This window comes from Melanaphis sacchari, unplaced genomic scaffold (genome assembly GCF_002803265.2).
Source record: "Melanaphis sacchari strain LSU unplaced genomic scaffold, SCAv2.0 Contig0_pilon_pilon, whole genome shotgun sequence".
NCBI classification, from domain to species: Eukaryota; Metazoa; Arthropoda; class Insecta; order Hemiptera; family Aphididae; genus Melanaphis; species Melanaphis sacchari.
This window is the reverse complement of record NW_020270366.1, coordinates 6,865,872-6,937,960: the sequence shown is the minus strand read 5'-3', so window position 1 is coordinate 6,937,960 and position 72,089 is coordinate 6,865,872. Positions and strand designations below refer to the sequence as shown.

Genomic DNA, 72,089 nt, shown 5'->3' with positions numbered 1-72,089 from the left:
TAGTGCAATATTTTTCTTTTTCAGATTCAGTTTCAGATTCAGATTCTGATTCCGAGAAATCAACTACTTGGTTAGTTATAGTATTATGAGATGTCTGAATAGGATCCTTAATAGCATCCATATCAACTGTTGAAGGCAAGTCTTCTAAATCAGAATCATGTGCTGGTTGATGAATAACAGCACTCCACGCAGAACTGCTTAGAAGATCACCACAGACTTTACTTACAGATTCGTTACTTTGCCCTGAACTATTCATTGTAGTTGTGTCGTTTGTTAAAATCATAATAAAGACATATTTTACACTTAAATCTAATGAGAATTTTTTTTTAAGTGCACATTTTCCAACATATTCATGTTATTAAACAATATAAACAAATGATGGACAAAATTATATGACAATGATGAGATTTTTGTTATGATTAATGTGATGAACTTACTGCTTCAGCGTTTAATGAAAATAATAACAGTTCACCAATTCAATTTCAGTAAAATCTGAAAAATATTTTAAAATGTTTCAATAAATTTTTGTAACAATATTTCATTAGAAATACGTAGACTTTAGTTTAAGATAGTACTAATACAAAATTATAATAATATATAAAAATATAACATTACTTTGGTCAAATGGTTTAACTAGAATATTATTTTTATTTTGGAGGAAGGTAAATGATTAATATTTTTACCTATTGTGTCAGAGGAGGAGGTGACAAAGTCTCATTCCTCTAATTATTCAGCAATAATATAATATATATATAAGAATACATTATTTATCAGTTATTATGTTTTGTAGTATAATTGTAAAAGTAGTGTAAAGCTAGTACTATTCATATTATAATGTGTACAATTTTTAAAATCATACCTAAACATAATAATTAATTAGTAATTGCACATAACGCACATAGGAAAATAATTTACAAGCATAATTATTAAAAAAATAACCGTATTTTAATATGAACATTTGAAACAGGGGAAAAATACTTTGTGATGATTATATCACAAAATATAAATTAAGGTACAATGAGGTCCAAACTCAAATCTGTTTATGCATACTATACCAGAAACTGCAAACAAATTTATTCATTCACGCTTTTGGTATGTTATGTTTTTAAAACGGAGCAAATATATATATATATATTTTTTTTTTTGTTACATTTTGAACTAATATTGCTTTTAATGTTATACATTAATTAAGTTTCAGAATCATGCACATAGTTATATACTTAATATTATGTTCTGTAACAATATGTATTGATAACATCATAAGAAGGTACACAATAGCTAACATACAACTTGACCATTATACATTTCTGAGTATAAACTATAGCTAATACCTACTGTGAGCACATATTTATTTGAATAACAAAGAAGAAAATCTGATTATTAGTTCTTTAAAAATTTTAGATGTTGTAATCTGTTGAGTAATTATACAAATATGTTCTGCACTCTAGTTAAATATAGTTTAATCGTATTGTAACAAAATACATGAAAAAATCGTTTTTTGATGCATGTATCCGAATACATCATAATTTAAAGCTATGAAAACATGAATTATAAAGAACGTATTGCGTCTACAGAGAAGTACAACTAGTACAGGACGGACAGACATTAAGTATATTACATATCGAGACATTGAGTGTTACTTACTTATAGATCAAAATATGTTCGTTCTGATATCGTTCTCATTGGAATGCATTCCCAGCTTCTATTTTTCCTCCAACAGCCAACAGGCAACAATTATAAGTAGAAATAGAATTTATCAATTTTCTCTTCGATGATAAATTTGTCATTTGTTTGGTTATCCGTGTAATAACTAATACTATTATTATTATTATTATTATTATTCACGATTCCGTTATCAGTATCACATGGAAATGGCGAAACGCGTCTGTATTTTAAACAGCGGGTAATTAGTTGTAAGTCGTTGAATCTTGTATCATTTAAATTGGTCGACGATTGTGTTTTTCGACCACGGCTGACTAGGTTTTAGATCATTCAAATAATTGTAAAATTTACACAAAACAAACGATCGATTGCCAAGTTAATTTTGTAACTTTCAAACAAATTCGATTTATTTATTTTTAACCGTATAAAATTAATTTATGCATCTGTTAAATGTTTGTTTACAGTATGTTTCTTGTCAAATAATGCTCTTATCATTATTAACGTTTAATATCAAAATGTTGTTATCGAGTATTAGACTTACATAACATAGTGTTAATTGTTGTAGTCTTGTAGAGTTGTAGACATGTAGACCAATAGGTATCGTAGAAAGAATGAAATTTATAAATTCCTTAATTATTAATTATTATTCTGTGCTGGTATCTTAGTACCAGTGTACCATTATTACCACTAGTGCTTACTACTTATGTAAGTCTAGAATCGTGTTTCGTAAGCTGCTGCTATCAGTATGAACTATTAAATATCTAACTAAATTGTTATAAGATATATTAATTCATTTATCCTGTATACTCGGTCATTAAATCGTCCATAATTGCCACTTTTGTTAGTTGTAAGACAGCATTTGCTTAGTTATTATATGTAAAAACTTAAATGTCTGGACCATAAAAATCAATTATAATAATATAATGGTAAATAATATGTAAAAAGCAGGCTTTATTTTAAGGATATTTTCCAACTGCAAAAATGTAGTAATTTGAGAGGACTTTGTATTTGACACTATCCGAAATAAATATTTTTATTTAAACAACAAAAAAAATTAAATAGGTACAATAATACATTTACCTGTATGACTAATGACGAAACAAAAAACATCTTGCTACAGTTCTTTTTTCTAAACGTTTGATGAAAAATATTGTGGTTTATCTTAAAAATTTGGAAGTTTAGTTGTTGTCCCGGAGGGGTAGAATTTAAAACAATACATTGTTTAGTTTGGTTAGCTTTATTTTCATTAAGCGATCGTCGATGTTAAGGCGGATTTTTTATATAGTTTCTATAAATTATAGAATATTCTTATCAATATTTTCACATTAAAGTGTATATACATTTGCTTGTTTCTAAGATTTTCTATTACCTACATAATATTTAAATTATAAATAATGTGTAATCGAGCTATTGTTTTCTGTACCAAAGAAAAATGGTTTTGTTAATTGTAGGATGTTATCCAAATTGTTTTCGTCTAGTTTACTATATAGATGAATTTGAGTGAGAGAATAGGTACCTACCTATTTTTGGTTTTTTTTTTTTTTATTGGTTGTTATTGGATTTTGGGTAAAACGGTGATTTTTCTAAGTAGTATCTGATAGAAATCTTTTGATTTGGTATTGAATATTATTGTTTAATATGTTTTCATTTTGGTTATTAGAGTAAGGTAAATTTAGAGAGTTATCTTCTATAGTTTTGATATGTTGATTCTTATGGTTGGGTGGCTGAGAGATTTTCTCTGTTTATTGTATTTTTATTACACGATATGGATGTATGTCCAATCGACTCGCAAGTGAAGCAGGTAATTGTCATCAGTAAAGAAAATTCTGAAGTTTGTTCTATTTATATTTATTAATAACGAATCAGGGAGTTTCGATACCTATTTGAAGATGTTTATTATAGATTTGACGTCGAAAATTTACAAGTGTTCGTATCCAATTTCTTTTACACCGGTTTTGAGGAAGTTGAATTTGGATAGTGGTATAATATGTTAATATGTTCAACTGCATCCAGTATTGACTGGTTAAAGATGTGGAGGGGCATACATTAGACATTATAATTATTTTAGCGTTATTGAGGAGTCTGCGTATGGGAATTTCGTATTCGTTTATTTTTAGTATACCTTGTGATTTTTCTGTTAGGGAATTTAATATCAGTCTGCTTGATAAAAAAAAAAAATGTATAGACATTTTTGATATAAATATAATGTTGCTTGGAGAGATAATTTGTCCGATTGCAATAATATAATAATGTAATAGTCCTTCGACTGGGTATAGAACGATAGCCTGTTCTCTTTTTGTCTTTTGGCGTGTTTGAGTTGGTCGTAGCTAGGGCATAGTTCAGTTTATTGTACTGATAGATAATGGGTTGTATGTAGATCGGCCGACTTCGGGGGTAGAGAGGGTAGATGCAGATTGTGTGGTGTTGGTAATGTGGTTAGTAACGATATGCGAACTGATCGTGTTAACGATAAGCACATAAAGCGAAACATTCGTTGCAAATTTTACATGTAATTTGGTTTTAGACGGAATATTTGTAGTTTTGTAATTAGTTGTATTTCCTTTATATAGGAATTTTAGAGATGAAAATTTGTTAGAAGGCATTTTTAAAGACTGAGCGACCGGTTAGTTAGCATTCATTTGCTGGCGTGTTATAATTATTAGATAATCATATTATTACCTTATATAAATGCAATTTGGCGTCGTAATGTGTTTGCTATCGAAGCTAAAATGCGCACTCGCGAAAGATAACACACGTGTTGCTCTGTCGGTCGCCAAACACGTACTAGTTATACTTTTCTTTCTTATTACAGTACCTACCTAATTATCGTTATTTAAAAAATTATGGTGTTACCCATGACACATCATTAAGCTATATACCATTTTTAATTCATGTTAACTCAATTTTAGTACCTTTATTAAAAGATTAATTATTTATATTTACTAATTACTGATGATATAGCTCTAGTCAATGAGTAATATCAAACATAATTGAGATGAATTAAAATAAACTGTCAAAATTGACTAAAATTTATCTGAATGGAATAAAAATCTATTAAAGCTCATAACTGTTGGATATAACTAGAGCTTGGAAGTTGATGACCTTAAAAACAATAAAAAATGACCATAAAAATGTCCTAAAAAAATTACAAATATTAGTTTTATATTAATAAAAATACATTTTTTTTTAAATATTTTACTTTATTTTACTATAAAATTCAAAATATGACATAAAAATGACAAAAATGTCCTTAAAATAGGAAAATTAAAAATATTTGTTTTATAAATGTCTGTGGTTTAAGTTATCGCATAATGGTCAACAAGAAACGATAAGAAATGAACTAGTGTGAAATCAGTAAAAATAACTAAAAATGTGGGTAAATGACCTAAAAATCTCAAAAAAAATGACTTAAAAAGTAATAAACACCAAAAAATGCAAAAAAATGCAAAATAAAAATTAGTTATTTAGATTCACATGCTTATGAAACAGATTTGTGGCCAGGAGAACATCGTCTAAAAAGTTCCAAAAAAAAAAAAAATGCAAAATGCATCAACTTCCGAGTCCTAGATATAACATATAACATTAAAACACATAAATGTAACGTTTATGACTGGTTGCAATTGTAAATCGACTAAAATGGTATTTTCATTAAAATATTTAGAAATTAGAAAAGTACATAAAACAGTTTAATATAGCACTAACTAATTCAATAAGTAATTTTGTATACCTACATGACAAAACCAATATTAAATAATTTTAATAATTATGTAAAGGTTCTAACAAAATGTTTAAACAAAATTCATTTCTCTAATTCCAATAATTTATAATATAAATATAAACCATGTAAAAAATCAATCAGTAAAATTATTAATGATCTTAATGAGAATATGACATGTGTACCAATCAAATAAAATTATAAAATGTCCAGGGATATGTAAACATATTTCTAACTTAAATATAAAAGGAACTCCGAGCATCAGATGCAAGCTTAAATGAGTTGGTACACATATCAACTTTTATTAATAAAATTTAATCCAAGTTAATATTATTATTTATTCAATTATGCTAAGATAAATAAATATAAAATATAAAAACATATTTATACCAAGTCATTATTGATTGCATGATATTTTATAGTTGAGTAGCCATTAATTTTGTTTGGTCAACTTCCGTGTTAATTTTTTATAGTGTGTACCTATAAACTTAAGAAAAAATTAAACATAATTGTACTACAAAAGCAACGTTGCAAGACAATTATAATAGTATTTATTGAAAAAATTGATGAAATCAAAATTTTCATATCTCATGAATTATATACACTGTATAATGATTATTAATGAATAACTAATACTGTTTATCGACAATAATTTATTTTGCATTTATTAATATGACTAGAGGGCGTTATATGTCAGCATATACAACATTTTGTATCTGATATTTGATGAAAATATTCTTATATAATATACATTAAAACAATACAGTATAAATAATTAATAAAGCTTAAAAAAGAAACATTTAAAATTGTACATAGGCATAAATAAAAAGATTATCACAAAAATAATACAATAAATAATCTAAAATTAAGCTAAAATTATGCTTTATCTTAATATAAACTTAGTCTAATTTAAAATGAGAAATATAGAACGACATAATAATTTATGACATAGAAAAAAAAAAGGAATTAATACTCTTTCACATGATTTGCACTCATTTTGGTCCCAGCGCAACACAATAAACATTTCCCATAATTTATACTATATAATCGTATCATATTGTTTACTTGTTTAGTATCTTTAAATGTGAGTCTGAACTAACTATAAAATGTTGAAATTAACTTTATGATTTATAGATGACCATCTTAAAATTTATTAATTATTATTCATTCGTGCTATAATCAAATAAGTATGGTTAAGTAAATCATTATTTTATTATTATGAAGCACCAATTGGGTATGTAGGGTTTTAGTTAAACATAATTTATATTAATATTTAATTACATATTGAGTATTTATTAATACTTATAATATTCATTAGTTTTATAATAGCTAAATGGCACAAGACAAAAAAAAAAAAAATATTTCATTTATTTTATATTACACATTAATATTATTTATGCTAAAAAGAAGAAAGATGTTTTGTAGAGTTATTATTACAGAAATACTATTGAAAATTATAAGTATAATATTTTTAATATCATAATAGTAATGTCTACATATTATAGGTACCTCAAGTAGAACTTATACTCTAAAAATCTACGAATTAGGCCATAGTAACTTATATCACGTAGAGTTTAGAGTGCAATTGATTATTTCACTTGACTGATCTGTTTTCAATTATGTGGGACACAACACTAAAAAAAAAAAAAAATTATTAATAACATTTTTAGTATTTTTTTTTTTTTAAATAAAGAAGAGTAATACATTATAAGTAAAACATATAATGCCGCATGGAATTCGGAGATAGGAGGTTCTCTATACCAAAAATTGTAAAATAATAAAATAATTGCTAATTAAAATATATTTATTCATATCAAGTATAAACAAATCAGATACAATATATAATAATAACAACAATAAAAAAAATAAAAAAAAAAAAAAAAATACTTATAAAAACTAAACTGATATATATTGTTGTCTATTAATTTTATCGAATAAAATCATTTTCAGATAAAAATTTTTTTTGTTGATACCCTAATTTAGATTAAATTTAATGGTCAATCAACACAGTCACCACATTATTTAAAAAATATAACTTACTGTTAATAATTAAGTAGTTACAGAACTAAAGCACCTCTGATAACCTGAATTACTGGTTATAGTAGTAATAAAATGTATAATTACTATAATTACAATAAAAAATCACACAAAATTCAAAAGAATTTAACTTTTTACATAGTTTTAACTCCCTCAAAAAATTCTGGATATGTTACTGATTTAGAAAGTATAGTTTTAGAATATTTTTTTTTCTAAATTATTTAGCATAATACAAATTTAGTTGATTATTATTTATAGTTCTTTACCAAGTTTGTCATGTGAAAATTCAAATAAGTATTACCTAGGTTGCGGAAAAAACAAGTTTAAATGTATTTCTATTTTTAGAATGTTAACTACAGTAGTTTAAAATAATTAAGATGTGCATGTAGTTAGGAGGAAAATAATGTTTTAAATTAAAGTTTAAAACTCAATAATTGGTATGCATAAATTTGTTCGTTATTAAACAAAAAGATAATTAAATTAAATTTATAAAATTAACAAGAATTGAAAATAAGAAATATTATATTAATCAATATTTATTGTTTTAAGTATAAGTGAAAAAGTAGTATATTAATATTTATAAACAGTTTTTAAAGTATTTAATTAAAAATATAATAAATATGGTAAAAAAATTTAAGATTCAAGAATGTAATATTTACCTTTAAGAATGTAGTCTGTCAGTAATGTTGGTACTGTGGGACTGTCTTCATTTATTGCTTTTAATACTGAAAATGTTATATTTATAAATGTGTCATTTAATAAATCAATTAAAAATATAGGTAGATTTATTTTCCTTACTTTTAATGAGAACTTGAAGGGCCTGATTACTTAAAGGTCCACTATCCAAATGGTATGGTATGACAGTGGTTAAATACTATAAAATATCAGATAGTATATAATCAAATAGTTATAAAAAACAAAACATATATCAATACAATACAAAACATACTTTAGGCTCATTTGTTACGTTTTTATTTGTATTTCCTGCTCTTGAATTACGTTTTTTTTCCACATGATATTGTCTTCTTCGATTTTGAACAGCCAATAGCAGTGATATAAATGAGTTTTTTAATTCTTTTTCAAATTCCAACTCGTCTCTTAAGGCCAGTTCTGTAATTAATGTTTCAGAATAGTCTCTGATCAGCAACTCTAATTCCATGTAAACTTCATTAAGTTGAGATACATTCAATGTTTTTAATTCTATACAAAAAATAACGGTTATTAATATAAACTATTTTAAAATTAGGTTATATTTATTAATAAATATGAACAAACTTTCTTCTAGCAACGGTGAATGAACTTCCTTATGATGTTCAGAATCTGGAGTACAGTCATTTGAAGTACCCTCCTGATATATAAATATGTGTTTTATAGTATCTATTAATTAACAATTAATGTTTAATTAAAACATTTACAACATACTTCCATAATGTCATCAATTTCTCTAATGACTTCATCAGCAGTTGGAGGTTCAATATCAGCACTGGGACCAGATAATATCAAAGTATGCAAATCTAAATCGTTTGAAACAGCTTCATCTTCACTGCTAAGATCATCTGAGGATTCATCCTACTCAGAAAATTTGACATTTAGTTTGATTTAAATTATTAACAAATCACTATAAACTATATTGTTTAACCTGAATGTTGTTATTTAAATTGAGTACTGGTAGTTGAACTTTGCGTGCATATGACTTGGACCAATCAATAGGAAGAATATTGCCAAAGTTGCCTGTGATTGTCCACCACATTCTAAAATAAGAAAACATAATTTGCTTATTGATACTTGAATTGACAAATATTATTGTTCAATATTGATGATAAATAACAGATGAATAATTAAAATTAAATGTTATTATTGAAGAAGATTTCAATTATCATATTTTATAACATAATTATTTTATTGAAATTATTGACTACATAATAAACAATTTCTATAAACTTATTATTTATACATGTATATTACACATTTTATTCATGTATTATACTATGAATAATGTGTAGATAAATAATTTGACCTTAGTCCATTAATTAGGATAAATAACATAAATTACTACTAATTTAAAAGGGACAACTCAATAAACCATATGTTGAATTTTAGAAGGCAACTGAAGCAATTGACCTTACTTTAAGTGATCTTAAAGCCATTTTAAGTGTGCTTTACATATGTAAATTATTTCAATAGTTTAAACTAAATGTTAATACTTTATTATAAATTATAAATAAATATACAAATAATAATAATTATTTTTCTAAAACTATAACATTTCACATTATTTTATGAGCAATACATTACACATAGAAAAAAAAACATAACTTAGTTTTAAGCTATTAAATAATTATAACAAAGGTAGCTAAGTTTATAAAAAGAAGTGGTTAAAAATTATTATATAAGTACCTACTTGAAATAGATTCAAAGTTTGGGCCTTGTCTTAATACATGATAAATTTTAGTTCTATTTGCTCACTTTAAAAATAAGCATTTGTAGATTAAACCAATTATGCAAAATAATATTATTTATTTAAATTTTACATTTCACTACCTTTGTTTAAATTATGTACAAAATACAAATATATAGTAAATACACATACTAAATAATTAGTTTGAATTTCAAATAGAAAATAATAAAAAAATAAATACCTATATATTTTAGTTTTGTATTAGAATGTCTTATAAAAAGAGGTTGTTTAAATTGACTATCTATTATGCTAATTATTGTCTACACAAATTTAAAAAAAGTTTGATAAGTAAATAAGTAGCCATGTAGGTGATACATAAATTTAAAATCCTAGACTTACTTGGCTTGATAAGTAGATTAAATATTTAGGTGTGTCACATTATCAATGTTGACATCATTATTTAAACATTTATTTGACCTTTTTTCTTTCTTAATTAATAAGCATCACATTAAAATACTTATAGTAGATAACTGATTTAAACACTACTTCTTAGCTGTTAATATGAAATTTCACAGTACCTATTACAGGGGTGTGATATTTAATTGATAATCTGATGAGTTATGAAATTTTAAGTCTCATTAAAAAAAAATTAAGTTTGATTACTGTAATATCATTCATAGGTATTGTATTTGAAAGAAAAAAAAATAGAAAATAATAATTTATAAATCATAATTAATAAATAACAAAATAATGAAATAGGTATATATATTTTTAAGGTATTTATTGTGATAAAAATATTAAAATGAATTACTATATAAGGGAGGAAAATATTACCAATATTAAATACTACCTACCTACATAGCTACAATAGTGATCAATCATGGGCGTCCCGGGGGGGGGGGGAACGGAGTACTTGCTTTCCTCTTTAGAATTTTAAATTTGTTATCTAATTGTAATAATAACGAAACATGATAATGTTCTATAAATAAAATGTATAATAATAATACCATTAATACCTAATTGTAATAATGAAAAAACATAATAATGTACTACCTATAAATAAAATGTATAAACAAATTTTCATTTATTTTTTAAATTAATTTTGCCCCCTTCCCCTAGAAAAATGTTTGTGATCAATAGATACAAATTTATCATTATATAATAAATTAATAAAATAAAATAATAAACACGAATTTGATAAACCTAAATTACTACAGATAGGCTTAAAAAAAATGTATAATAAAACAATACATAAATATGTACTTCTTAATATACAACGATTAAACTTAAATTCCTTCGTTCTCCGGTTTTATAGTTGTATAAATATATTTTTAAATAGTCTAAAAACACATTAATAGCCGCAAGATGGGTACCTATGGGCTATATATGTAGTATATACATTATATATATAATCTGAGTTTTTGAGACATCTGTCCTACACACATAACAATTGCATTTAATATGTCGCAGGATTGGTAAAACTATTCTAAAGAGCACCCTAAAAGAAGTAGTCGTAATTTTAACGCGAGTTTCATTTTTAAAATAATTTAAAATAAACTAGATATATCTTAAATACTTATAGTTTAATTTTTATATTAATGTTATTACCAATTTAGTAATATTTAGTATACTTAGTATACTTAAGTATTAAATAAATGTTTAATTTTATTGTATAGGTACAATGAAAAATTTAATGTAATTAAAAATTAGAAATGTTTCAAACTGTATTTATGATAATGTAAATATATCTATAATAAAATTGTAATTACAATATAGGATACAAAATATGGATAATATTAATATACAACAGGCATATACCTACTCATAGATAAAACCAAATTTACTTCCGCTAAAAATATAAAATGCGTCAATCACCGAATAATAGACTACGCACAAATAATATCCTATGTTAAAGTGTATATTATATAAATGAATAAAAAAAAAAAAACAAGACACAAGGATATTATAAAATTAACGCAAAGCATATATATTGTGGGATAGTTAAAATATTTACAGAATCATCATATACATTTTGCATTGGCGACCATTCTTAGAAACAACTTCACAGGCCTTTCATTATTATTAAAACACGAAACGTGATCACGATTCAGCATATGATTTAATTTAATTCTCTATTATTATAATACACAGAGATAGAATATAACACTTATCACACAGTATATATATATTATATTTGTTATTAAGACATTTCAGGTTAACTATTTAGTATTTATCCCAACAATTATTTGAATGACACGATTTGAACAGTAAGTTCTGTATAGAAAATAGGGTGTAGTGTAGCTGTTCTTTTATGGTAATCCAGCAATAGACAAGCGACTGTGGGCCATCTCTAACATGTTATGAAATTATGACTAATATAACTGTAATATAACTATAATATACATTATACATATACATATATGTTATATTATGTATATAATAGTTATCAAAGCATAATATTATACTATAGGGTTTGTATATATTTTACGTAAATTTTGTTGTTGTTTTTTTTTTTATACATTCAAACAATAGTAAATATTATATTTTATATTATATAACATTAAGATAGTTTTTTTTTATTTTGTTTCAGCTACTTATTTATTCAATGTTCATTTTAAACACAAAACCAATTTAGTGAATAATTATACATAATTAATCAATTGTATATATATATAAAAAAAAAACTAGAAATTTAGATTAAATAGTTAGTGTGGAGAAGAATTTTAACGCAATTATGTCATGAACTGTATGGGTTAAGTCTCGGTTACCTGTAAGTTATTATGTGCATCATTATGGTGGCAGTATAAAACTGGTTTTTTTAGTTTTTACAGACCATAACAGGTAGTACATTCGACTATTCGAGATAAATCCACATGTTCATGTATAACAAAAAGATGCCTATGGAACGGTTAATAATTTCATGTTGTCATGAATCATTTCAAATTAAATGTATACCAAAAACGAATCAAACTTGTAATATTATTAAACATGTATAGTTACGTATTTTTCACATGTATTTGATTAACATAATGACATTTGAATCTATAAAATAATAAATATTTGGTAATTCATCACAAATGCTAGATATTACTCATAAATATAAATTGATCAGTAGGTAAATATTAAAAATGAATAGTTTTAATTTACAACAACTATTATTAATTAACCATTTGTCCTGTATGCATTAATTATGTATTCATCAAGAAGCAGATAAATATATAATTGAACCCATATAATAATCATAAATTACCTACAAATTAAGTAAAGTGGGTCTGCGACCTGCGTACACATCGCTTGCACACATTAGTACGACATGTAATTTGTGCACACTTTGAGGATGTCAGCGCACTATGTAGATATTTATTTTCTCTCTCTGACCCATGGGTAACAAAGTAAATTTCCGTTCAGCAGAACTAACCTAGTTCTATTAATTATTATTAAACTTAAGTTAAGAACATAATCTATGTTTATATGTGGACTATTTTACGTTTTTTCAATTTGTATGTTAGTTATGAACACGTAAAATTTTATAATTTAGAAATGTTTATACTATCTTATTTTATAATTTAAATATCTTAAAAATCCAATGTACAAACGATAATTTACTTAACTTTAAGTTTAGTAATAGGTTAATTCTCTTTTATACTAAAGCAAACACAATACAAGGTTGATTCATTCACTATATTTCTGGTGGTTTGGTGAGAAAATAAACAGTGAGCTGATATCCTTTAAAAAATAAAACGAAGTCGCTTATTTATACATTTTAATCACGTTTCGGAATAAAATCAGGAAAATTAAGCAATACACAGTAATATATTATATTGTAATAAATATTAAGTTAAGTATAAACATATTAAATATTTATCTATGACTATAGTTTTTATTTTTGATTGCTGAAATGATAAATATTAGTAAGACGTGTATGAATAAAAAATATAATATACACATGAACACGATTAATCGATAAATTATTAATTTAAGTAAACATAACGTAATATAATGTATATTTTGTTCGTCTAGTATAAAAAATATGAGAGATCATTCAAAAACTTTCTCCTAAAAAAAGTAAGTGACTATTAGGTAGGTACTATATAGTGAATATTTACCTATAGCTTAACATGAGTTTATTATGTGCGTTGTGCACCAGAGATCAGACGTTTCAAAACGTTTCTAAAAAATACAACATTTGTTTATATCTAATTGTCACAATGATTAAACTTATCATAGAGATTGTAACTCACTCAGTAGATGTATTACAATATACACTATTTATACATTTTAATCAGTGATAGTAATATAGGTCGGTACAATATTCCAAATGACCAAATAGATATATAATATCATAAAGTTGATGTCAAAAATTCAGCATATATTTTAGACGAGCAACCTTTTATAAAAATATTATTTGAAAAATCTGTATTATTTGTTTGTATGATATAAATATAATAATTATTATTATTATTACTTACTATTAATATACTTTTTATACAATAATACTTATGTATACAATATTATATAATTTATTAAAAATAATAATACGTAGGTACTATAATATGTTGATTATATCATACAAAATAAATAGTTTCAATTTAACTTTATTTATTTATGTTGTTTAATTAGGCACTAAGTATTTATGCAAAAGTACAATTATAATAATTATTATTAGAAATGATAATCATTACATGAGTAAATTAAAAAAATGTATCTTAAGTAAATGACAAATCCTAAATTTATAAGCTTTCAGCAAATAAACAATATAAATCTTGAAACTCTGGCAGCGCTTTATAAAGTATAAAACGCCAAGATTGTTTTGACGAAAAAGTTGTTAAGTTAAAAATAGGGAAGTATCTACATGTTATATGTGTATTATATTTCAAAACTAACATTTTTGCATTTACGGTCTAACCTTGAACTTTGGACAACAGCCAGAGTATTTAATTATGTGTGTGAATCTATGATAGACGTATTGTAGGTTATTATTTAAATAACATTATAGCAGTTCTAATTTATTTCTAATTTTAGTTCCAGAATGCCAAATATTTTGCTATTAAATATCTAAATAAATAATTAAGAGTAGCCAAACTTAATTAAACGCTTACAGTATATGTTTACAGAGAATTCATTTTCTTTAATAATATAATATATAATTTACAATTTACTTGTTTATATTCTCATACTTCATAAATCATAATAATGCAAATGACAAATTGCTTAAATAAATGTTAATATAAGTACATACTATTGAATAATGACTTTTAAATGTTTATTGATTAAATATAATGGAAATAAATCACTGTAGTTTAGATTAATTTAGGCATTTAACCTAAATTACTTAATCATTACTGAACATTTTTTTTTATTCACCTAATTAATAATGTTAAGTTGCAAACAAAATATTTTAAAATATATAATTAGATGTTTTATTTATACCTAATTTAATTTGATTTAGATTTACTTAATTGTTTATAAAAAGTATATTTTTTTCGTAACGATTTTCACCGGATATTATCTAAAAAAATAATGTTATAATATTAAATTTAAAAGAAAATTGTAAATATATTTAAAACTAAGATACTAATAAGTAATAGCCATATCAAATAGGTATTGGAAGTTTAAGAATAATGTGGAAAACACACTCTGAAATTCTTTTTAAATAAATAAACAGTATATTGCACATATTAAATAATTTATAAATAATTATGTATCCATATTACATGATTATTAATACCTTTTATAAGTTAAAAATGTCCGATTATCATTAATATCAACAATTTATTAGTATATTTGAGAAATAACTGAGAAATATGTCAAGGGTAATATATATGTATTATATAATATTATTAAATTAATAGTAGTTGATACAAATTTATCAATTAATGATAAAAAATTTTTATAATTAATCTAGGATCTTTGTAAGATTTCTTCTGGTACGTATGTGTCCTGTTTATTCAAATGTTATAGTGAAAAAAATATATCACTTACTACAAGTTATTATTATACAATAATGTTCACACGATTTTGAACAAACATTTTTCATGATTTACGTAGGCTTAACTCGTTCGAAAGATTTTTAACGTATAATTATTAATTTCGAAATGGACATTGGTGCCTATTACTCAATAAAATAAACATTAAATATTTATATTATTATTTATTACCGCAACAGTCGTAGCCATTAGCTCATCACAATATATATTTGACAATACTTATTATTGTAATAATAATGATTCTCGTCATTATATTATTCATTTGTTGTTTTAATAAACTTACAAAAGGTTTACGGTGGTGATTCACTCATTCGCGTGCCGAGGCGTAACGATCTCATTGTAGTACCTATATAATAACCCGTCCACTCGTAAATAATGCATATTGTGTTAGGTCGAGTAGGCGAATCGAGTTTTTAGTCATTGGAATCTTAGTAAATACTCAATGATATGAAATATAGGTAAACATTTGTAATAAATCAGCTGTCATTGTATTGAAATATATAAAGTAAATATATCATTATTGTAGATGTCGGTGTGAATAAGTACAAAGATACGACTATAGGAATATTTGATTTTTGCTTGCATGTATGGACCGTGTAGTGTATTCCGCATGCGCGGCTGAGGCTATCGGTTGAGGAAAAAGGTATTCAGTTAAATGACGACGATGACGATGTTCGATCTATATATGTAATGTTTGACCTACAAAATTATAACAGCTAGGTACCTATCTATATAGGGTGATGAGCCACTGTTATTACCTACAATACTATTTGTTTACACAAAAACTCGGTAACCCCATTCAGTATAAATATGTACGATGTACCTAACATCCCTAGTAGACCTTTCTAACTGCAAAATCGAACAATTCTTCCTTACCATTATTTAAGTTGTATACAAATGTTTTTATAGACTATTGTTGCAGTTCAACTTGTAAATTTTAAAATACAATCAGCAAATAATTAATAGATATATTATTTCCATATTTCTCTGTATGTAAAAATAAAATATAATACATATATTAAAATCCACCTTTCCAGATTCGCCCACATGTAAATACTAATATAACCTTAATAAAAACAATCAATACAGTGCAATATTATGATATAAATTACTTAAATCTTATTTAATTACGATATATAGAGTGTAAGGTAGTAGGTGCAACTTACTGGCATTCATTCATTATTTCTTCTTGAGTCCTAATCTGAACTGGTGCTAATTTTTCTACAGACTCCTCGTAATCGCAAAAGCATCTGGTAATTTTATCGTCGAACGTGTGTACAAGATCTTCCAGAGACCCGCTAAATGTCTCCCCAAAATTGTCCGTATCCGACGTCGTCACCTCCACGCCAACGTTGTTGTTATTCGCTCCACACTGCGTGCACGGAGATTTGTTCGCAGGTTCCAGTGCCCTACTACTGTTGCTTAGCATGTTGTCCAGTTGCTCTTTATCTGCATCGTGTACGCTAACACCTAACGCCGGCTGACTATTTCCTTGTTGATGATGGTGATTGTGAAGATTGAGTTTGGCCGACTGCAGCGGCGAATCATCGTCCATCATTTTTGTCCACTCATCCGACTCCTCGAACTGCGCCAGAGGCGCTTCGAACTTCAGTTCGGCCATTTTGTTCATCATATCAAGCATAGCTCTCAGAAAATAAGCGTTTAGACTGGTCGACGGCGATGGATAATAAAAACAATATTAATAGTGTAAAGATGGGCCTACCGAGACATAAGAACGTACGTAATGAACGTACCGTTAATAAAAACACAAACGACAAGGCACGCGGTCCGAACAGCACTGAGCACTGGTAACTAAGCAGTGAGCGACTGAACGAGTAGCAACCGCCAACCACCGTGAAACGGTCGCCCGCCGCCGTAGGGATCGTGAACTGCTTGGCGCCGCAAATGTACGGTGCTGTGACAGTGTCGCGCATGTACGGTAATTATTGTATGCAACACGTTCGTTTTCGTCGTAATTAGGTTCAATCATTATATCATTAAGCTATTTAAGCTAATATTATATTGTATACAGAGTTGTTAGTTTTATCAACACTTATTCGAATTTAATAATAATTGATTGATACTTGATTTTATTACGAATAGACGAGTTTTTTTTTTAGTTCCAACAGCTGGCGTAGTTAAACAACGATATTTGTCATCACTCTATAAAAAATTCTGACAACCAAATTCACGAAGATACGTAAAATAATAAATATTCTTGACAATAAAAATAGTTCATTAAGGATTTAAAATTTAAATTAGAAGTTTAAAATTGTTTTATAGTGTCGATGACATACGGTTATTTGATGAAACTTAATTATAATCAAACTTGAATGTATTAATAGTTACAATCGTCAATTTCAACATTTTTTTACAGAGACACATCACGTATCTGTGTTGAATTATATAAATCTCTGCCTAATGTCGAGAGGTACATCGTGCATATTTTTACTATATATATATATATTATATGGCATTTACAACTTTGGTGAATATGTTGGTCATACTGAAAGTTTTATTTGGTCGAATAATTGTCAAAAGCCTTGCTGTGTACTGCGATTGTGTGTACAAGAAAGGAGCTCGCGCATAAAAGGGCGGAATGCGCCGTCCCCTCACTCTCCTCCCTGTAAAGCATACTATTGATCCGTAAACACTGTGACCACTTGCTGCTGCGTATATATTTTTTCCCATAGTATTTTAAAAATACTAAATAAAAAATAAAACACAACATATAATTCGCCTAAAATTAATAAAAAAAATAATAATTATGCATAGGTAATATTAATTGTTCAGTTTTTTGTCATGTCAATATATCATAGACTAATACAGTAATAAAATAATAATGTTTTTATAACTGATTGCCCTACGTAATATAAGTAGGTAGTTAAAAGTTGAACTATTTCTTTTTTACCAATAATAATCGTTATTCTCTCTAAAAAAAAAAAAATAGAGTGATAGGTCATGTTATTAATGATTTCAATACATGTTTATGCGTGTTTTAATTTACGGCCTATGTGAACAATTTTAGAAACAAAACTTTATTGGCACTATTGAGTAATTTTTGTATTTTTTTCAATAAACTTATGAGTTATGAATGGAAATAATTATTTAGATAGGTGAACTAAATAAACCAATTTTATTGAAAATGGAATTTCTATTCAAAATCAATAAATCGAATATGATAATATAATATTATGTAATAGGTATTAAATATAAGCATAAAGTCAGTGCTTATTAAATCATAAGTAAATCGTGTACTTGTATCTTAATTTTTAACATAGCATATGTATATTATATCTAATACTTGTTTTTGAAAGATAAAAAAATAATAATATGTAAATACATTTTTAGGAATCGAACACAATTATTACAGATACGAGTATAAATACTTAATAAAAAACATGATTATTTACTATATGGACTTGGGGTATTTTACAGTGGATATTAATATTATTTTCTTCTTTATTCTATAGGTACTGAATATTATATACTGAATTTTTTACGATATTACAACCTACAGAGGAAATACTTTATTTGGATGTTTTCTTGGGATATACTTTAATGAAGCTCATATTTCATTTTCTAATACAACAAATAGCTGTAAGATTCAAATTATTCTACAAACATATTGTATTTTATCATACATTGGTTTATTATGCAATTATTATAGCTTACGTTTAATATTTATGAAGATGGTTTAATATATTATATTAATAAAGAATAGAGTATAATTTTTCCTTAGGTACCTAACTAGCTATAATATTATATAGTATTTATGAAATACAATAAAAATTACTTAAAATAACAATTTGTATGGTGCAGGGTATTACGAGATACGAAGTTCCGTGTGTGTTTGGCGCCACCAATATTGCAGTGAGGTGTCTGCACGCAATGAATAATTTTTCCCTCATCACATATATTTATATAGATATGAAATAGAGTGTACCTATTAAATAATAATCTATGTTTATGTAATAAGAATAATAAGATATATTAGGTTCTAGTAAGATAATGTTTTAAAATTTACTCGACATGAAAATAAATATTAATTATATATACAATATACCTATCAATAAATGTTAAATAAAATGTATTTATTATTAAATGTGTAATTAATTAAAAAAAATAGTTACTAAATAACCTATATACATTATATATCTATATAAATATAACAAAAGTATTTATTGAATGCAAATGCAAATCCTTGTATTTTTAAAATGACGCTATTTCTATCAACATATAAATAATATTAAATTAGTAAATTATAATATTTATAAGTCTATTAAATAGATATTTCTATAATAATTAATGAATACTCACAACAATTATTACACATCGTAAATTTGTTCAATTAATTTACATGAATTATGAGAAAAATATTGCTTTTACATTAATGAGTAGTGACTATAATGTGCATAATTATATTTAATATAATATGTATATGTAAAAAGTCAATTGGTAAGTTTTTGTACTTGCTATGTTTGCATAAACTACAATATAAGCACTATTTACTTAGGTAGGTACCCAGCGTATAAGTTAACACTTTAATAATAAACACTACTTTATATACTGCAGTAATAACTAATAAAGTAATAAAGTATGTTGTATATTATGTAAACAATTAATCATTTCATTTTCTAACCCAAGTAATTTTTAATTCTAATAAATATTGATATTTTTCTCTCCGTAAAAATTTTTATTCTGATATAAAATGTATAAGTTAAGTTAAATTCTAGTATTTATAATTAAAGGTATTACATATTTATATATTGTATTTTTATTAACGTTTAGTTAAAAATTATTATTATAATATAAAAATAATTTATTAACGGAGTTTATAATAGGTACTACCAAGTGAATACATATTAAAAATCTGCATATAACCAATTTGTTTTATTTATTAAAATAATAAACACAATATAATGCATATAAAAATATTAATAAATACGGACATTTTTATCACTGTATAATTTTAACATAAGTTAATGTTTTAATAGTAATATACATTAGTATTAGTAATATGTGTTGATCTTGTACATCCAGGAAAAGAGAGATTAATTAAAAAGGGTGAATGGTTTATTTAAAGAACATTTTGTTTCTAATAATAACACTTTAATAGACCTTATTATTATATCTATAAATGATAAATTAAACTTTATTTAATATAGAATAAATAAATTAACAAGTAATAATTTATACTATTATCACTATTATACATTTATATTTTTATTAAACACAAGTATCCCTAGTACTTAGATATTTTAAGGCTAAAGTTATTTTAAAGCTATATTAATTTTAAAATATTGTTAATTGATTTATCAATTACGTGTAATAAATCTATTATAAATTATATACCTACCGATACATAAAATTAAACTATATATGCAGTTACATTAAATTAAACTATATCTGCAGTTCAATATTATAAATTATAATACAAAAAAATAGAATTAATGCATAAAATTAGCTACAGAATAGGCATCTACCTATTTTTTTAAAATTATAGTTAAAACAATTATAATTTTTGATCCCATGCTTGTTTTAAATAAAATAAAAAGAAATAATTGTCTGAAATATGAAAACTGCAATGTCCCTAATGTAAAAAGCAATAGCTATTGATCCTCTTCTATTTCTATTTCTGGAACGACCGTGATTACGAGTAACGAGAATTATTTTAAACTCCAGTATTATTATTATTATTTTTTTTTTATAGGAAATACTTAATTTTTACATAATCGTTTAATCAAATGCTTAAAAATATTTTGTTAGTGACGTTTTACGTTTTAAAAAGTAAAACTGTAACGAATAAAAATAATTATCATACTTTTATAGTTCTGAATGGAATATGGATAATGGATATTAAACTAATTACTATAAATAGAATAAACCTTTATAAAATTATAAAATTATTGTTTAATAAATTATTAAATATTGCACTAAACTATTATGATATGACCTTTAATTTTTTTTTTCTTAATAGTATTTTATATTTGTAGAAATAAAGATATAGGTATATACATTTTATAACACATAACATAATAACATATATGTATTACTAAATCTTAATTTAAATACTTAATAATATTTTGAATAATTTTATTCTTTTAACATTTAATAGGAGTGAATAAAAATACTTATACAGGTAAATAACCAATTTATATTTTTTTTATAAATACATTTTCAACTCACTTCATGGTTGGATGGTGAAAATAACCATTTATAATTGAATAAATGTCTATTATACCTCTAAGTATTCTACCACTACAAAAGTACGTCTTACTCTTACTCGTAAGTTAAACATAAGAGTACAGATTCGTACAAAGCTTGTCTAATTCTTAAATAATTTATAAAGTCTCAAGCATTTGAGATAATATGTAAACATAAAATTTAAACTAATAATTAATTGATTTCTAATTCAGTAGCCTAGTAAAACAGAAACCTATATCGCCTCAATAAGTATAATGTATAAAATGTTCTCATTAATATTATGACCCTTTTTAAAATTAAATAATTAATGTTAATATCATAGTACCAGTATTACCTTTATAGCTATACCAGTTGATCAAGTGGATTCTACTTCAGTAACCATAAAAATGCTTATAGAAATTTTTAAACCATTATTAATCTTTTCTCTTCTGACTTTTACTGCTACAGTAGTACCTATACATGCCAAGATAAAAAATGTGGTTCAGTCCACAGTTTAGTTTGAAGTGTTTGAATCACCTTTATTATTAGTGAATTATATTCATTCACGATTATATATTACTAAACAGGATGTCTCAACATACGTTTGTCCTCGAACAAATACTGGCGCTCCCGTACTCCCGTCACCAATCTCAAATCTGTTATATTTCTTCGTTACCCGCTTCATGACTATAATATAAAGGTATACATTTTAAAACTTACAATTCTGTTTGAATTATGAATACTAAATGGATGTAAACAAAAATTTCAGTTTTAAAAATATTCACAAAAATTATTCTTATTAATTCACTTTCAGATATTTAATTACAATTTTTTATTTTGTGTACACTGTACAAATAAACTAAAAATACTTAATTAATAATAATGGAATATCTTTCAAAATTCAAGTATAGTAATATGTAATTAAAAAAAAAAAAGAGAGAGAGAGAAAGTTATTGCTGTTTGATAGATTTAATTTAACCTCATCGTTAAGTAGATCACTTTAATTGACATATTAAATTTAAATTTAATTATAAACGATTGCATATTATTTAAAAAAGATTAGAGACAGTGGTTACCTCTATTTTTAATGATGTTTTATCATATATTTATAGAAGGTAATATGTGATTTATTTTCCAAAAATTAATTATATAATTTAATTAATATTTAATACACTTTATACTATAAGAAGGTAATATTATAGTATAAAGTGTATTAAATATTAATTAAATTATATAATTAATTTTTGGAAAATAAATCACATACATTATGTGTATATAATTAGATATTATTATTTATAGATATTGTTATTTTAGATATTATATTCATTATTGTCAAATTTTTTTTCTATTACTCGTAAAAAGACTTAACGTTTAACTTTTTTTTATTAAATTATAGTAAAAAGTAAATGAGAGGAATTTTGTAATATACATATAGGTAGGAGTTAAAATTTAAAATGTTTTCATTGGTTGATATATTTTATTAAAATTTTAACTTTAAATTATTTTTAAATATGTGATGATATATTTTTAACATTTTTAAATTGCTATAAAATTAATTTATAAGAAACTTTGTATTATATTTTAAAGCTTGACTTAGATATTTTGATATTTTAATAGCTTATAAATTGCTCCAAATAACTAAAAAAAAAGCAAAAGAATTATTAAAATTACAAAAATGTATAAAAAAGCTAATATTAATGTTTGATGAAAAGTTAAAGTAAATAAGTACAGTTATTCATTTTGCAGAATAATAAAGTAATAAACTATTTATTGTCGAAACTAGTTACTTTTTAATAACAGGTGCGTTATATATTTTAAGAATACATGTTGAAAAGTAGGTACTGAGAATTTTTTACTTTTGATTCCCTTCTTTTTTTTATAAAGAAAAATCAACTATATTTCTATATCAGAAACTACCTTCAATATTAAAGATTGAATAATTTTTACTGCTATGAAAGGTGATGGGCACTAATGATACGTACAAAAAATACATATCATTTTAAAATCAATACATTCATCGCTCCGCAACATAGAATCTGTAACTAATATCTTAAAAAACTTAATAGATACTAAGTACATTAATGTTGACGGGAACAATAATACGTTGTTTTTATTTATTTTTTTATACTTGTATCTATTCGCTCTGACTGATTGGGCTTGATTTTTTTTTTAAATTCACATTATAGAATACATAGGTTAGCTATAACTGAATACTTGTATACGATATACCAAATCCATATATTATAATATCGTTATGTAGGTGTCTATTATCATTACGATCTACGCAATTTCATAATTACCATAAACCTCAAATGTGTAAACCAAGGCCTAGGATTATAATCCTGTGATGTGTCATACACATTTAAATAAAATTAAATATAAAACACAAAAGTTAATCATGAGATTTTAGTAAAATTGAATATTACCTATAATAAATAATTATACCATCAATTCCCGCAGTAATTAATTATTATCAATTATTATAATGATTAATAAGGATACACGTATTTTACGAGTATACAAGGAAGAAAACTATACTGCAAGAGTTAATTGAAAAAAAGGTAGGTAAGTGAGTACCGTTCTGCTGTACATTATACGTTGAGTAGGTTACTATTATTTGTAGGTTTGCTAAATTTGAATTCAATGATTATTGATCAATTATTATAGACGAAAAGGAATTATTTTGAGCGGAAACGGTCTATCAGCCTATATCACTAGGTGATATAGTTTTTTGATAAAAGTACCAAGTTATTATTTTACTTTTAATATTATAGTAGGTTGGTATAATTTTTTCTAAAAATATTGCACTTATTTTATAATTGATACTTAATTATTATAATAATGTATTATACTTATACTATATTGTATCATTTATATAATACAATTTAATAATATTTATCTATAAATGCTCTAAACCAGTAAAAATAGATTCATAGCATCTATAAATAGATAAAATAAATAAAAAATGTTATTGCCTATAATAAGATTAATAGTTACTTAAAATACATAAAAAATATAAGTTATCATAAATAATGTTTTTAAGTTATAAAAAAATAATTAACATATCGTTATTTATCGTTCAAAAAAGTGATTTTTCCAAATTCACGGCAAATTGAAACTTAAAATATTTATAAAAAATAATTAACAACATACATCTTTTAGATTTTATGGTTTTATAGTCTGAATATTTACGAAGAATTTTTTTTACAATTTTCAAAAATTAGATACAAAAAAAAAAGTTCATATGAGTTTTGAATTACAAAATAGGTTTTAATTATTTGTGATTTTCATCAAAATTTTTATTTCAAATGTACATAAAAAAAATTGTGCTTATGTATTTTTAATATTTTTGTACAAATATAAGTATAATTTTTGTGGGATCTTGTATTAAATTTTCAAGAATCTTGATTTAGCTTATAATTTTTTATCGACATTTTATCAACTAAAAAAAAAAAAAATGATCATTTGGTGATAATTACAAGTAAATATTATTATATATTTTTGAAATATAAAAAAATATCATACATTTTTTGTAGAAATAATTATTTTTTGAGTGAATATCGTATGTCGTAAAAATTTGATCTTGAAATGCTCATAATAAATTGATTTGGCTTTTTGGTAAAATTTTCTTTTTCATATAAAAGTTAAAAAGCTATTGAAGAACCTTGTACTAAATTTTTAAATCTTTGGTAAAAATAAAATTTTTATGAATTTCTTACAAAATAATTTACTTATATTCGTTATTTTTATAAATATTGTTGAAATTCTATTTTTTACATTTATAAAAAAATATTGTGATTATAGATATTGATATTTTTCAACTGAAAAATGAACAAATTATGAGAAGCTTTGTAGTCAATTTTCAAGCGTTTTTATTCAAAAAATAATATTTGATAACATTTATAAAAAAAAAAAAAATTGAAAATTTTGCTGGAAGTAGCTCAATTATTTTGAAAAATACTGGTAATTTTTAATTTTGTTCTTTCTAATGTACAAATAATATTCATCTTGCTATCTAAAACCGCCTTCAAAATTGAAAATCGAAGAAATTTTTCTACAACTTATTATATATTTATACAATAAAAATATCACGAAATATTGTAAAATAAATGCATTCATCGATATTCGCTCTATTCAGAATCTATAAACTTAAAAAAAAAATCCCGCATCCATTTATTTTAAGCTATTATGTACTTAGTTGTATCCCAACTTAAGACTCGATTTTAAGGAACACATGAGCTAAAGGTACTTTATTGAAAAGTTTTCTTTTTTAAAATCCATTTTCACTATTATCAAACACCAAAAAATATATAATTATTAATTAGTGCATCAAATGGACTTCTTAATAGCAATTCTTTAAGGGGCTTGCAATATTATTGAAGTTGCACTTCGTTCTTTTGAGACTTAGATTTGGTTATACTAAAAAACCATTTAATTGGAGTGAAAACAACCAATAGCTCTGGTCGCAAAACTCTCACCTCTAATATTTACGTCAATACAATTTAAATGTATTTTAAATTTTTACATTACCAATGGACATTTTTAACACGATTTTAGTGTAAGCATTATAACATGAAGAAAAATTATTGTGATTGTAATAAATTTTGAATTCATAATGATATTTATTTTTTCATATCACCATTTATCATTATTATGTAATATACTTATAATAGGAATATTAGAAATTGTTTATTTTATACTGTGACATTAAATTTTGTATTGGAAAATAAACGATATTTATATTACTATCTAGTTGTGAAATTCTTGAACTCATATAACTTTAAAAGAAGCTAGTAGATAGCACTGCTAGTTAAAAACAAAATATTAATTTTTCTGACGTTCTGCACAACCAGTAAGTTATACTTATATATTTTCGTTCCAAGAACAGAACGATGCATGAGCCCTAGTTATATCTCCAAGAAAGGAGTAATTTTTGTTTTTGATTTTAATATAATATACATCATCTTAAGTACTTCTTTATTAATTAATATAAATCTATTATTTTTATTTATAACTGCAGTAATCCAGATAATTTAAATAAAAATAATCATTCATAATAATAATTCTCAAATTATTTAATATTCATAAGTATATTTAATGGGTTAAGTATTGACATAGGTTTTTGTAGGTATTTGACGGTATTTTTCTAAAATGTAATCTTTGTGGTGGAAATCCTAGAGAATGACTAATGAGTATTATGGTTGTATTGCAAGGTGAAAGCACTCATTAGATAGGTTATTCTTATAGATTTGTACCTTGAATACGAATAAAAATTTTCTAATAAATTGTTAATTTAAAAATATGTATAAAAAAGTGACATAGAAAAAAAGGTATTTATTAATTAAAAATTTAAAAGGTAAAAAGTAGAAATAATGTTTATCCGTAGCATCAAAATGAAATGAAACACATTTTTATATCTTTATTCAAAATATTATTTGTTTTCAAATTTGAATTCTATTGATGAGGTAGTCATTTATATTGTCTATGTCCAATAGTATAGCAATTTAATATTTATAGTATTGTTTTGTGTAGCTAAACAGTAAACATGTTAGTTATATATTAAATGTATGATGGGTGTATAATTTAGTTGTGATAAATTAACTTTCCATGTTAAACGTCAATGTCAAGTGCTGACACATACATCATTTGGGGAATGTAAAAATGAAATAAACAGTGCTAAATATTGATTCACAATTCACAAAGTTGAGATTTTAAAGTTTGTCGGTTTGGTTCTTATTTGGAACGTAAAGAGTGATAATTATTATAGTGTTTATATTTCTCTGATGATAAATTTGTTAAATTATTAGGTACCTATTTTTTGATGAAATATAACTATAAAAGTTCTGCACCCAATCCAATGATATATTATTATGCATAAACGTTTGAAAATACGTTAAAAAGTTAAATAGTTCATAGTTCATAGTTTTTATTAATATAAAGTCTTAAAATAATATTTTGATTATATAGCACGGGTTACAATAATATGATTTAAATAAAAATTTTAAATAATTCAAAAACTTAAAAATAATTATATGCTAATTTATTATTATGTTTTATAATATACGAGTATTATATATTTATATATAAGTAATTATACAGCGTATTTAAAATTATTCAATGGGATTAGGATTTAGAGACGATAGAGCTTCAGAAATTTAATCATATTATGGTATGAAAAATGACAACATAATAAATAATGTGATATTGTACATAGACTTAAATCTGTAATATTTATTATATAGGTAACAGTATAATACAATAAGAACTTTTATATTATACTAAAAGTTAAGACCTAAGTCCTATTTAGTACACATAAGTAGAATTGTATTATAATCATACTATATGGAATATAAGTTATATATATATATATATATAAACTATACTATAATTGTATTATAATCATATAATTTATTTATTTTTAATAATAATTATAGGTATACACGAAAAGCTTGAATTATTTTATACTATTTATTAATTGTTGGGGTAAAATTGAATATGTCTATTGTCTATCTATATAAGGATGAGCTGTGCCACTGTAGTAAAGTTCTTATAAATGTAACACATATACCTTTGAAGAATCATGAGGGGGAAGAGTTTTAAAAATGACTTTACCATTTTCATCTAGATAATCTCGAAAATACGAAGTATATATGCACTCAAATCCAAGTCTCTCTGCTGCTTTAGCTGAAAAATAACTGCTGCATTCTATATAAACCATTGGGCATTTATTTTCCAGCGCTAACTCTCTGAAAAGTCAAACATAATAAAATATATGTCTAAATATTAAATATCAATATTTAAATTAAGAAAATATAAGTGTACTTATAATTTATACATAGTCTATACAATAAATAGGTATAAATATATAATATTAATAATAATTTATTCAAGAAGCTACAATAATTATACATAAAGTAAATACTAACATCATTAATCTAGATATATGTATGTATGTATAAAGCTTTACATACTACCTACACTGTCGGTTAAATTTTTTCCAAGAAGAGATTTTAAGTTAAATTTATATCGAGAAAAAATATCATTTTCATAACATGATATTTTATTTTTGTTAAGTTTTAAAAATAATTTATTATATTATTTTGAATTTTATTATTACTTGCTTTAAAGTTTAAATATTTAATTAAATGAATAAATGGTTTATAGATTAGGGATTTTTAAAAATAATAGGAATTGCAGTCATTAATTTTTAATATATTTATATTCGGTAAAATTATTAATTAGTAATTTTCAGATAGGTCATAGACTTATTCATATTTGAGAATTTTTGAGGAGCTTGGGTGTGTTTATGAAGTAACAACTTTGGCTTTAAAATCGATACCCTTATTAATTAGGCCACTTAATATTTGAGTTAAGTAGTTCTTATTTTATAATAATGAATTAATGTGTTAAGTTCAAAGCTATTATTAAGTGCTTAAGTGATTATTGTGTGGGAAGCATAAGTTTCTTGTTGTGTAATCCACATTTTAAAAATTAAAATCAATTTACAGATTTGTTTTATTTAATAATAGTAAAATATTTAATGTTTAATGTATAATAACTATAATTATCACATTTTTATAGTAGGTAATAGATAACTTTGGTAATATACTTTCTACTTAAAAACTAAAGAGGTACAAAACTATTAATAAGCTTACATTGTCTTATCAATTAGAGCTTTGCATACTCCTTGGCCTCTAAATGATTCATCTACAGAAATTATTTTTATATCCATTACACGATCTATACTTGGGTATTTTTTGAAAACATCTGCTTCTCGTTCGACTTTATCTAAAAATGTTGTAATAACACTAAACTTGGTGTTATCTTTTATGTCTTCTTCGCTTTCGTTATTTTTTTCGCCGTCTTCTCTGTGCATCACATTATTTAAGACGACACCTATTAAGTCTCCATTAGGAGATACTGCTTTAAACGCCAAACCTGAATTTCAAAATAAAATACGTAATTTAAATGAAAATCAACATTATATAATATTTTATACATATAATTTTAAATAATTTATTATTAACTGATTAATAAATACTAGAGTAGAGACATATACAAAATATTAAAATATACATTTATACTTATACAGTATACACTAAACATAGTTTTAATTAGCAGTTTAGTAAATAAATATTAAAAATAAATAAAATGTAGAGTAATAAAAATATTAAATAAATCATGGACAATATCTGATTCTATAAGTGTGTACAGTTAAATATTAATTTGACACACTACCAGTTGGGTGTAGAGAATTTCAAATAATCAAATAAGTAGAAGAAATGACTATCAGTTTTATAAATGTAATGCAAAAAAAAAAAAAACAAAAAAAAAAATAGACAAAAAAAGAAATATGACTAAAAAAGAAAAAATTATCTAAATATGAAAAAATAAAAATGAAAACTCCAGATTTGGCTTTGTCGTAACACAAACAAAATTGTTTCTAACTACCATTTTTTTACAACTATACAAAACGAACCTGCCAGTAGTGTTAAAAAAACCTCTGCCCCACTAGTAATTACATAGTTTTTTTTTTTTTTTACTTAATACATTTTTGTTATTGATTGTTGTTTACATTTAAGTATTAGGTATATTTCATATAGGCTCGTATATATGGTTTCTTAATAGAAGCAAGTAATATACAATATTAAATATTTTTTTATTCACAAAAAAGTGGTTATTGTATCAGTTAATAAATAGTACGTAATACAGTTAATTAAATTTATGTCATTAATATATTATTTGCCAGTAAGGAACGATTAAATTTAAAATAATTTAATATTTAAAAAAAACATTATCTTCAAAATAAGTATGCTAAGAAATATTCTAACGGATACATAAATTATTAATCAATAACTTCAGTTGTTAAAAGGACACCACACCAGTATGTGTTGTTATAATTTTACAAAGCAAATTTACGTTCAGTAATTTCAGTTGTGTGTAGTAATTTAAGATTTAATAATAGAGTAAATTGATTCATTATCAAACTTAAATGTTGGGACCATTATTTGTGTTTTAAAGATATTTTAATTATTAAATGAGTTATAAAAATAATTTTTAAATTGTAATATTTTACATAGGTACTTTTGCTTAAACAAAGATATCGTAAAAAAACAAAACAGATAATTGCTTCTTTTTAGGTTTCATAATAAGGGCTGTAACACGATTGAGCATTTGAGCATAAAAACCTTTTTTGCGACACGATTGAGCAAAATTGTCGGTGTATCAAAGGAAATTAAAATATAAAAGAAAACCTACACGATTAAGCATAAAAAACTATGCAACGTTGCCATTTTTAATTTTGAACTGTATTAAACAAAAATATTTATTCAAATAATTATAATAATTCAAAATATAACATGTTATGATTTCATAGTCCATAATATGTAACATACCTAGTCACATTATAATAGTATTTAGATTGTTTGATAATAATAGTAATAATAATAGTTATGACATGAAAATAATAAAATTAAAATATTTATAAGTCCATAGTAGTCTCAATAGTAGTCAAATTATATAATATATAAATCTATTTGATAATAATAATAAATTAAATTACATTATTATACCTTGGTATCTGTTTCCAAGTTAGCTTAAATATTTTAATAAAGATTCCGTATTCTTACGATTTAAATATTGGTCGAAAGCTTGAACATTAAATTCTAGCTTGGCCAGCTCACAGTTCGCGTCTGATTTGATATCAATGATATCATAATAATTGGTGTAATAATATATGTGAAAATAATAAACTAGAAAATGTTCGCATCGTGAATGTGGCAACATCACATAAATTATTCTATGCTTAATTGTGTTGCTAAAAAGGTATATGCTCAATCGTGCTTTATCGATAATAAGTATATGCTCTCTATTATTAAAGATTATTACACAAAATCACTAAATTGGAATTGTTGATTATAAATTTGATATATCGTATATTTATACTATGAAGACACACATGCGGATTTTGCGTTCTCTTTAATTGGTAATTTGATGTCGATGTCTGAAAAAATGATCTTCTTATTAATCATTTAATTTAGTCACAAGGGAAAACTATTTTCTTTCAAATAAAAGCACAAATAGTTGGGTTAAATTTGAATTTTTTTAACTTTTTTAACTCGCTAATGCACAGCTTGAATATATTTAAAAAGGTTTTATCATATAATTTGAAAGTTGTAAGTACCTATCGAATAATATTTATTATATTATTCATATAAAATTTAGGTATTTTTATGTTATATAAATATATTATTTTTAATTTTTATGACAATAAAAAAAAAAAAACGTATGATTTTTAAAAGAAAGTATAAAGTGTATTGTATATTACAATTTTATGTTTGAGCTTACCATTATCCATAAAATTAAAACAGTAGTTTTCAAGTTTTGCTAAAGAATCATAATCTTCCCGCATATTTATACCCAAAATAAGAGGTTCATCTCGGAAGAAAAATTTTCTTAAAAAGTCAATGACAACTTGTTTATCTTCAGCAGTAGTTGGGACAATGTTATGGCTATATTTGTTGACATCACTCATTTTTCTAAGATTTTGAATACTTAAATTCTGAAAACTTAATGTTCATATATTTATTTATTGTTAAATAATTCGGTGATTATAATCATATTGTGAAATATAATAATGCGTAGATGATCTTTAAACTATATTACAGATCATTAAAATGCTTAAAATTTTAAAATAATTGATATTATTTGCATTTTTAATTTAGTTACACCTACTCGATATTTTCATTAAATTAAAAGTTGAAGTACGCATACCTATAGGCTATGAACTTTTTCATGAATTTAACATTGAGATTTTTATTATAGTTGAATTATTAATTTAAATTAACTTTCAATAAATATAAATTTGTGTACAAAATGTTGATATAATGTATACAATTTATATTAATTAAGTTGGTTTTTATAAATTTCAATAGTAAAAAAATATCTAACGTAACTTATTTTGCCACACCCAAATACACACTCCCAAGGAAATAATTACAAAATTAAGCAATGTAATAATAGTTATAACTATGTTAATTTGAAATTTAAAAATCATAAAATTCTTATAAATTTTAAATTTTATAATAGCAAACCAATATTAAAGTTTGTTTAATTAATTAACGATTTTAGATCTAGTTTTTTTTTTAAATATAATATGATAACAATATGCATTATTTTTAAATATAAATATATAAGAATCTATTAATTATTGTAACATTATACTATCAACAAAACGTTATTACCTTAATTTAATTATTTAGCGTTGTTCTATTTATACGATTTTTATATGTTTAATTTGATGATTGTGATTCGTTGATCTGTAGCGTAAAACTACGGCATCAGAACTTTCCTTCACTCATGGATTTTTGAATTTCGGGGTCTCCATAGCGACAAATAAGGGCGTCTCTATCACGACCTTGCTCACAATTGATTATATCTCAATATTCCTAATTTTCTTCCTATCTTTTGTTGTATTACATTTTATCAAATTATAAAATCAGGCATTAATATTAAAACAGAAAGACTCAAAGACATGAAATTGCAACTATAATTAATTTATATTTTATTTGCTTTGGAATATTTAGTTTAAAATGAAGTTACTTATCTACTTTAATAGGTACAATATTTTCATATAATACAAATAGACTATAGAGCATTTAGGTTTTATTATACATTTTAATTAAATTACAATTCAGGTTCATATTGAGTATAGAATTTTAAAAGTGCTATACATGCCTACAAATTAATGGTGTAGCCCGGGGGTAATGAAGAGGCTGCCCCCCCACGACAAAAACGCCACTGTGCTTAATATATCTATATAAATATTAAAATATACAATACACATATAAATTGTATGATATAGTATCTGTTCATTTTTTTTTATTTTTTAGTTTAAATAATTGGTTACTATTTTTTTAGAATAATATTTTAAATATCTAGTATAATATTTTGCTGTAAATGATAGTTTAGGAAGTTAGGAATAGCTTAGCAGGTATTTTTTTAGCCGATAACGGATATTGAAAAACATTATGATTTCAGTATAAAAAGACGTCAATCCAAATTTATTGTTTCCGATTTAGAATTACTTGAATTTACACTTATTTACGTTTAGCTTCGCCAGTTTTAATATTAAAGTGAATAAACCTATAATTAAATTTGATGGTAAGAACATTATCTTTGTTTGATGTTTGTATTTCGGGGTTTACGAACACAGATAAAGTTCTTAATACTAATTTTTATAATAGACCGATTCACTTTGATTTTATGAAAAATAACGAAGGTAAAAGTAAACTGCAGCTGAGCGTAAATTTTCCGTGTTATATACATTTGTAATTTGTAAGACAGAGACAACAAATGAGGTTGTAACTTGTAACGACTCCTTAAAATCATCAATACGTCATATTTAATCACATTTATAGTTTAATAGTAAATTAAATATAACTTTTATATTAGTAGAGCGATCGATAACCAAAATAATAAATATTTAGTGTTGAGACGAAAGAGTTAATATTACATGCAGATTAAAAGTATTGGAATATAATACTATGATTAAATATTCTTTTTTATCTATTACTTATTTTCTTTATTTTTGTTTTTTTAATATTATAAAATTATGTAGCCTAAATACATAATAAAATAATAGTATAACATATAATTTATATTTATTTCATTTTATTTTAAACATTTAAATGATATGAATTAGAATATTTTATCGAAAAACTTATATTTAGCACTAAAATGTTTTTTTTCTTATTACTCCTTTAGTTTAGAGTACTAAATATAAAGTATTTATTTTACATTAAATTTAAAATAAAATATTGATTAAAAATATATTTAACAATGTATTTGTTCAACTGTTGTTGATTGAATTTAGTTCATGATACTTATTTTTTAAATTTTAATAGTTTAAAAAACGATTTAAAATAAAAAAGTTAATAGGTAGATAGGTATTAATGTGGATAGGTAATAAGTAGGTTGGTAGGTAGTTAAAATAGAAGGGTGGCAGTATTGTGCTAAACAGTTCCCACCCGTTCCCGGTTTCAAGAAGGAAAAAAAAAAAAAGGTAGTTAAAATAGAAATAATACTTTTTTTACATTTGTTAAATTATGTTGTTATTAAAATGTATCAGTGGCATATTATTATTATTTTTACTTTTTTTAATAAAATAAAAATATCGTTTGGATTAAATATGTTTTGTACTATAATTTAACTAGTAAGTATATTAAATCACTAATATAAAAACAATAATTTTCCAATTACATGAAGACAAAAATTAGAACCTACCAATTTTATAATAATCACCAAACAATTTTTATTCTGACAGTTGAAATTAAATCATGAACTATAAAATTAAAAAAGATTATCAACAAAAAACACAATTTAATAACTTATTTTATATTACCTATACCCTAAAAAAAAATAATGTGTTTGTTACACTTTAATATAAGATAATTAACAAACATTAATATTGTCAGACACAGGTACATAACTATTACAACTCTCAAATAAAGTGAACACCTTTCTAGTTCATTGCTTTTTGTTATTTCATACATATTTGTGCATACAGCTGTGCACCACACTACTAAATTTTATTGCCTTAAATAGTGACGCATTATATATATATTTATTTATTTCAGATATAAAATAATTGAATAATTCTTATCTATCCACAATGTAAGACATTTTTGAAAACAATTGGTTAATAATTTCAGTTAGTATTTTATCAATGTTTACTTGTTAAGTATAAAATAAATAGGTATATGTTTTAAAATTAGTACAGTATTAATTAAAACTATTTGAATTATGTTATAATTATATTCATAAAATTATAATTTGTTCAGCAAGAATTTAACTAAACTAATGAAATATATTATTTACCAATATTACTATCGTTATTTGTATATCAAAAAGTAAAATAATATATAGTTTACTTATTAGTTATTATACAATATTTAATGTTGACCTTAATATAGACTTAAAAATTCCTTTTTGTGGGAAAAAATATCTTGAATAAGTTAAATACAATAAATATAAATTAAACTTAGTGTTTACTATCTAGAACACTATAAAATAAATTGAGTAAGTACATAAAGTATTAATAGATGATGTAATATTTTATAAATTCCGGAAAAATTATTTACTGTACGGTGATTAAAATCATACGCAGGATGACGAATTTAGGTGCTCACGGCTTTTCAATTTTATGTGAAAATATAATTTTTCCCAACCACTAAACTACACATAATATACATAATATACACAATTCATGTGAACCTATTAAATATATGTAATATGTATTATGTATATTGCAAAGTTTTCGAGTGCTCGCTGTTTTAGTTTTAAATGAAAATTGAACACGGACTAATTATTATTTTATATTAGCGATTACTGTTTAATATATCATGTTATAAAATTAAAAAGTTTATGCTATTATAATATTAATCATGAACCATTTACTATATATTTATGTAAACTAGTCATATTATAATAAACCTAAACTTTATAGATTACAATACTAATCTTTCTAATCCTCAAACCTATTTGGTCCTATGGAATTCAACTTTGGGGGTCAGCCAAAGACTCTAACACAAACAGAATTCAAAAATTTCAATCCAAATGCCTACGACAGATAACCAAAGCTCCTTTTTACGTATCGAATGATACGTCCACAGGGACCTCCTTATTCCGACAGTCAAAAACGTTACTAAAACCTTATACAAACGTTTCCACCTTAAACTTGCAAATCATCGTAACCCCCTCATCCAAAACCTCTCATCACTAACATTCCCAGGCGACCCTGATCGACATTTAAAACGCAACTGGTGCCGTGACTTACTAGTCGACTAACCACCACCACACACGCCATGAAGTGCTATTACTGAATAGCTTCTTCACCCAAACCAACCATGACCTATTATAATATCATACATCTATTGTGCGTATTGTAAATACTTTATACAGATTGTAAAAATAAAAATAATATGTGAAAAAAAAAAATCTTTCTAAATATTAAATAACATACTTAATTATTTGTAAAATTGTATAGTAATAGACTTATGAAATATTATTTCGCTAACATTTAGTTCAATTATTTTTATAATTTTATAAATAAGATGAACATTTACGACATTATAATTTAATTAAATGTTATAAAATTGCACTATTTAGTATTAATCAACAACATAACGATTTTATTAAAAATAGAGAATTATAATTTTTGTGATTATCAATTTCTATCTAATGTCATAATGTGTTTTTATTACTATTATAAAAATTATTCAGTGAAATAAAAAAATGATTAGTTTTTATAGTTTAGAAAGGTATAGCTGGTTAATTGTAAAACGCAGTCAAAATTTAATTTATACTATACTATTAATAAACTTATACTTTAGAAGTAGCAACAATTTATGATTTTCTTATCATTGCATATTTAACTTGTTGTTGCTGAAACGGTTTTCTTTTTCTTTTTGAATTATATAGCTACTAGTATATAATATATACTAAACCATTTAAACATAAACACATTACACTTAAATGCTGAATAGTCTTTACTGTGAAATATTTTTAAACTGTTGTAGATTAATTAAATACATATTGTAAGTTCAATTAAAACGTTATTATATTTGAATATTTTGTTTTATGACGCACATATTAGGTGCAAAAGTATAGATAACATTAACAAATTAAATTTAAACTATCTAATAAACGTTTATATGAAATACATATGTTATACAAACAGTGTTAAGTTATTGAGTGGGAATAAATACATAGCTACAAACCATATCGTAAATAAAATTAAATTCAGTAGTTAAAAAATAGCGATTTAAAACATGCCAATTATAATACACATATATATACGTATATATTAAGTACAGTATTTTAAATTATTATGAATAAAATAAATATTAAATTAGAATTCAATCAATATTATTAGAAATTAATAATGAGATATACTTATACGGGAATTGGGTATGTTACTCTAAAAAATTTCAATACAATGAGAGTGTCTAAATAAAGCAATTTCATAGTAAAAGAAAAGCAAATTATAGCTATATGTAACTAATATAATAAAAACTTTGGTTTATAAATATTTACCATTCATATGTATAAATAATTTACTAGTTTCTAAATGCACTGAATTTATTAACGAATAACATGTTACCGTCTAAATAAATAAATGCATAACGATTTACATTAAATACAGTAAAATTGCATGTCACAATGTTAAATATTACAGTAGTAAAAAAATTAATTTAATAAACAATGATGACTACTAATAAATGGTTTTAAAGAGTTAAAGAATCAAATCAATTTAAAATACGTTAAAAGAAATGCATTAACTGGTATCAGCGTTAGACGCATCACGGAATGAAAATTTATCATGAATTATGATTTATAATTATTATATAAAAATAATAATCAAAATTGGAATTTTAAAAAGTCGAAGAGTAAAAAACAACAAGGTTTCCAGAGTAAAATTTAAATAACAATTATGCTCTGACGAACATTTGTTTAAACTTTTTTCTTTTACGAGTCACTTTGGTTAGTAGGTTAAAGTAGGTACTGCTCTGCCATACGTTTGATGATGATTAGGTCACTTATAGAAATGTTAAATTTTAATTCATTAATATATATATATAATATACATGAAAAACTTATTATGAAAGGAGACAGTCTGTTAGCTTATATCAATAAATATATTCCATGATATTTTTTTTGAAAATAGCTATTGAAATAATTTATTTGACTATTATTAATACAGTAGGTTGAATTAATGTTTACCAAAAACATTGCATTTGAAAATAATAATTGTGTATAAAATCAAATAATATACTTACAATTTCTATACTCTTACGAATAATGCTTTTGAACTTTAACATAATAATGAATATTCATAATTTAAATATGTAATTTTGTCTAAATTTCAATTCAAAATATTTATTAAAATAAATTGTACCTAAGAGTTTAAATATTTTTATGTATTTATAGTAACAACTTATGTGGGATTTTGTATTCAATTTTCAAGTTTTTTGACCAAGAGAAAACATTTTTATTAACATTTATGGAAATAAAACTAAAATATACAGACAATTTAAAATATTTATAAATAACTTAAAAGAATAGAAATATTTTAAAAATTATACTATTTTTATGGAAATCATAATATAAAAATTTGGTTAAAATTAATAAACTCAATAGTAGCTGGACTGTCACAAGACAGCTGATCGTAGGCTAGGTTCACCTACGGAAGACTATGCAAATATGACGAAAAAATACTTTTGTACGTTTAATGACTTGAAACGTTAGTAAAAGACTAATAATATAATTGATTATGCAATCGCTCAGATCAACGTTTGATAAACAGCAATTATTGAAATTATTAATGACAATGATTTTTTCGCTAACTGGAAACAAGCTATAGACGTCGTTTTTCAGTTATACCAATAATGATCGTTATGATCTGAGATTTTGACCAGTAAAGTAGTTAAAGAATTATTAACATCTATCTATGTACGATCTGTAAATATTACAAAGTTCAATTACTTGTCTCGAATTCAACGCCGACGATGTATACTAATTGCACTGCAGGCACATAAGTCCTCGTGTGCGCGATTCGATGGTCCCATTCGACGGCTGGTCGTCGTTGATTTCACGTGTAGCATCATTAGGCATAGTAAGTTATTAAAAATACTTGAAAATAAGGGTATAATGCACGCATGCTAAACTAAAACAAATATGTTGAATTTTTGAGATATTTATTAGTATTTAGCGAAGTCTCGTTTGAAATTCGAACTGTGGATTGAGAATTCAAAAAATGGAAATATCTTCACTCCAATACTATTGTGTCTAGACCTGGTAAGTGCATCGAAACTTGAGAATGTTTAAAACATCATACCAATAACACGAAGTTTGGTTAGTCGTTTATAGTTTATCTATGTGATCAGGGGATCGAGATATTATTAAGTTTGTTAAGTCTATCGAAGTTGAGTTATTACGAATAGTTTAGGAGATTATCCTGAACAAAAAAAAACTACTATATTTTTTACAGGTATATATAAAGAAGATATAATATATATATTTCAGTTTCAATTTCTCTGGAAGTAATTACAGAGAAAACTGTGTAATGCGGACTCTGAATAAAACGGAACCTTCTAAATGTGAATACGGAATGATTTTGTAGGTTCCACGTCTAACCTTGCATAAACCGGAAATGTGTCACGAGTCACGTTACGTTGATGTGAGTATGTAAATACATTGTAAAACGATAAATTCAAATAAAACTATATTACATATATTAGTTAGATAATTTTTTTTTTTTGGTTATCGTACTTGCGATACATACTTATCCCGTATATATAATGTATAGTTGTGAAACATTTATGCACCAACAGTCTTATACTGAACAGTTTGCTTGTGCATACAAAGTGACGTCAATTTAAATACATATAATATTGGAAAAATAGCAACAACAGTGACAAAAAAAAAAAAGGTCTACATGATTTTTGGAAAAGATAAATATTTAAATTTAATTCCCAACCTTCATACTTATATAATATGTATGATTTGTTGATAGTCTATAATTAATCTAAAATCCGTTATACAAAGTCGAGTAATAAATTGAATTTATAATTATTAGTCTCTAACTCAAAAATAAAAATTATAAATGTCATAAACTAATTTTTTAACGTGAAAAATTGATACAAATTTATAATCCAGAATTTTTCCGTTTTATTCGATAAAGCGGAGAACTGCTTAAAGCGGAATTTTTGATTGTTCCCATGTTATTCCACATTAGACAATTTTCACTGTATTATCTTAGTAAATAGATTTTCAATTTAGATGTATTGTTATGTAACAACAAACTTTTTTTAAGATTAAGTTTTTTCATAATGTTTTCTCATTTTCATATTATTTTAAGTAAATTCTTCCATAAAATATTAACTTAAAAATTAAATAATAACTTGCTTGTTAAGGAAGTTTAGTAATCATTCTTTAAATTTTTTTCATGGTATGTAATGTAATTTAATAATAAAAATTATTACATTAATAAAGAAAATAAATATAATATTTAGTTATTTTTATTTTCATTAAATTTTTAATATATTTATAATGTTTTAAAATTAATGGCTAAGTCTACGATATTAATAAATTTGTGACATGAACAATTTTGAATAATCTATAAAAATTACTTAACTAGTCAGATAAACTAGGATAAGAAAACAATTTTAATATCCATTATACTATTATTCAAACATGGTAGGTACACAATATATAGCTTATAGTATATTAAAAATTATAAATTAATAAAATTTAAATTATTTATAAACAGAAAACTGAGGTTTGTTATAGATATCGTATACATCTAATAAGATAACTTAATTAAGAAACTACGTTACTAAGTAATGATATTAGAAAATACTTTGCTTTAATTTATAAGCATAGAAAGGAATTCATTGATTTACTAATATGTGTTTGGGCATGTGATTATTTTTGTATGTCAATACATTTATTGAGTAAAACATTTGTGTGGTAGTTGATAATTTAGAAAGAAATAACCATATAGAGCTTTGATATTTTAACCAAATATTTATTCTATAAAATATCTGGACATGAAATAATTTTCAATGTATTTTGGCTAATTTTGTGTTAATTAAATAAATTTAAAATTTTTAAAGTCTTATTTTAAATTATAAATTATGCATTTTTTCTTGACCGAAAATCTTAAAAATTTAAAATAAGGTTCATTATAAAATCTCTAACTGTAATTGAAAAATATAAAAAATGTATTATCACAACTTTTTTATAAACATTTGAAGTTTCACTTTTAACTAAATTCAAATATTTAAACGAAAAATAATGATTTTTTTGTCTTATTTATAAAATGTATGAATAATTAAAACGTATAATACAATATAAATTATTTAATTAGGTATATGATGTCAATGGCAACAGTTAGTTTATTCCTCGTTACTTAAAAATAAATTATCAATAGTTATATAGATAAATTATAAATATCCTTAAATATAGATATCGACTCTAAAAAAGAAACTTCTATTTCCAACTAGAATTATTTTTCGAATGCAATTATTTATTATTGAATTCAAAATTAACACGTTTATTACAGATTATAGTGAGCTATGATACTTGATGACAAGGTTAACTATATTTAGAGAAATTTCTTCGCTTTATTTATTTTTATTTGTATGTATTTAAATGTATTCTGCTGTTTTTTTATAAGTATAAACATTTTAATAGTTATAAAAGTCCATTAAACGTATTAAATATTATATATTTATATATAATGAAATAATAACATTTCCAATATTTATTTAATAGGTATTAAATATTAGTTTTATTATTTTAATATTTTCTGTATTATATTTGAATATTTATTTTTTTTAATATACAATATCATAATCAATAATACAAATAACAAAAAAAAAAAAAAAAATAATAATATTTATGATAATGATTATAATAATAATAATATTAATATTAATAATAATAATAATAATTCGCTTAGTACTATTTTTATGAAATATGGAAATATATCAACTTTAAAGATATAATTATTTTATACATTTCGAATTAGAAATTTATCATAATGTAACAATAGACAAAGCAAAATAATTAAAATATCTTTTATATAAATCAACAGTCATAAATAAAGTACTATAACATAATATATAATATTTATACTTGTAGCTTATAATTTTGATTTTTCGTTGAACATAATTATCTGGTACAATTTAAACAATTCAAAAATTATATACAAAAAATACAATACTGGTAACGACTAATGATTATTATTTTTTTATTTAAAAGAAGTGGGCCTGCTGTGTAAAGGTTCAAATCAAATGGTATTATTACAAAGGTAGCACAAACACTTTAGCACCTCTGTGTGGTGATTGTGTTTTAAATACCATCTCACCATGTTCGTTAACGTAATCGTTGTAGGCCAGTGAATAAATGCACTGAAACCCAAGTCTTTCGACTGCTTTAGCAGAATAATGACTGGTACACTCAACGTAAATCATTTGACAACCCATTTCCAACGCATATTCTCTAAAAATTAAAATTTAATTTCAATATTATTTATAATTGCATACAGTCAAATAAATATTTGCTAAAACATACATATAATTATATTCCATTGTTATAACGCAGATATTTATAATTTTTAATAACATTTTGTTTCAATAAATCAAAGATATGTAGCACAATTTAATACATTTTTTTATACCTAAATAATTTTTCATTGGTAATAAATAATATTGAACACTGTTTTTATTTCAAATTAAAATTGAAATATGGCCTCGTCCATATGCATACAATTTTTTAGTTAAATTTTTGGCTTGGGAAGAACCGTAAATAGTACCTAATGAATATTTATCAAATGTGACATACCTACATGTTAGTATGTTAATAAAATTCATTTTTGCATACTTAGTTTTATCGACGAGCGCCTTGCATACTCCTTGGCCTCTATAAGCTTCATTCACTGTAACAATTTTTATTTCCAATATACGATTTACATTTTTATACTGGGTAAACACGTCTGCTTCTCGTTTAATTTTGTCTAAGAGAACCACAATGTCCTTAAACTTCAAGTTTGCACTACATGTATCACCATCTTCCTCGTCTTCTTCTTCATCATCTCTATGCATTATATTGTTCAAAATCACACCCATTATGTCACCAGTATGAGATACTGCCATAAATGTCATTCCTGAATATAAAAAGTTAACCAATATAAATACAAATTAATCGAAGTCTATGATTTATATTTAAGTAAAGGTAAAGTTACTTTGAAGAAAAAACTTGTTAATACATTAATTTATTGTTATATAATAACTATTGGTTTCTAATATGTATATTTTAAATATTATATTAAATATCTTCTAATTGAATTCTTTATTTTTAATTTAAATAATTTCATAATTTTAAAAATTTAAGTTCTAATATAATATGTCTACAACTTATGAATTATAGAATCGATCCATATTATTTTTACCATATTGTAAATAGCTGATACAGTAGTTCTCAAGTTTCGCTGCTGAATCTGTTTCTTCCAATAATTGTATCGCTACGTTTAATGGTTCATCGCGGAAAAAGAACTTTCTGAGAAAAGCAGCCACAGTATGTTTATCTTTGGTAGTAATAGGAACTATGCTATAAGTAAATTTTGCTTGGTTTGCTTCATCCATAATGTTACTGTGGTAGATTTTTTTCTGAAACTAAAATACAAAAATATTATTTTCAGTAAAACATATTTATTGTTAATACTTTTTTTTTCGTTTTTTTTTTTCTGTTAAATTTCGTATTTATTTTAAATACATTACTAGATAAGTAATATATAATAATATTACACAACAGCAATTGATTTTAGAAAAAATATTTAATGTATTTATTATATAATAAGCATAGGAAACGCCTAATTTTCATTTAAATAGAATTAATTGAACAAAAAATTTTTTTATAAAATTATTATAAAATTTTGTATAATTAAGCATTTGGCTAGTGGGCATTGGACTAATCATTTAAAGTTTAGATTGTAGGAGTTTAATCAAAAAAATATATTAGATATATATATTTTTATAATAAACATTTGAAGATTATATTGTATTTTAAAATAAATAAATGGATTATTAATGTAAATGTGATGAAAAATTTTATTTAGTATCGTATTTAAGACTAAACGTTTTTTAACAAAAATATAACAAACAATTTAAAATATTTTTATGTATCAGTTTAAAATTAAAAGTAACCGTTTTTTAAGTTGCAAGTATAATAATATCAACATCATTAAAATATGCTATAAGACAAGACTAAACAATGTATTTATAATTAATTTATTGTGTAAATACAAGTGAAATTTCCAATCTAGTATATTTATTAAAATTATTATAATCAGTGTTTATGAATCCCGGATAGAAAAAATTAATAAGTAAAATTTTGCATGAAATTGGAAAATTTGAAGTTCATAAATCAATTATATGTAATTTGAATTATGAACAGGGATTAATAATTTTCTAAGCTCTTTTCAATTTTCAGTTTTACAGATTGATTACTTCGAATATTAGAATAACATATTATTTAGTTTAAAAAGACAACAAAATTTAACAATGGCTATATCTATTCAAATACAAATTTGATTTAAAAAAAAAAAAGGATACGTTAAAAAATTGTGAAATTCTTAAAAAAACCGCATGTTTTATAATGATGGGTATAATTGTATAAAACTCAAATATTAATGATGATTAATAAAAATGAATATAAAATTGTATACCAGTTGATAAGATGAAAGATTGATGGCAAAGCCATTATCAATTTTGGTTGAATATGCCATTTTTCGCGAATAATTTTCACACTATTCAAAATATACGAAGAATCACAATTAAAGTTATAGAGTACAACAACTGAACTCCGACGACGACTTTATGTGCCTGAATTTACAATTTCCATTCTTTATATACTTGGACAAATCATAGAACATTGTACACGCCCAATATCCTAATGCATACAAACGAAATCCAGTTCTGAATGATTATAAAATTAATATAGTTTAATGCCCTTAAACAACTAAACAATGTATTTGTTGTCATAATATTTTTATTCAATGTGAATGTACAGAAATAAGATATAAATCTTTGTTTTACAAACTTTTTGAAACGGAACTCTTTTACTAACAATAGGTATATTTACTATTCGGAAGTCTTAAGTAATTCACTGTAGGTCACGCATTTATTATACCTTTATTTTCTATATCCTGAATTATACGCTATATTATAATTCTGTCACTTGTAAATAATAATCGTGAATCTAAGGGTTATTTAAGAATAATTTACCAAGGTATTTTTCAATTTATATTAATATAAATAATCTGTATTTAAAGGTCAATACATTAAAATGGTAACACTTTATGTTACTTTAAAATGCATATGGCTGTAGCCCATAAGCGCAAACTATGACCCAAACGCAACCCAAAAGCGCAAAAATAAATATTTCATAAGGGCAAAAACATAAATAAATAAATACCTTTTAAACAAACCATAAACGTAAATAAATTTTACAAAAATAAAGTGTATTTTATAAGTTAGATATAAGCTTATACTATATAAATTGTATAGTTATCTTAAATGATTATCAACCTTCACCGTAATTCGTTACGATAATACTAAACTTCAACTGAACTCGATCACTTTTGATGTATTTTTAAATCATAAAATGACTATATATTTAACTAAAATAAATAATTAAATTTAATAATTAATAATTTTGAAATTAAATTTATAGTGTAGCGGGTACAATATTTATTTTTGTGCTTTTATTCCACCACTAAGGTACAAAAGCGTAAAATGGATTTGCACTTTTGGTCTATAGAAAAAAATCGACGATTTGCGCTTTTGGGTGTCACTGATATATATTATATAAAATTAGAGCTGTAAAATATAAATCTAAATGTGATTGCAGGTGTATGTGAATTACTCACACATTTATTATAGTGTTACATAAAGTTACTTAAATTAATTACAAATATATTTACATTAATAAATTTGTATTTAATCGGTTAATTATACTAAAACTACTAAAAAACTAATTATTAGTTCTAATGTTATCCCGATACAAATAGGTATAATTAGTGTATGTTACAGACATATTAGCTCTTCATAAGTAATTTTAGATTTCTAAATTACCACCAAATGTAATACCTTTTGACTAAAGTATATTAAATTTTTATACAATCAACAACGTCATTAACATTTGAACCTTAATAACTGATGAATTTTATCAAATATATACATATAAGTTTATTTATATTATTAAGTAGTTGTTCTAAACTAATATTTAATGATATTACTTATGCAATAATAAATTAATAAAAATAACTATTGAATTTATTAATTATCTATATTTTATAAACAATTATTTAATTATAAGTTCTAAACTTAAAAATTTTATAAATAACGTAATATTTAATATTATATTGTTTAGAATGTATTCTACACTTACATAATAGTCGTAACAAAACTAATTTAACAAAATTATTTTTATCAAAATCCGTAGTAAATATATAAAGTGTCATGTTTAAGGGACTGCTTTTTTTCTTATAATTTTATATCACACGATAACAGTAAATTAATATATATAAATAAAAGTGTCTAAGCTAAAGTGTGTTATCTTGAAATTTTAGTCTTTCGTTTTAAATATAAATATTACATGGTTTCGCCATTTTATAAACATTATATTATTAATTGTATAACCCAAATAAAAAAATAAAACAATTTAATAAAATATATGATAAAAATAAAAATTGCTTAAAGGCTATTCATACTTCATAAATTTATTTGTGTGTGTTTATGTAACTGGAAAGTTTTTTGTATTTCTTGTATCTAAGTGCTTTTATTCAAAATAAATAAATAAATAAATAAAATAAAAATTGTTTGAATATAAATAATATTGATTTGTGTTAACAATAACTAATATATTAGCAAAGTAATACAAAGTAATAGTAAAAAATAGCAATAAAATAGCTTAAAATATTTATTCATTTAGATTGAGAATGTTTAAGAATTTAAGAAAAGGTTATAATACGATAATATACATCCAAGGAGCTTTAATACTACAGTTAAAGTTAAATTAGGCTAAAATGAAAAAAATGAAAAAATAATCAAAGATATTTTTGAAAAAATTATACATTAAATTACAAAGCATAATGTTTTCCAAAACTTTAAATTATTTATGATTTATCTGCAGGATATTCATAAATATTTATTTGTTATATATTTTCACTATAATTAAACTATAGAAAAACAGTTATACTTTTTTATTACTATTTGAATTTGATTGAAAGTAACTATTTATAAACAATGAATTGATAACTTTGATTTTAACTTTTAAACATTAAACATGATTGTAATACCTTTAGTAGTGAAGGCCGAAAAATATCGCAAAATCATACTTTTACACTTTGCCCTATTTTCTATTGGCATCACGATAATGAAAGTCACGATTAAAAAAATAATCAAAAGGTAAATAATAGGTATTTTATACACTGATGCAGTAATGTTCCAGTTGCATAACAAGCCCTAAAATATTGAGCTATAACCACATAAGGAGAAATTTATTGTACTTATTAGTGAGGGAGAGAGGCTGAGATTATTATACATATTAAATTTAAAGGTACTTTATGGTTTACTTTGCTCACAATTATTAATTCCACAGAAAAACTTACGTTTTATTTGCAAAAAAATTAGTACATAGATACTACACTAAATACTTTTCAGAAATTTAACCATAAAAATTTTGAAAATTCTTGAATATTTTAAATGTATTATAAATTTCCAAGTATAAGTTATTAAAAATTATTAAAACCAAATATGCCAAGTAAATGACAATGCTCAAAAATAATTTCTTTGCTAAAAATTATTATTTTCTTCGTTATATTTTAAAGTATAATTTTAATTTTATACATACATGATACATACACACTAGCTGTATATGAACAAACATAAAATACGATGCTATATCAATATATTATTTCGGTTTTAGTGTAAGTTCATTTCATGGGTAATTGGCATCAATGTACTTAGATTTGTGAACTAACTAAACCAAGATGGACAATCTTTCCGTGGTAAACTGAATATTTTTTAATGTGGTTTAAACTTCAAACCATTCTCTAAATTTCTTAATATTTCTAAACACAATTTTGGAAATTTTTATTAAAATTGGTTTAGAGTTATTGAGTCTATAAACTATAATATAAGAGACATTTTTTTTGTTTTATATTTTAAAAACAAATAGGTGCTTAATAAATTAAATACACAAATCCCATAGCAACGCATGGGAGAATGGCTTTAGTCTATACCTACCATTTTTTCTTTCATTAATGATATCCTTAGTGGTGCAAAAAACACACTTTAAGAAGTGCAAAATAATTAAGAAGTCGGTAAGTGGGTAGGTGATTGGATAAAATAATAGAATACTGCAGAGTTTCAAGTCTTTTTACTAAAATTTTATTAAACACAAAAATCAAAATAAATTATTTATATTTAAAATGGTATATTTGCACATAATTATGATTAAAAAAAATAATGTTCAAAGGAATGGTAAATTGAAAGGGGTGGGTTAATTAAATTATATAAATTACCTATTTCAATTTTATTCTAAGTTACTGAGCATAATACATTATACAAACAAAAAACTATTTGTTTTTTATGGACCAAAAGGAAATTCTTGTGTTAGCCACCCTATATAGCAACCTATAAAGAAATTAAAAAAACCTAAAAACAACCACTGATTCTTAATAAATCAAAGTAATATTTGTATACATTTTATTTAAATCAGTTTAGTAATTTCTAAGATTAACCTTTATAGATAATAAAAATGCATTCCTAGAGTATTTATATATACGTGCTCAAAACATATTTATTTTAGTACAATATATCAGTTTTATTTTAAAAACTATAACCTGATTATAAATTTATTTTTTTTTTTAAATCTTTTTTAATATTTATATTAGAAAGGTCTTAAAATCTATTTAGATCTATTTTAAATCATATCTATGTTTTATTTTACGCATGAGCAGAACGCTCACATATGGTTGTAATTATTAGTAATGTTGAGGCAATCTTTAGAAGTTAATTAACATTTAGGTAGACATTTGTAATTCACAGACATCTAAGTTTTCTATTTTTTCAAGAAAAAATCATATTTTTTCAATTGTTAATGTAAAATAGTTATGTTGCATTTAAACACTTTATATTTTATTTATACTTTAAAGTTTTGGTCGGATGTTGACGCTGAATATAATATAATCGAATACCGATTAGTAAATTCAATTAATTAGCTTAAACAAAATTAGACTGTTTAAATGATAAAAAAAGCGCAGATAAAATAAAGGAAATGTCATCTCGCTTCACCCACCTTAGCACAAGTTATTGTTGAGTTATTATTTTTGATTTTAAAACTATAAAATATATTATATTATTGTTTATAATTTTTGTAACTTCCATTTCATTACAATAAAAGTACTAAAAGTGTTTTTTTAAAACTGATTAAGTATAAATATATTATCGTTTTTGCGTTTAATTAGATTTAATTTGCTATCAACCACTACTATCAAAGCTAAAGATGAAGTATATTTTCTAATATAAAGTGTCTGTAAACAAGAAAAAAAAACAAAAAACAGTGGGACCTTCTGATGTATAAGCACTAAACATACCTTTAAGCCAGTGTTTCTTAACTTCTTTTACTCGTAGAACTTTTGCAGGAGTTTGAACATTTTATTTTTTCTTTAGGTAGTCAGTTATGCAGACATATGTTTTGTATACTTAAATGAGTTGATCGTTGGACACTTCTAGAACAAGAGTATCATCGATACACACAAAAAAAAATTAAGACAGTTTAAAAATAAAAATTATTAAGGAACAGAACAGGTACCACTGAACCAAAAATAAATGCTACGTAACAACTAACAATATTGTTATGGCATTATTAACGTTATATAAAACAAACATGTCGTATGTATATGAAAAGGAAACGTCCTAATGATTTGTGAGCTATTGTAAGTTCGAATCATAATTCAAATCAATTGTATTATTTGTCAATTGATCTTTTTCCAAATTTCTCACAGAACCCTTAAGTTTCGCGGAACACCAGTTGGGAAACACTGCTTTATACACAGGTCTTGTTTCGCTATTGATGCATTTTAATGGGATCATGACGCCGAACCGACAACCATTGGCCCAACGAGACATCAAGATAACACGATATTGGTTCGACAGGATATTAAACCGAAATATTTTTATTAAATAATGATTTTATTCTACCTACACTTCACCGTCCTATTCTCATTGTAATACATCTGAAAGTTATAAGTGTTTTGATACTTTTGAAATTTAACTAAGTACTTATTCAGTACTCTACTTATGTTAGGTTTGACGTAACAAGTTCAGAAAGGAGGATATTACTTTTTACAAAAAAATTATATAAGACGTGTGATAGATAGTTATTATGATCAATTTTAAGATGCGAGTAGAATGTAATTAGTGATTAAAGATAGAGTTTAATATCGTTAAAAATGAAACAAAAATAAAATGAAATAAAATAAAAATAAACAAAATAAAATAAAACACTTATATTTGAAGTTTTTATAGCATAAGACTTTTATTATTTTTTATCATTATTATTTTTCTAAAAAGGTATTTAAAACTTGAAACTATATAAGCTCTCTTTATTTTATTTATATAAATTATATAGAATATTAGAATGGTTGTAAAAACCTAACTTATCCTGTAACTAATTTAAATTAATTAAATGTTATTTTATGTATAATTATACTTTTTACTACAGATTTGATAACAAATGTTTCCTTAAACGTAAAGAACACTATTACAAGTATAATAAAAAATTGCGAATTTTATCCTTGTATTACAAATTTACTTTTATATCCAGTTAATTAACATTAACTGGATATAAAATCTTGGCATTTATATTAATTTTAATATTTATATAATATATAACATTCGATAATAAATCCATTTTAAATGAGCACTTAAAATACATCGGACATCCTATTATTATACTACTATATTATATTTTATATATTTAATATAAAAATACAAATTTGTATATAACGTATAGTAGACCAGGTTTCGATCAACAGATAAATTTATTCTGCATAACATTCAAAGATTTATAATTATTATACTTTCAAATTTTAAAACATCAGCTTGAATGATTGGTTATATTAGTTTTCAAAATTTAAATAATTATTTGGGCGTAACTAAATCATACGTAGTTTTGTTTAAAATGTTATATCATTTCCCGATTTATTAATCTCGTCCTCGAAAATTGCAAATTTATGTACTCAATCAAACTGAGGCAGTGCTAAGGTCAGCGGAATTTATGTTGATAATGATAAAGTTACCGTTCACCTTTATTATTGTTGTTTCGGATCCGGTCGGCACGTGCAGGAGAGTTTAAGCAAACTCTTATTGCCCATACATATTCTACATATTGAAAGTGTATTATTATTAAATATAAATATTATATTATGCGTAATGCTTCGTAAACATCGTGTAAAGCAGTCGTAACCAAGATCTGTTTTAATACACGTTGGTTCAACTAACGAGAGTTTTGTGATCGCGTGACCCACACAACAGCATGCGTATAGACATGTCCACGTGCTGTATTTTACTTCGTTTATTATGTTGTGGTGAGTAACGTGATAAGGTGAAAATCCTGGTTCAAAACATACCTTAGTATTTTTACCGCTCGTAGCGATAACTGACACTGAAACGTTCCGATATACTTCTAATGTTCATAAATCATGCTATATCAGAAGGCCATCAAGGTCATCTTAATTCTTAAATGATATTAATGTATATGCATGAAAATATGTTTTGTATGCTTTTTTTAAAAAAAAAAAAAAAAAAATATGAAAAATGTACATTAATATTGCATTATTTCAAAGGGCAAACTGATAATGGATGCGAGAACTATAAAAATTGAATTGTCTCATACAGTGTTTCCTAAATGCTAACCAAGTTTTTTTGTATAACTCGTATTCTGAAATCTAATATTATATAGTGCAAGACTGTGAACTCAAAACGTGTTCATCGTGTACCATTGAAGAGAAATGTTTACTGTTTAGCATAATTTTTAATTTTTTTTAAAACTTGAAAATGCATAACTCAGTGAATACTTAATTGTTAATAAAAATGAATAGTTTAGCTTTTAATTTATTTCAGGTAAGACTTACAAATTTTGACATTGAAAAATGTTTAATTTAAAAAAATTCTAAAAATTCTTTATAAATTAATAAATTTATTCTATTAGAAAAAATTAATCAATTAATAATTTATCTTAAAAGTAGCAACATAATTTAACATTATCCATTTGTTTACAAAAAATAGCATTTATTTATCCTAACCTTTATTTAAAGCACCTTAATTTTTGTAATGACCTCTAAATGTAAGTAAGTACCTTTCATAACAATATCAAATTAATATTAAATATACTGCCGGTTTTTGTCAATGTGTTCTGGCTTATTGGCTGTTAATAATTTGGAAATTATAGTACTTTGTTTAAAGAACTTTATATTCTAACCACTTTCACATACGTACAATAAATTTAATTAATCATTGAAGTGTCATCCGTTTATAAAGATTATATAAAATATTGTGTAATTGAAATTAAAGTAATTCTACTATTTGTAATTTTCCAATAATAACTATACAATTATTTAGACATTAATTATTATTTAATACTACTGTCTATTAGTAATATTGTTAGTTTTAATATTATTTTTTTTTATAAAAACGATTTTCTTATTAGTGTAAAGATAAAGAAAATAACTGTTATCAAGAATAATATATAAGTATATCATTATTTTTTGAGGGTGGCTTTGAGTGTTTTTTTTTTTTTTTTTTTGTAGGGGCTAAGTCCCCTCACCTTATTTTTGCTACTTATCTACACACACATATACAAACATTTTACGTAATACAGAAAAATAAATTATAAGTTAATGATCCTCAAAAATATACTATAAAGTAGAATGATAGGCGTCCCCAGAAGGGAGGGAGGCAAGACGCGACACTTGCCCACTTAAAATTTTAATTTTTTACCTAATTGTAATAATTTAATGTAATAATTTTTGAGTGCATTTTTTAAAAATTTTTAAGTCATCAAGTTTTGGGGCCCTAGTTATTAATATTATTTTATTACAATATCAATTAACAATATTTTTGGTCTTCATTCAAATAAAGACCAGGTAACATCAATAGTATTATAAAATTATTAATACCTTTATAACTATTATAAATTAATACTGACATGTAAATAGTAAATAGTATAAATTTCGTTTAAATATTTTTTAAATGTTATTATAAATGGAAAATTATAATTTAAATAATAGTAAAATGTTTCAAATGCTAACTTAATGTATTATTTTTAAATTATAACAAAAATCATTTTTTTTTTTTTAAATAACGTCTATTTATAACTCAAAAGAGTCTAATTTTATAGAAAATAATACTACATGTAGAAAATATATATATATGAAAGTTTTAAATCTCCACAATTAATGTTTTTGAAAAAGTACTGAAATTTTTGCTTTTGACCTCTTCGATATACCAACTAGATGTAATTTGCGACCAGAAACCGCCTCTAAAGATGAAAATCAAAGCATTTTTATTGGCTCAAAAAGTGATGAAAGACAAAAAATACACACATGCATGCATATACATTCTTTGGTCATTGGTCCGCTCAAAAATAAATTTATTTAAATAAATATTTATTAATATGTCTTTTTTCATTGATTACTCCTGGATATTTTATTTCTATAACTCCCTATCCCCTAGTTAGTAAAGTATAGATAAATCATTATCACTTTACAAGTGCAAAATAATATTTCAGTCTTCCTCAATTCTATTTAGATGGACAATCAATTGAGTTATAATAGAAATATCTGCCATGGGTAATGTAGATAGAATTTAACCAAGGTTAAGTTAAGGTTTTCACAAAAATTACTTCCTATATTTATACTTGTCATTTTGAAAGCTGGAACCCGATTGAACAAGATTGCAATCAAACAATAGGAACCCAAAAAACAACACAATTGAGCACGAAAATAGGTGCAATTACGTTGCTACTTTGTACCGTAGAATATTATTATTAAAAAACAAAATATATTGAACATAAATATTTATAAATAAAAATCTGTTTTTGATAAATGCAGCAAATGAGTTTGTATTATACAATAGTATAAAATTATTTTATACAAACGGTATAAAAAAAATTAAGATGTTATTTTTAGTTATTATTGTCATAAATAATATTTTTATTATTTATTATTATCATTTCTAATTGTAATATGTTTATTTAGCATTCGTGTGTTAGAAATTACTTAAATCAATTTTATTATTATAATATTATTAATATAGATACAATGAGATAGTATATAAGTATTAATTATAGTTTTCGATATATTTCTATTTAAAAATTTAACATAATTAACAGGTACTTTTATTTATTTAAAATTTTTAAAGTTAAGATAATTTTTTTTACTAAATTTCTAATATTTAATATAAGTACTTATAGTACTTACAAGAAGTAAAAAATTTAGAACTAAACAGTTAGTAGATATGTTTATGTTAATTGATAGATAATGAGGTAACTTAAGTCCGAAATTATTTTGAAATTTATTAGGAAAATTTATTTGTTATTTTAAAAATATAATTTACTATGAAATATGAATTGTAATTAAAATATTTTAAACTTAAATCATCTCCAGTTACAACTCACCAAGTAAATGAACTTATTTTGAATTATAGTTTTCTATCTATCCCAGTTATTTTCGGCTTTCATGGGAACACATCGATCGATAGAAAATCTTTTTCGACTAATAAATTAGCTACCTATTAGTAATCTTTGAAACGTACGTAGATACTACTGAAAATCTGATAACACAATATTTATTTTTTTTTATCACTCCCAATCGAGCTGTCAAAAAGCTCGGCTAATAACGACTGTGCTCAATCGGGTATCACTAGTTTTGAATACTTGTTATAATTAAATTACTTTGGAGCATACATTTCTAAATTATTGGAAAAGGCACAGTATCGTAGTTTGTCACTGTAACGTGTATATCCACGTGAATTTACATACAAAAACGCAAGTCGTAGAACCCAAAATCTATAACAAACGTCCCTCGGAACGTAGGTCGATTACTGCCACTGTTAAATTATTGCCAATCATCGAAAATAAAATAAAACATTTTATTTCATATTTGACTAAAGAAAAGTTAACCAATTACACATAAATACATGTACAAATATTTAAATATACAAATAAATGAAAATTATACATAGATACCGATAGAAAATTTTGTCTAAAGTAAAAAAGTACCTCTATAGAAAGATAGATAAAAAAGAAAGATAGGCATGCACAAAACGAATGTATAATTCTTATTTTAAATTAAATGAAAATAGTATTTTTTTTTTTTTTGTTGGTATTTTAAATCAAAACCACGAAAAAGATAACATAAAAATTTTAAAACTCGCAAAAAGTAAGCACTAAATTTAATCGTTAAACTCTGGATAATTCGTGTAAAATGCTGTGTAAGATTTTACATCGAAAATTATGCGAAGAAGATATTAATAGCTTGACTACCATAGACACCATGTATATAAATATAAAAATATTCACTATACACGTTTAAATATGATTTTAAAGTTATCTAAAAATTTAGAAAAATTTTATTTGACTCTTTAAATTTAGCAGATATTAAAACAAATCAAAATGAAATATTTTTTCTCATAAATAATTCAGAAAAAAAAATACTATACTATTTTCAACACAAACTAACTTAAAATATTTAACTAGATGTGACGTTTTATATGGTAATGATACGTTTAAAAGTTGTCATAAATTATTTTATTAACTATTCATTATTTATAGAGCTGAAAATACAAATTGTACGATACATCACTAGTATTTTTTTATTAACAGGCAAAACTACAGAAATATATAAAATGCATTTCCAATTTAACAGATAAAATGAGTAAATTAATTTGACTTTTACAACGCACAAAATTTACGCTGATTTTGAACAACCAATACACTAAAAAATTTCAGAAATTTTTCCATAGTAATACGTAAAGGCTATCATTTAAACTTTGTAAACATTAAAACAATTGGGTAAGTAAAAATTTTTAAGAAAATTGTAAATAGGAAAATGTTTAAAATTGTTTTTTGGATTATTTGTCTTAAAACCCGAGGAGGTTCAAAAAAAATTTTCTGAGAATCTCATAGATATAAAACTAAGTAATCAGCAATATTACAATACGCGAAATCTGACCCAACTAACCCTGTACACAACTCGGTTCAGTTGCAAAAAAAAACTATGCACGTAATTTGACCTAGATAATAATTTTTGAACGCAATTCGGAAACACTGATACATAAGTGTTAAAGTAATAACAACATTTTAAAATAATTCAATTATATTATTCTAATAGATAATATTTTTATAATTGACTTTAAATTGAACGAGAATAATACCTATTGTTTATTTATAATTCATAGTATGAATAATTAATTGATAGTGAAGTAACTGTCAACTGATAAATATTATTTCTTAACGATAAGTTGATAATATACTTATGATTACGCCGTCCGCCTATGAAGTCATTATTATAATCTTTTAACATAGATAAGAACAGGACTGTATTTATATTCCTTATTAATGTGTTCCTTTAATCATCTAACAGTCACTTTAAGCGGTTAACCAGGTACCTAGTTATACTGAAAAGCATGATGAACAAAGTACATTTTAAAGATTAAAAGTTTTTAATAAGTATTCAGAAAGTATAGATAAACATACTCTTAAAAATGGAATGTACTAAATGTAGAGATATCAATTTTCTATTTCATACATATATATTCTTATGATATGTATGTGAATTATTGGAAAATAAAACAACAAAATAATTTAACTAAGGAAATCAAATTTAAATCAACAAAAACGTTTTTGACTTTTTGTGAAGAAAATAACCAATATTGATTGTGGCATCGTGCGAATTATTAACTTATACAAATAAATAGAAACTCAGTACATTTTTTTTTTTTTTTTTTTTTTTTGATAAAACGTTGAAACCAAAAATCTGAACTTTTAAATCTAACAACAATCCAATAAGAAGAACATAAAATCACGTCCTTTACTCAATTGTTTAAATTTAACCAATAAAGTAAAAAGAGGTACAAATAATCGTAAATCATTAAAAAATTAGCAATATTATATTTCAAGCTTATAAGCTTTTATGTGATTACAAGTTAAAATAATATCTTAATAGATACTTAATAATTAATAAATAATAGTATAATTTTTGAGAACATAAATCGTATTAAGTTATTATTCATCAGTATTGTTTATTATTAATCATTAATTGATAGAATTAAAACTAAAGTTGTTTTTTTATTAATACTCTATGATTAAACGACTATTTAATATTAGTTTCATATGATTTTATAAGCTCGTAAAATGAACCAATGTAATAAGATTATTATAATTTCCATTCAAATATAAAATTATAACCCACCATATATTATTTTTTTTTTTATCATAACTAAATTAAATTTAAATACAATTTATTCTATAAACTATTTGTTAATTAAATTAAATTTTTATTGCTACATGATAATATGATCACGATTTAAATTACCACTAAGTATCACAACTGGGTGATTTTGTTTTGAAGTGAATATTTTAGAGAGCTTAAATACATATTTATTTATGATTTCCAAATATTTTTACACTTTTGGTATGCAGAAGTGTTATACTTATATTTTTTTTAAATTGAAACACAATTTTTTTTTATATATATTTAGATTTATTATTATTTTAACGTTTTTTATGTACCTAAAAAGATTTTTTTTATTTATAAAACTGACCAAGTTATAGAATTCAAGATTTGAGTTTATGCATAATTAACGTGTTTAATGAAATTTTCATTTAAAACCATTGTAAATAATAAAATAAATGTTTAATTTACTTTATCTGCTTATAAATAATAATTTAATAATATCGTGCGTCATCCAGATGAATATCTCGACTTTCGAGTATGTGATAATTTTTATTCAGCTTTTTCTACTATTATGCTTTATTTTCCATGGATCCCCCTCCATACCTTCTAGCGGATCCCCGGTTGAAAAACACTGTAATAAAGAATACATGATACACACTATATAGTATATACATTTTTGACAAACAAACTTTTTATTTTTTAATGTTTTTAATTATTAATAAAAATTTTGAAATTTTGAACTTTTGATAAATAATAAAATAAATCTATATATTAAAATAATTAATAAAAATAATGCTGCTAAAAATTGTTTTTCAAATGAAATGAGTATCCTCATTATTGACATACGCGTATATCGCACTTTTTAATATTATAAAGTTGACCTTTGATGTGATCGCCGCATGTTATTTATATACGTAACGTGTACAAACTACCTAGTCCTAGTGATTAAAATAATATAATAGACATATAGTTACATAAATTATAATAATACTACACTATATGGATATAATCGAAAGAAGAAAACGCCGCCAAGTTTAAAAAACTTTTAATTTATTTGAATTTTTCTACGGTTAGAGATCGTTTGATAGACAATTGACGGCTGGTTTCCGCATATAGTCATCATGTGTTTGTTTCCGGGTGATCGTGACGTACCGATACCAAAATTTACTTAACTGTTCTTGTTTTTTTTTACAGTGATTTGTCTTTCAAGTTAATAAATTTTATCTAAATACAAATTAAAAAATAGTACAGTTTTCAATACCAATGAACAAAATATTCAACTTTTTTGATTTATGTTAATGCAATTTTGGTTTTTCATACGTTTTTCTAATAAAAGTTCAATTTATTGTCATCTGAAGTTTAAATAATAATGAAATTAGAAATCTACTTAAATTTATAGATTTTAGCAGTTTTTCTACTAAAGTTTTTAGTTATTTTGTAGTATTTAAAGAATATTATTAATTATAGGAACTTATTGAAACTTTTGGAAAGGTATTATGTATATTATTATTTTCTATACATAATAAAATATTCAAAAGATTTAAACTCATTTTAAACTATTTATATTACAAACCTATTTTTCCCATTATACGATACAACATATTGACTTACCAATTATTGGCAAATGGCAATATTATAGTATCTAATTAACAACATGAACACATAAATAATCTGATATTTTTGTCAATTCTTACGAGTAGTTCTTTATATTATATTATTTATAAAATGATGAATAACTAATAGTTATTTGAATATTATGTAAAATATCTTTCCGTTCAGAATAATTTTTCGTTTACAATTATTATTAAATCAAAGTTTAACACATCCGTTTTAGTATCTTACTCATTAACATAGTACACTTGTTATTAATTATATAGCAGAGCTATTTTTCCAGTGTTTTAAATATAATAACTTAAAAATAAAAATAATCTTTTATAGATAACAAATCTACCTCTGCCCGTTCAAATATTTCTGATTAAATAAATGTATAAAAATAAGCAAGATTTAGTAAATTTCTAAAATTCTTAGAATATTTTTTATTCTAAATTACTAATAATTACAATAAGAAGTATAAAATGTATTTTTTACACTCTATATATATTTGTCATTTTTGTTAAATAACTATACGTGATACAAATAAAGTAAACAAATTATTTTAGTTTAATCTACTACACTCATAAGATATAAATTACATTTTAAAATTATAATTTTTTTTTTTTTAGTATACTTTTTTATTTTTTGACATCATTATTGCCTTATGAATAATAGTATTAACAATATTTAATTATTCAGTTAAACATTTTAGCATTAGCACTCTATTTTTTTTAAAATAAATATTTTGAGAAATATGTTTGCAAAAATCATTAGTCTACTTTAGCATTAAATATTTAAGGTATTGCAAGCAACACATGATGTATATTGTATACAAATTAGATACTTATAATTTATCATAATTAAGTTACATTTAATAAATTGGGTTTGAAAAGTTCTATTATGCCTTAATTATATTGGATGCGTTGGCCTTATTTAAAAAAAAAAATATCTATAGATAACCTACTACACTAATAACCTACATTTTAATTATATATTTTTAGTTATTTATAATATTATTTCCATATTTCATAATTTATTAAATGTGAATTAATAATTATATGTTACGTCAATTTATTGCGTTTATCCACGTTAGTAATATTTACTACAATTTTAGTTGATTATTTTTTAAACATGTCAGTTTATAAATTATTTAAAAATATAAAGTGACTTAATCATTAAAACGCAATTTATATTATTCATCAGCAGAACTCATAAGATATTGTTCTCAAAAATGCCTAAATAAGCATGTAATTATACCTACACTAAAAACTAGCAAGTATGCATTGAAATATGCTTTAAAAATTTTAGAAATATGTATTTATATGAACTAAAAATATAAAACTATGTACTATTTAAAAAAAAAAATAAAAACAGAAATAGTCGAAAAAACTATTGTAAAAGTATCAAAAAAATGTACACTTATTTACGTACCACATTAATTAATGACTGCTGCGTTTTATTTTTAATAACTTTAAGGTTGTGACAATTTCCATATATTTTATACAAAGCAAAAATATAAATTATTGCATTTTTCATCAAATGATGTCCAAAAATAAGCTAAAAATGCCTAATAAAATAAAAAAACGCATAAATATACCAAATAGGCAAAAAACCTCTAAATATGAAAAAAATATGCGAAATAAAACTTCACATTCTTAACCATGGAACCTTATCTCAAAATTGATTTCTATGACATCTAGTACTAAATACGACTTAGCAATATTGATATGTAAAATACACGAACTCATGAGCCATGTCCATCAATCAGTGTATCGTATAAATATTATAATAGATATAAATGATATAATAAATCAAATAATTGAATGTCAGCGTGTTTATAGATATTTTATCTATACGTAATTTAAAATCTTTTCTTTATAAATTTATAAAAATATATTAATTTCTTAAAATGTTAAATTTTAAACTAATATATACATACATTTTAACTCTGATAAATAATTTACTTACGTTTAAGTAATTGAGTAAGAAAACAATAACGTTGACAATTTATTACAATCGTTAGTAAAGTACGTAACTGGTATATTTTTTAAATAACTGCTATAAAATACATAATTGAAATCGCTTCTCTTTATTGATTATCCATTTATTCATTGTTTCTTGTTTTTTTTTTTTTTTTTACTACTTACGGGCTATACGTTGAAAAATATATAGGTACTGCCTGATAGTTTATGACATAATATTATTTATTCATCTGTGCAAATATAATATATATAGGTACTACAGGCTACAGCCTACAGTCTAAACCATAATAATTATATAATACGTACCAAAAGACAAAATATAAAACATAAAATAAAAAATGTTAACCCGATTTTAATTAAGTTAAGTAATTTATAATACTTAAACAATTTTTCTTTATTGTAATTAGGTAGGTCAATACCTAAAATGAAGAACATACTAACACAATTCCTGGTTTTAGTGTGATTTAAAATGTAACGATAAAATTCGAAAAATAGATTGAAGACTTTAAAATCTTATATATACTTATACTATTAATATCCTTTGTAGTTAATCGGTTAGACCTTAAAAAGCTTACTCTGTTAATGCAATATTTGTCCTAGTTAAGACCTTTGCACGCATTTCCTGAAACTATAAATTTTCCCCAAACCCCGAACATAATATGAAATCTAAATAAACTAACATTATATTACTTTAATATATCTAAACAAATAGTTATCTATTACTCTAAAAAAAATAATAAAAATAATGTTGTGAGAAAATATTTGTAAGATTATTATACAAAATAGGCAAAACAAATTCCATTACTAAAATTTTAATAGTACTAATATAATAATTAAAAACTTATTTATCTATTTAGTTATTGTACATGAATTTTGAGTTTCCGAATATTCTTTTTTCGATAATAAATATCGTACAATGTATGTTAAAACTCACAAATTATGTATTCTTGTATTAATAATTAATAGGTATCTAATAATGACTCAACAACAAAATAACATGCAAATGATAGTTTTATGATAATTAATTTGTTTTAAAATTTTTCAAAGCTTATGACTAAAACATAAATATTTGTTAAGTACGTGCAATTGAAAATCATTATTAAGTATTTAAGTTTTATTTTATAATTCAAAAAATATTTGTAGTTACAAATTTTAAAGTATTACAAATATAATATTTGATTTTCATCGTCAAGCTCATTTTATAATTCAACAATAATTATTTATAAAAATTGTTTTTGATTTTAAATCAAAAATAAATGTAGAAGTTTTTCATTATATATTTATATCTATAGACAATAATTACTTAAGAAATATTAAATTTGAAACAAAATACTATGAATTAATTAACGATAATTTTTAATAGATGCTCAACTTGTGATACACAATAGTAATTTCTTAAAGATTAAACAAATTAATAATTCTATCTCATGATTTCCAGTATGTTTGAAATATCTTCATTATTAAAAATCATATTTTATTATACATTAATACTAATGAGAAATAAATTACAATTTTATTAACGTTCATCGATTATTATAATAATCCTAAATGAACAAATATAATATATTTTATTGTGTGTTAATTCTACCTATTATATGAAAAATGTTTTGTTTAAATAAAGCGTGTGATATAATCTATATTATTATTTATAATTCTCTAATTTATCGCAAATAAATAGGTTACATAAAAATGTTTAAAAAAAAAATGGGTAGTCTATTTAAACACAATATATTGACTTAACAATTTAATATAAAATTTGATTATGTATTATATTACAGTTGAAGTCACAAAATAACATGCCAATGAGACTCGAACTGCCTAAGACTATCGTAAACTCACAACAATATTGGCATAAATAACAACGTGGTCTATTCTACTATTCTACTGTTTTATATTTGAATGCATTCAGCAGCTACAATCGGTAAGGGTTTACCGTAAAAAAAAAAAAAAAAAACAAAAAGTAAAACAATTTTAGCAACAATATAATACGTAATAAATACCTAACGTAGATACCTACGAAATAAAAAATAATTGTACAGAATATCAACGTGACTACATGCTCAACGGATTTTACCTCAAAACGCGCGATCGGTTTAATAATCTGTTGATCTGTCGGCGAGACACCGCGACGTGATAGTACAACGTGTGACTATAGGGTACGAGACGGCGTTTCGCGGAGTAGTGACGAGTGAGAGAAGAGTGAGAGAGGAGTGATACGAGCGCCGCAGTGAGAGAGTCGTCGCGTGGCGGTTTCGAGTACACCACCGGCGTGATAGGGACAGGAGCCAAAATATAATAATAATAGTAATAATAATAATAATAATAATAATAATAACTCGAGTAGTACGCGCGTACTATATAGCGTATAATAGTGCAGCTGTGGTTGTGACGGCGATGGAGGTGGTGGCGGCGACGGCGGCGTCGGCGGCTCTAGTGGAGGGCGGTGGTCTACTAGTGGTGGCGTACTACTGGCGGCGGTGTTTCGATGATAAGCAGCGTCGTAGTACTACGCGCTGGCCTGACGTCCGGACGCTGCAGGGATCCGCGGGCCGGGCGCGAACAGGGTAGTCATGACTACGCCAGGGCGTCTGTGCTGCCGTCGGCCCGATACGACCTTGGCCGGGATTGATTGCACGATTCTCCTTAACGGGGGCGCCACGGAAATCCCTTTCACCGCTGCCGCCACCACCGCCGCAAAGAGGCTTTTTTTGATTGCCACCCGCGCGCGCATATGTGTGCGTGTTTTTCGATCGGTATATCACCCACCAGTCACCACCCCGTTGCCGGACCCGACAGCGAGACTTGAGATTCAGCTCGTATATATTGTATTTACGTGCGCAATCAATCACGTGCAGCAGCAGCACGCAAACACCGTAATCATATACGCACCCCGCCCGACCCCGGATCGCCTGCCATCACGCCGACCAGCTCGATCGTGGAGAAAATTTACAACGTTCGTGACAACGGGCGGACAGACCGCCGCCGCCATCGATAATACATAGCGCGTTGTCCGGCTACACAGTTTCCAGTCGAATGGTGAACACGGACGTGCTGCGACGATCGCGCCCAATATAAAACATATACCTAACACCGCCCCAGCTTAACGCCAAGAAAAAAGTCTCCCGATCCACTTAAAAATTATTGGAAAAATAATTTCAATATTTTCCTTAGAGAAACATTTCCTTTTTTCGTTTTTAGTTAAAAATAAATTAGAGAATATAAATAGAAAAAACGCCACATGATATAGGACTATTATTAACAAATTATTTTGTAAACTTTTCCCCCCCTCCACTCGCCAATAATTACACCAGATTTATAATGATGGATGATAATGCACTTGCGCGTGTTAGCGAGCGAGCAGAAATCGCGTTCAGAGTGAATTTACGCGATTCCGTGATGTATTATGAACTATTATAGATACATTAATGCATATTATGCGGCATTATAACTCGCGATTAGCGTTAAACCATTTATATTACACTGGTGTACCAGTCCCCGACACAGTGTTGGGGTAATGTGAACTTTACAATCGTCACACGTTGCACGATTCAAATCGACGGGATGACACACACGCCCATATCGCCGCCCGTTGTCGACCTGTTGATCCCCGTGTCATCATCCCCGATTATGACAAACGATGACAAACTCGTGCACCTGACAATATAGCATTATAATATTATCATAATTCATAACCATGTATTTAAATCGTATGTTACTACCCGTGAAATACCGAGACGTGTAGTCCGCGTGACTGATACCTATACTCCTATAGTCCTGCAGTCCGGTATAATATTATATCGTTGGAAATACGAAAAAAAAATGTCGGATCTCTATTTGTTTTCAAATTAAGTAATGTTCAACATTTATTGTACAGAGTTACTTCAAACTTAAACATTTTCTTTTTTTTTTTTTTTTGTATGAATTGCTTTAAATTTAGTATCTATTTATTATCATTTTTAATTTAATTTATTAGCTATAGTAAAATAATCAAATACACAAATAATTTTATTTAAAAATAAATTAATTAATAATAGAGCAACTTAAGACAATTATCTTACAATAACGATAAATTATAATTTATTTTATCATTACCAACCTAAATAATGTAATTTGTTCATTAGTCATTTTCAAACAATTAATAATTAAATTGAATGAGATTCGTACAAATCAATTAATATCCGACTTAAAAATGAACATATTAATGATTCAGTAGTAATAATTTAAATAATTATTATCTATCATACACGTGTAAATCACTAGTTTTACGTATTATCTATAATTAACAATTATAAAAATAAAATAAGTTTGTTTATGTTTAAATATTTATAAAATCGATTTATATAAACGAGACTGTCGTGAGTGACTGATTTATAATCAACACAGAACCGAATTTATTAAAGCTATATCGATTGGAAATTTTGAGGGTAAATTAATATCATAATTTCACCGTGCACTAAGAAATGGTTTTTCAAAATTTTAATTTTAAGGGGTTGATATCGGCAAAAAACAAAATTATACGTATAAATTTGATACTTATGTACATCGATGAGTCAGCGCTTTAAGTCGTGAGCTTATATTTTTAGGTTCTTTTTTACGAGGAAAATTTTAAGTGGCATGCTCCAGAATCAGTATGTCCACAAGTTTAATAATTTTGGCACCAAATAGAATTACATTAAATGTAGTTTATAAAGAAGTTTTATTATAAAATTGTTGTTATAAATTATTATTTTTTTTATAATATACCTATTAAAATTTTGCGGGAAAAACAGTGACGGGTAATTTACTAGTCGATGTATATAGATGTACAATTTACATGTAAAATTTTGTTTTTTGCTGATTTCAACCCCTTAAAATCAAAATTTCGAAAAATCATTCCTTAGTACACGGTGAAAATATAATATTTATCTACCCTTAAAATTTCTAATCAATAGCTCTAATAGGTTCGGCTCTGCGTTGATTATAAATTTTGTTTCAAGACAATTTCGTTTATAATTTATAATTTATATACATACAAAAATAATCAATTATTAAAATTTATCATAATTTTTATTATTTTAGTTCTTACAATAGTTTTAAAATAAATACACAATAAATTATGGTTTTTTAAGAAATTCTAAAAAAATAAAAATTGAATAAATTATATTTAATATTGTTGTTAATAAAAACTTAATTGGTATGTAAATCAGTAATTCAGTAATTTATTCAGTAGTGTGCGCAGTGTACCTACTGAGTGCAAGTCAATACTTATAGTTAAAAATATACAAGGAACATGTTTCCAAATCCCCTTTAAGCATAGAGCTCGTTTTTTTTTTTTTTTTTTTGGAGGTCAGGGAGGGGTATAAGTTCAAGTTTAATACATTGTAAAGAACAATAAAATAAATAAATTATAACACTAGTGAATATTTTAGATAATTTTAAATAGAAAGTATAATAATTATTAACATTTAATTTTTAAAGTTGTTATAAAAAAATCAATAATTGAAAAATCTAAAGTTTTATTAATAAATGATTTAAATTTACAAACATTATTATAGTTATGAATATTGTTATTAAATGATCTACATATTTTATATTAACTTTATATTTTAAATACCGTGATACATCGGCTAATTTATATATTATAGGTAGTATTATTTATTATATTATATTTAAAATTTAAATTTTATTGGGATCTATAACGCCCTCTCATATTTAATATACGTCGATCTCCTTTCACTTTCAAATTTTAAACCTGGACAAAGAGTACATTGTAAGTACATTGTACATCCACTTCAAACAGTTATCAATATTTAAACATTTAATTTCAATAACCGGTTAAAGAGACAAGGTTAATTATTTATTATTATAATTTTTTTACTATACAATTTTTAACTTAGCAATTCGCTACAATATGAACAATAAGTTGTTTATGAACAATAACTAACAATCAACCCAGATGTTTATTAAAATAAACATAATTATACCTGATCAATAATTACCATAATAATCTTCCATATTACCATTTTTTTAGTATTTTAATTATATTAGGTATCCTTTTTAACAATAAATACTCATTAATTATTATCTTAAAATGAACGTTTCGTTAATAAAGTAGTTTTGTAGTTAGTTTAAATAATTTAAGTACAAATATTTTCTAAAACTTTATACTTTTTGAGATTTATGTTATATATTGTAGATACCTATAAATTTTGATCGTTATAAAAACGGTTTATTCGTAATTATTCTGTTTAATGAATTCCTAAACTATTTCCCAAGTTCCTATCTAAAATATTTAGTCAGTGAACTATAAATAATTTATACTTTTTTATTAAATAATATACTACGTTTATGTAAACTTAGTTAAAGTACCTTATCAAGTATAATGCTGTTATTTTCAAGAAATTTAGTATATTTATATACTATTATGTGCTGGCTTATAAGATTAATATAGAAATATTAAATTAAACAGAAATATTAAATATAAAATTAATCTTTAGTTTTCTTTTTAATATATTTTATATTCTTGTATAATAATATAAAAAGCTGCTACTAATCAGAACATAAATATTGTATACAAAATAATAATTAAATTACACCTAAATCGATTCTGAATCACAATAAAAAAATGTACTTGTAAAACAATGTATCAATACCGGAGTAATATAAAAAATTTGATTGTTTTTCAGATTGAGAGTGCGGCTTTTATCATTATAAAGGCTATTTTAAATACTAGATACGACTTTAGGTTTCGGACAATCAATCTGTTAATAGTTTACGTATCGTCGTATTTGTTAACTGTTAATCTATTTTTAAGTAATCCATAAAAAAAATTGATAATTAACAAATATAATACATAAATCTATCCTAATTTCCAAGTGTTTCAAATAAAATAATATACGACTTCTTATACCATAATATATGTTTTAAATTTATTGTAATTATTTTTAATTATGTAATATGCAAGTTACCTATTCACTATTTAAAACATTAACAATAATTACTCTGTTATTTATTATAATTTTTAAATAAATTATACTGACAGGCGTTAATGATTATTGATTTCTTATTGAATTATATTGAAGTCCGCATAAATCATAGAGGGTTCGAGGTGAATTGATCGCGAACAATTGATTGCCGGTGAATTGATCGCCAGTGAATTGATCGCGAATACAATTGGTCGCCAAGATAATTGATCGCCAAACGAACTTTTTTAGTTTTTTAAGTATTTTATTTTAAATTTTCATTATCGAGTTCGTATCATTATATTGTTATAAAGTATTTATTATTGATATTATATACTCACATGTGCATTATTAGTTTATTTCTGTCGTTTCTAATCACGGCGGCATAATCTCAAATTGTTCGTCAAAAGCCAACGTCTTCTCATTGTTAAATTATCAATACCGTGAAGTCACCTAATTTTATTATTATATAATTGTCAAATTAACTTGTATTAGTGTTAAGGTGATATCAACATGGCCGTGATTAAATTGTTATTATTATTATCCACTATATACATCTATTTATTATTTTTTTTTAATTAAAATTAGCATTTAACTGTACATTATTTAAAAATAAAACAATAAGAATACTTAAATATTCTAAAATAATAAACATAAAATTCGGTAATATACCTAGGATAATAAAATACTTAAAAAACTAAAAAAAGTTCGTTTGGCGATCAATTATCTTGGCGACCAATTGTATTCGCGATCAATTCGCCCGCGATTAATTCACCGGCGATCAATTGTTCGCGACCAATTCACCGAATACCATCATAGAATTATGCAAATTGCAAGTATAAACATATATACATAACGTACTTAAATAAAACTTACAAAATATCTGGTGAGTACAACAGAGGCATTTCACAGAACTGTTAGTGATATAACTCAACACTATTTCAATCTATACCTCAGATTTAGAAACAATTCTAAACAAATAATAATGCATATTTATTTAGTATACAATGGCATAGTATTTACTACTATCAATATATGGGTACTTCAACATACAAATGACTTTTCAAACAACCCTATAACAAAAGAAGTATTTTTTAACGATTTATCTACTTACTTGCTTGTTGGATTTTCAACATTAATTTTTCATTCTATCTGTTTCTTTCATTAATAAGCAGATCTAAAATCTGATATATATATAATATATTATATACTATGTCGCATCAATTTCGCGTTCTGACCAATTTCGTCAAATGAATAGAAATTTCATCCAGTTCACGAAACGGAACTTCATATATTAAACCCCGCTTAATTATGCAATGTGAATAACTTTTCATGAAACACGGATTTAATGAACACGGATATTTAGTAATACAGAACTTGTTTCGTTATTTATACATATACATGACAAAACATATAATGCGAATATAAATTTCGAATTTTTTTTTTTTTTTTTTTTATGATATAGTATTATTTTTAAACTGTTGATGTAGTTTAACTATTATAAATCCTGGTATAGTATTTAGTTGACATTTTTAGGAGTTAAAAATTAAAAATTACAAATAGGTACTTCTCAAAATAATTGTAAAAAAAAAAAATAAAGAATACAATAGGAAATGGTTTATGTGAATACTCCAACTCTAATCTTAGTTAAAATACATCTACATGACTACACTACCCGTGGCAGATATTTCTATTAGAATCCAATCTACCCAAATAGAATTGAAGAAGACGGCAATGTTATTATAAACTATAAACACGTACAGTAACAGTGGTATATTTAGAATTTTCTAATGTGATGGTAGGGATATAGAAATAAAAAATCCGGAAGCAGTAAACTATAAAAATGGTTTTCATATCTAAATTTAATCATTTTAAATTCTAAGCGGAAAATATTTTATATAGGGCTTTGAAATTTTTAGATAATATATTATTAATACGGTTATATTTTATTATAATATAATATATTATATACACGTTGACAATTTTATAAAATTTAGATCAACTATATATTATTGCCTATTTTTATTATGGTTAGAAATACGTAATTATTATTAATATACTTAATAGTAATATAAATAAATCATATTTTATATACTTAGTAATACTGATTTTCGTATTCAATAATTAATCATTTAATTTAATTTAACACATTCATCACAATGACTTACTTAATACAAAGTCCACAAACGTCTGACTATCTATTTGACTATACGTCAAAGTGAATATTTTCTTAATTTCCCATTAAAAAAAATTATGAATATAAATTATAAATTATAGAAGATTTAAAGACCTCCTAGGTCACAAAAATAAATACACACAGTATAATAAAATCCAACAAATAAAAGTTGTCCCTGCAGGAAAATTCCACAACTGTTTTAGTTGACATTTAATCATAGTAAAATGATTTAACAAACTAAAATTTTTTATAAAATGTAACTTCAGTTTAATTAGATACCGCAAGAAACTTATAGACAAATGTGTAACCATATAGATACTAAACAATATTCAGTAAACTATACTTTGGCAAAAATAGTCAATAAATCAATTTTTTTGTTAGCTCAGTTATAAAATATAATTTACTAAAATAATATTTTATTATATTGTATAATATATATACAATATAAATATATTAAAACAGTTATTTCAGTACTTTGGTATTTTTTTTTATTATTCATAAAAGCACATTAACAATTTTTACAGATAAGTACAATAAGTAAATTGGATAATATAATAATAATAAAGACGACTTGGTTGGTTTGAGGGGGAAAACCCGTCCATAACCTCCTATTTAATTTGGTGAGTTGATGTGAAGAGACTATTTTTTTTTTCTATTGCGCAAGAACGTCTCTTGACCATTTTCTTTTTAATCTCCTTGGAGGGTTGTTGGGGATGGTTACAGAGAACATACAAGAAACAAGAAGGTTTTGGTTTGAATAGAGTTTTAAGTGGAACTTTTTATAGTGTTGAGTTGTTAATTCGTTGACTGTTGAGATTTGTAGATCGTTATGTAGTGCGTCATTGGTCTTACACCATGAGGTTCCAGCTATTTATTGATTTTATGATAAGAGGAGTAAGAATTATTATGTTTGACAGTGAAATATCGGTCTTCAAGATAATATTTTAGTATTAAGTAATATGGAACAAGTAAAAATGATTTTAATTTAAACAATAGACCGTCGTGCCAAACACAATTAAATGCTAGCACGATATCTAGGAATACTGCTAGACAATGCTTTTTTTTTTCGAGTGATGATAATGTCAGTGATTCTGTGTATTTGGTGGATTTTCGAGTGATGTGATCAGAATCCAACTTGATTATTAGGAGTGATACTTTTTTTTCTCTGATAATAGGGGTTATTCTTTTGAGAAGTAATTTTTGGAAAAGTTTCCCTAACGTCGGTAGTAGACTTATCGGGTAGTATGAAATTACTAAATGCTTTGATTTTTCTGATTTGGAAATTAAAGTGACCGCTGATAATAAATGAATTCTTTAGTATTCT

The 72,089-nt window shown here is 24.2% G+C and overlaps 5 protein-coding genes across 10 annotated transcripts in view; all 5 read right to left on the bottom strand.

Moving 5' to 3' along the window:
• The window catches only part of LOC112594434 (histone-lysine N-methyltransferase ASH1L), a 6,876-nt gene extending 4,366 nt beyond the window's left edge, over nucleotides 1-2,510 (bottom strand). Inside the window, exons 1-2 of the mRNA XM_025339215.1 lie at nucleotides 1,645-2,510; nucleotides 1-492 (exon numbers count right to left, since the gene is read on the bottom strand). The exon at nucleotides 1-492 is cut by the window's left edge and continues 4,366 nt beyond it. Of these exons, the coding sequence (XP_025195000.1) occupies nucleotides 1-283 (283 nt within the window). The 5' untranslated portion in view covers nucleotides 284-492; nucleotides 1,645-2,510. The remainder of the gene's footprint in view (nucleotides 493-1,644) is intronic.
• LOC112594439 (endoplasmic reticulum metallopeptidase 1-like) overlaps nucleotides 1-4,428 on the bottom strand; it is a gene marked incomplete in the record, with an annotated part of 17,375 nt that extends 12,947 nt beyond the window's left edge. Inside the window, 1 exon segment of the mRNA XM_025339225.1 lies at nucleotides 4,342-4,428.
• Nucleotides 4,429-6,700: 2,272 nt separating this feature from the next.
• On the bottom strand, nucleotides 6,701-17,656 carry LOC112598046 (fasciculation and elongation protein zeta-2). The gene is made up of 8 exons (XM_025344374.1): nucleotides 16,966-17,656; nucleotides 9,054-9,165; nucleotides 8,837-8,983; nucleotides 8,690-8,762; nucleotides 8,364-8,614; nucleotides 8,213-8,288; nucleotides 8,074-8,139; nucleotides 6,701-7,011 (listed from the first exon to the last, which is right to left on the bottom strand). The coding sequence occupies exons 1-8, from the start codon at nucleotides 17,439-17,441 to the stop codon at nucleotides 6,995-6,997; spliced, it is 1,218 nt and encodes a 405-aa protein (XP_025200159.1). The 5' UTR covers nucleotides 17,442-17,656; the 3' UTR covers nucleotides 6,701-6,994.
• A 10,769-nt stretch (nucleotides 17,657-28,425) lies between these two features.
• Nucleotides 28,426-35,284, bottom strand: LOC112597204 (dopamine N-acetyltransferase-like). 3 transcript variants are annotated; one of them, XM_025343176.1, is made up of 4 exons: nucleotides 35,270-35,284; nucleotides 32,333-32,553; nucleotides 29,641-29,923; nucleotides 28,426-28,731 (listed from the first exon to the last, which is right to left on the bottom strand). In XM_025343176.1, the coding sequence occupies exons 2-4, from the start codon at nucleotides 32,517-32,519 to the stop codon at nucleotides 28,533-28,535; spliced, it is 669 nt and encodes a 222-aa protein (XP_025198961.1). In that variant the 5' UTR covers nucleotides 32,520-32,553; nucleotides 35,270-35,284; the 3' UTR covers nucleotides 28,426-28,532. The 3 variants fall into 3 exon arrangements, with proteins under 3 accessions (XP_025198961.1, XP_025198944.1, XP_025198951.1); XM_025343159.1 differs by lacking the exon at nucleotides 35,270-35,284 and adding an exon at nucleotides 33,229-33,334; XM_025343166.1 differs by lacking the exon at nucleotides 35,270-35,284 and adding an exon at nucleotides 33,229-33,318 and having other exon boundaries at nucleotides 32,333-32,546.
• A 7,376-nt stretch (nucleotides 35,285-42,660) lies between these two features.
• On the bottom strand, nucleotides 42,661-63,878 carry LOC112597181 (dopamine N-acetyltransferase). 4 transcript variants are annotated; one of them, XM_025343132.1, is made up of 5 exons: nucleotides 63,723-63,878; nucleotides 50,211-50,345; nucleotides 44,001-44,223; nucleotides 43,433-43,715; nucleotides 42,661-43,051 (listed from the first exon to the last, which is right to left on the bottom strand). In XM_025343132.1, exons 3-5 carry the CDS (start codon nucleotides 44,191-44,193, stop codon nucleotides 42,853-42,855), a joined length of 675 nt encoding a protein of 224 aa, XP_025198917.1. In that variant the 5' UTR covers nucleotides 44,194-44,223; nucleotides 50,211-50,345; nucleotides 63,723-63,878; the 3' UTR covers nucleotides 42,661-42,852. The 4 variants fall into 4 exon arrangements, with proteins under 4 accessions (XP_025198917.1, XP_025198925.1, XP_025198934.1 ...); XM_025343140.1 differs by lacking the exon at nucleotides 63,723-63,878 and adding an exon at nucleotides 61,635-61,710; XM_025343149.1 differs by lacking the exon at nucleotides 63,723-63,878 and adding an exon at nucleotides 61,635-61,708 and having other exon boundaries at nucleotides 50,211-50,342.
• Nucleotides 63,879-72,089: the final 8,211 nt, after the last annotated feature.

What these genes read in the sequence shown, in the direction of transcription:
- LOC112597181 (XM_025343121.1), bottom strand. Translation starts at nt 45,335, where the DNA reads ATGGCATATTCAACCAAAATTGATAATGGCTTTGCCATCAATCTTTCA. An exon ending in TATCAGCTATTTACAATATG is followed by an intron (nt 43,716 to 44,000) that starts GTAAAAATAATA and finishes TTTTATATTCAG; the next exon opens with GAATGACATTTATGGCAGTA. An exon ending in GCGCTCGTCGATAAAACTAA is followed by an intron (nt 43,052 to 43,432) that starts GTATGCAAAAAT and finishes TTTAATTTTTAG; the next exon opens with AGAATATGCGTTGGAAATGG.
- LOC112598046 (XM_025344374.1), bottom strand. Translation starts at nt 17,441, where the DNA reads ATGCTTGATATGATGAACAAAATGGCCGAACTGAAGTTCGAAGCGCCT. An exon ending in GAAATAATGAATGAATGCCA is followed by an intron (nt 9,166 to 16,965) that starts GTAAGTTGCACC and finishes TTCTTATTTTAG; the next exon opens with AATGTGGTGGACAATCACAG. An exon ending in CCTTCAAGTTCTCATTAAAA is followed by an intron (nt 8,140 to 8,212) that starts GTAAGGAAAATA and finishes TAACATTTTCAG; the next exon opens with TATTAAAAGCAATAAATGAA.
- LOC112597204 (XM_025343176.1), bottom strand. Translation starts at nt 32,519, where the DNA reads ATGAGTGATGTCAACAAATATAGCCATAACATTGTCCCAACTACTGCT. An exon ending in TTTTAATTTTATGGATAATG is followed by an intron (nt 29,924 to 32,332) that starts GTAAGCTCAAAC and finishes TTTGAAATTCAG; the next exon opens with GTTTGGCGTTTAAAGCAGTA. An exon ending in GCTCTAATTGATAAGACAAT is followed by an intron (nt 28,732 to 29,640) that starts GTAAGCTTATTA and finishes TTGACTTTTCAG; the next exon opens with AGAGTTAGCGCTGGAAAATA.